The sequence below is a fragment of the Melanerpes formicivorus genome, unplaced genomic scaffold (assembly GCF_026170545.1).
Source record: "Melanerpes formicivorus ecotype bairdi unplaced genomic scaffold, bMelFor1.0.p_v2 SCAF_37, whole genome shotgun sequence".
Taxonomy (NCBI): Eukaryota; Metazoa; Chordata; class Aves; order Piciformes; family Picidae; genus Melanerpes; species Melanerpes formicivorus.
The window spans coordinates 5961391-6033479 of NW_027142389.1; positions in this window are offsets into that span (position 1 = coordinate 5961391).

The following is a 72089-nucleotide window of genomic DNA, read 5'->3' on the forward strand; positions in this document are numbered from 1 at the left end:
ATTCTGCTGCTCATATGTTTAAGGTTAAGGACAGCACAGCCTTCTGTGGCAGTTTAGGCTGTGCCTTTAAGAAAGGTAGCTGCAAAATTCTCTAGTTGAACATTTGGGTGTAAAAAGGAAAACAAAGATTAATTCTAATGCTATGGCAAACCCTGTCCTTAGGCAATGCTCCATTCAATATAGTTCCCAACCTGGCCCAGTTTGTCTTTATGCTCTTCACATGGACAGAGCTGTTCTTGAAATCAGGTCATTTGCAGTCCTCATACCACCAGAGCATAGCAGCCTCTGTAAGGGGCACAACCACAGCATAAAAGGAATGGTAAAGACGGATTATAGGAGACTACAGGAAACAATGCTTAAAACCACTCAGACAATAGGAAAATGGGTAAGAGAGCTTCACACAGGCCTTTGTTTCACACATAATCACCTAATGTTCCCATTTGCTTGCAGAGATCTATTGTGCATAGATGGCTAGGATGTTTTCTTTGATGAAAGGTTTTCACTAAGTCATGCAAAAGTTCAGTATTCTGTGACTTTTATTAGGCTTTAATTTAACTGACTGCCTCTATGTAGCCTCCTAATGAGTAAAGGGAAATGAAAGGATTTGTCACAGCATATAACGTGCTTAATTCTTCTCTTTCAACTTCATCATCCTTAATTTTGCAATAAAAGTAATCATAGATGTGTGGGTTTTTTAAAGGCTGCATTGTTCTCTGATGCCTGTAAACAGAGATAACCTTGGGGGGAATCTGTGAAGGTACTCTCTGAACCTTTTGCAAGAGTAGCTGTGTTAAGTGGTTTCTTTGTCAGTCCTAGCACAAACTGCTGTGGCCTGATATTCTTAGCCTGGCCTGCAGACCTCCTTCTTTGAGAATGCAGGTGATTGTATCATGCAATTTAATTTTAGTTATATGACTATCTAAACAAAATGGCAATGCAGAAAGACACCAACATTCGATCTACAGCCGAGGATTTATCAAACAAGCACTATTCCAACTCCATGTGAATGAACGAAATTCTGAGCTGCTCTCTGATTCATGCCATTTTACTTGTGAAATCCATTTCACATTGCCTGGGTCACACATGTGAGTGCCTACGAGAGAGACATTTCACAGTCAAAGCTAAGGGAGAGTCTGACTTCTCAGACCTTCCTGTGTGCAGTTCTATAAATGCCAAACACCCTCTGCTTTGCAAGTCAGGTCACAAAGTGCTGCCGCAGAATCACAGGATACATCCAGCTGGAAGAGACCTCCCAACTCATCCAGTCCAAGCCTCAGCCCAGCACTGAAGGGTCAACATTAAACCACGTCCCTAAGAGCCAGGTCCACAGCTGCTTAAACACCTCCTGGGACAGCAACTCCACCACCGGCCTGGGCAGCCTGTTCCAAGGTCTGATAACTCTGTGAGGAAATGTTTTCCAATATCCCTCCTGAAGCTCCCCTGGTGCAGCTTTCTGTGCAATTTGAACAGATCACCTCACAAAACAAATAATAATCACAGAACACAGTTGAGCAAAAGGCACTCACTTGGGAATGCATCTGCCTGGAACCCCTTTGGATTCAATTGTTGTCATATCCATGTGAAAATCTATCATCATTGTGAGGCAAGCCTGCAGCTGATTGAACACACTCCTAGTTTGGACTGAAAGCTGTTTCCAGGTGTTACATGGGACAAAAACCCAACTCTTTTCTGTACTAATGGCAAAACTGGAGAATACCTTTGGGTGCTTGGTGTCTTTCTTCACAAAGCTGTCTCCTAAGTACCAAAAGGCAACAGCAGAACTCTTGTGCAAATTTTTTCTCAGGGTTTCAAGAACTAATTAGTTTTTTTTTTTGCTTTGGGACATGCCCCAAAACCAACTGAAGTCAGCTCAAAATTTGAGAGCATCACAAATCATAGCAAGGTCTGTGGGAAATGCAGAAGTGTGGCTATGGCTTAGCTGGAAAAATCAAACCCTAAGCACAAGTGAGGATATTCCTGAGCTGAAATGGACATCGGTTTTGGTTGTGATTACAAACATGCCGCTTCTTCTATAAGCATTTCTATCAGCTTCAGAGAGGCAACACCATATATTCATAACCAGGCTATGAAGCAAGGGAGCTGTCTTACTTCCAACAAATGTTGTTATGGATTCTCAAGTCTTAAAACATAAAGGTGACTATTTCATTGGGATTGCTCTCAAGACACAGCATCTTCTTGGCATTTCTTCTTGAGAATTTGATTTGTTTATTGCTAAGAATTAGGTGTCTAATTAAATAACTTCTGTCTTATTCTGTAATTTTCTTCATTTTCAAAAAGACAAAAACCAAAACAACCCAACCCCACCTTGTCTTCTCCTAGGCTTGACTAGCAGCATATTCAAATAGGAGTATTTCACCTGACACATGTAATCCATCCATCTGTTCTAAACACTCCTGTCAAAACTCTGAACCACACCTGGTATTTTCCTAATAACTAAGCACACAGCAAAAGCTGTGATGTGGAAATGAGCAGAATATGACATTCTCCTGCTAGTCTAATGTGTATTAGGTTTTGACACTTGTCTGTCTTACTTGTCAGCTTGGAAGTGATCTGGATTTGTTCAAAGACACTGCCACATTCCCAAACAGACAACATGTTCCTCTCTTTATCTTACCTGACACACAGTGCGAGGCAGGGAGATGAAGAAAAATACCGCTGCTATTTTAAAATCTACTTAAATATCACTTCCTGCATTTCTGCCCAAAAGGGATGTCAAGGGGAATTAATTTACTGAGGTTTAAAACCACCAAGTGTCCTCTGATACTTGACTCAAGTATCATATATCATCTTTTACACAGAATTTTATATTAGGCTAAGTTTGCCATGTGTGTCAGAAGCGAAAGACCAAAGGGATGTCACAGCAGTCCAGCACCGTGCCTGACAACAGGTCCTGCTTTCCACACAAGTGCTTACGGTGGGTGCTGTGTGGCTCTGCACTGAGGCTCCTTCTGATTAAGTCATTTACAAATGGAAAGGGATGCCAGCTACCATTCTTGGGATTTCAAAAACCACCCAAGCTGCCTGCTGGAGACAGCAGGACCTGTCAGCCAACCTCAGACACCACTATGCAGTCAACAGTAGATTTGCCACGCCAACAGCAGAAAAAGCAAGCTCTGACTTCAAAGAATCTATGAACACCACATCTGTGGCCTCACAGCACTACTCCTGTCACCTTGCACTCCCAATGTGCTTCATTATTCACGTACTTATTTCCTACTGAAGTGTACCAACCATAGCACTGCTCAGTTCCTCACCTTCAACTGAGCTCCAGGTGTGAAACTGAAGGCTCCTCTCTAAAGCAATCTCACTGCAGAGCAACCGTGGGTTTTGACCCCAGGTCTCCAGATGCAATTTAAAGAAGGGATGGGAAGAAAGGTGCACATGCATGTGGGAAAGTTTGCATAGCAAATGTGTTTACAGAGATATTTTGAGGAAAACAGATTTGTGAAGTGTAAACTGTTAGGGACTGTGATACCTGGGATCAGAAGGAAGTCTGTGTTTTTCTCATTGCCATAGAACAGTAGAAACAAACCTGCAGGATGCATTCCTTTCCCTTTGCCCTCTCTGATGACTTATTCAGAATGATGAGGTGATCTATCTTCTCCTTTCCCAAGTAATATTCATATCATAATCATATTCTGTTCTGCAAGATGATCTGTGAGCATTGCTTGTCAAATGGACATACATTATTTAATAGCAGCGGCAGTAGAATGGCTACCCTGCCTTTCTCCTACTCACAATTAAGACTTTAACTGCAAAGCTTTCACAGAAACCTTTTCCTGTGGAAAAAAAAGCATTTTACTTGAATTCTTCTGTGGTTTCATAGTGTTTGACTAATTCCCCCAAAGAGTTTGTGTTCAAAACAGACACTTACATCCATTTCTCCTGCAGGATTTTCAGCTTGGTCACTGACCTAGAAGTCTGCCAGCCGCTGTGCCTTGCTCTCTGTCTGCCTGTTAAGGTCATCTGGCATGGCCTGCTAGAGAATAGAAGTTTAACAAAATGTCACTCACGTGCCTCTAGGTCAACAAAAAGTACTTTTTTTTTTACTAAAACATATTGCATAAGTATTGGTACCAACTATTGCGATAGGTATGGCTGAGACTAGGAGCAAAGCCAAGATAACTCCCCTGCAAAAGTCTTCCTAGAGATGTCTGTCATGGACAAGTAGAAGGAGGGTCTATAATTCAGGGAGTATAAATAGTCTTTCTGCTCTCATATCAATATTTTATGTTATTCATGGGGGAGTCAGTAAGGTATTATTAATTGCTTCTAGCAATACAGGTAAAGTAAAGGCTGATCTATTAGCAACATTAAAACTTAAATATTAATTCCTAGAAGCCACAAAATGGACTAATGTCAGGGCTGGAAATGGAAACACTGCAGAAAAGAGAGAAAGAAAAGGCATTCAGTTGTTTAGAAGCAAAAGCTGCATTGTGGCTTCAGACACAGGCTTGAGCAGAAGACACTATGTAAACTGAACCAGCCCAGAAATAGCTTTAGGAGGCTTTGTGCCCAAGGCAAGTTCTACACTAAAAAGTGCTTCTGGCAGAGCTGTGTAATGAGGTGTGATTTGTGACCAAGGTAACCATGCTCTTCATGTAGACAGTCATAATGGCAAACGTGGTGTTCTTGCTGGCACAACTGGCTGGGCCTTGTGGGAAGGGGACCTAAGCAGATGTATGTCTAAGCATGGTTTCACCTTGTGTTAGCTGCTGTCATCTCAGCAATACCTTACCAGCACAGCATACACAGGTAGCAACACTGAAGACTATGATGCAGACCAGGCTTCACAGCTGGCTCCATGACCATCAGTAAAGAAATGGACTGGTTTATGGTTCTCTCATATCAGCAGCAAAGCAAGGAAACACCTTCCAGGAGAGAATCTTGGTACTACTTTTTCTCTCAGCCTTGTCAGTAGCTCTGGGTGAACTCAAGGGTACAACCCCTCATTTGGATAATTCTAAGACCACCTTTCAATGTCTGATGCTGAGTGTCTATTGATTTTTTAGCTGTCTTTAGCAAAATGTAAACACAAGCTCTGAATCAGTTCACTTTGCAGAGAAGAGACTGCTTGGAGATGGAGTTATAAACCTGCTAGAAATGAAGCACAGGAAAACTAATCCACTTTGCTTTTTCTGTGACTCATGGCATGGCAGATGTTGCTTGACAATTCAGTAGCACAACAGCTTAACATAATAATACAAAAAACTGAAACAACTGGCAGGTAAGAATTACTAAATACAGTCACAAAGCTCTGTGCCTCTCCTATGGTGTCTGCCACAGATGTACCTGAATGCTAAATGCATATTTTTAGGAGCATTCTTAGGTAGAATTAATTATACTGTACTTGAAACTGTTGAACAGCTGATGACATATCAATATGCTAATGGTAGCACAAGAAGCTCTGCATTTTAACAATGTGGATGTTTTAATAGAAGAAATAATTGCACATCAAATTAATAGTGTATTTTCCCCTGTAAGACTATTTGCATCTCTCCACATCTAGGCCAGATTTGGCCACCTGTCCTTACGACAAGCAGGTTTCCTCTGAAAATTAGTCTGCTTATTTTTAAAGAAATCCTGAACCAGAATTAATTAAACATAATTAAAGGTCCAGCCTTTGCTGTCTGCAAAATGTACCTTCATGCACAAAGGTTCTAACGACCATTAAAGGATAAGTGCCGACCAAGTGCTGCTGCCCGACTGCCACTTAACCGTAAGAAGAGTGTCAGAAAGCAAACACAACCAACAATTAAAAATTAACTGCTGCTATTTTCAGTTTGTATTTACACAGCCTCTGGGCACAGAGGCTGACAGTGAGAGAGACACCTGCAATTTCAAAAAAGTCTAACAAGACCCAAAATAGCCACGAAGAGTCAGTGCCAGGAGCAGGTGAAACACAACTAATTACAGCCTGCTGCTTCCAGTAGGATGCTACACCCAAAAACAACATTTGTCCAGTTTACAAAACAAACAGAAACAAAGAGAGGCTGCTGTTGGATGGCAGGGTTGAAGCATTACAGGAGTCCAACATTTTCACCAGCAGCCCCCTCCCACCCAAGCCAGGCAGCTGGAGACCAGACCCTTGGACGTGCTACCGACAACACCGATGGCTAGGCTGGAATTAGCAAAGTGTCAAGGTGCAAAAGCAGCATGCAATTGAAAAGCAGCATGGCATGGATAACAGATACTGCACAGGATACAGAGGGCTCAGGTTGGAGGGCACCCTGATCTGCAGCCATGGGCAAGGACACCTCTCAAATACACTGAGCTGCTAAAGCAACCTGGCCTTGAACCCCATCTAGGGAGGAGACATCCACAGCCTCCCTGGGCAGCCTATTCCAGAGTCTCAGAACCCTCATACTGAGGAGCTCCTTCCTAAGCTTCAGCACACAAGCACAGTGGTTCATTTGAAAATTAGCTGGGAATAACAAAAGGAATTCAAAACTGTGGAAAGCTCACCTTGTGTGTAAACATCTAGCTGGAAAACAAGATTTAATTTGATATTAGAGATTAAAAAGTGCTACTAGCAGGTGGAATTCTTATTTGTGTTAATAAACAATTATCTTTTGAATCATAAATGGCAAATAACTTTGTTAGATGAAGTTTCATCTTGTATATGTATTATTAATTATGACTCATGGATACATGCACACTGTGGGGCTGACCACCAAAAAGAAGCACTGAGCCAGACACCAGGCAGAAGGGTTTTATCACTTAAATTTCAGCAGTGCTCCATCACCATGATTCAAAATAAGGATACAGGTTTTATGGTGGCCTTATAAGCATTCCAGGAGGAAAAAAAAACACAAACATGCAATTCATGGAGAGATTTGTGGGAGCCTCTTCTGGGTTTTCTGCATATATATATCTCTGAGAGCTGCTGATCAAAGCTAGTGAGAGATTAATCATGTGCCCTCCAAGATACATTTCAAGTGACAAATGACTGGCTTTGCATTCCCAGCTAGTTAAAATGAGCTATCGACTTGATATTCCAGCAAAGCAGCCTCCAGACCAGCAACTAATATGAGACATAGCAGAGCAAAAATTTGATCCATGTCCAAAGCAAATAAGAGCAAAAGGCCTATTGTGACAGGGGGGACAATAAATCAGATGGACACCTTATAGTGCGGCGCAATTTTCTCATAGCTGAAGCTCTGACAAAAGTGAAATGTTTATATGAAATCATGCAACTGTCAGCAAGCTGTTCATTTGGATGAAAAGCACTCACAGTGCCTTGCATTCTGACATTTTCTACACAGACTATCTCCATTTTTCAACTTAAACCTCTGCTCTGCTGCCAAATTTCCCAGCAGACTGTCACAAATTATTTATTATTGTTATTATTTAACACTTACAACACTGCCAGTTTTAATTGCAGCCCTCCTTTGCCCTCTTATTTTTGTCCTCCCTTGAGTTTTGTTTTAATGAAGCAATTAGTTCCTCCTGAGGTCAGTTCCATTTGCTTATAAACAGTTTTCCAGTGTGTTCTCTGGCAGGTGCAGAGGGAGGGTCGCTGTCAGAGAAAGGGATGTTGAAATCAAGAAACACCTTCACCCACTGGTGCCAGAGGAACCACTATACAAATAAGCAAAAGAGGCAACATAATCAGAAGCTTTTGCAAGGATGCTTTTCAAGCTTCTTAATCAGAGAGACAATTAGAAAGCCTCTTCAGTCACTTGTCCAGTGCCACAGCTAAGTGTTCCTCAGGACACCTGCCTGTACTATCTAAATTAACTACATTACATTTTGATCCCTCAGTTTGCTTGCAGGTTATTTTATTCAGTCACACTAAAAAAAGCCAAGGTGCTGGTAGAAAAATAACTCAGAGACCGATGCAAAACCATCATAAACCTGCTGGGTCAGGGAAATCTGTGTTAGGAAGCGTTAACAGATGAATTGGTTGGGGTAAATTCATGCTGTTTGTAAAACTCCAGAAATCAATTGTGATGCACAACCTTCAGTGAGGTCTATGGATTTTACAGGGGAGCAAGCAGGAGAGCAAAGAAAATGAATGGAGGATTTTGTGTAAGAAACACTGATGAACCAGTTCATTGTGCCACACTGCAATGCTGAAGGAACATGAAATATTTTAGTGTTGACTGCAGAGACAGAGAAGTGCTTGAATGTCTTAGTCTGAAAATTAGGTTTTTTTCTGCTTAGGCAATTCCTTGCTTGGACACCCACTAAATAACCACAAACTACCCACCAAAAGTTCTTCCAGGCCAACAGAAATATCCATGCAGGATCATATTTGTACAGCCAGACAAGGCAAATGGAGACAAAACTGTTAGGTTTCAAACTATTGACTCTGTTAATGATTGGCCACCTTTGGTGTGAAACACAAAGCTTAAGCACATCCAAATGTTGTCCTCCGAACCACCCACTGATTTTTGCGGAGCTGGACCATTTCACTAATTTCCATGATTTCTTCTGTCAGCGATGCTGTACTTTGGAACACCAAATTGAGGCCACACTCATATCACAGTGATGAGGTCAACATAAAATCCCAATGGCTTGGACATAGGTACACAGACATCCCTATAAATTACTTCTAATTATAGCTGCAGACAAGTTAATTTAGGAGCTTTTCTTAGATGAGCAGTATCCCAGCAAGTTCTGGCACTGCCATAACTTAGGGAAATGGTCCTTGTTAGGAGCAGACAGCTAAAACAGATTGTATTAAAAAGGAGAAATGCATCCAGGGTTGTTGGGTTTTTTTCCTCCTTCTTGCTGATATTTTTGCATGTGTGTGTGCTTTCCAACATCTCTCTTGTAATGTAAACATCACCTGACAATGTTGTTGCTTGTACTTCTCTATCATTCTAAGCAACAGGCTGACAACGGCAAACACCTGCAATAAACCATTCTTTTTTTAGCTCAGCACTTTCAAGCAATGAGAGAGAATATGGAAAATAACTTCTTGCTGATGCAAAGGTTCACACAGACTTGGGCAATGCCTTCAAGTAATTGCCTTAACACTGGAACATCTGTTGGCAGTAAACCCTCCCAACTAATGTTAGCTCTGAGGAAGAGATCAGGGCTTAGTTTGCTCTTCTTCCTATCTACCGAGACCTCAGGGTTGGTTTGGGTTTGGTCTTGTCTGTTTTTCCTTTTACTTTTTTAGATGACTTTCTGTCCATTTTTAGTCAACTAAAGTGGATGGTTGTCAGGTGAGCTAAGGTAAAAAGTTATTCTAGCTCTTGCTGAGAATCAGTCAGATACCATCACCCCTGACAGTCCTGGGAGACAGACCTTGGCTTCAGGTCTGACAAACTGCTCCTCGGTTTCCAGCTTGCCACCTCCAGGCTAGATTTCTCTCTTTCTAACATTTTCTGCATTAAAAAAACCCCAGGTAACTTGCTTCCTGTCTAATGGCTACTTGAGAGGATTCATAGTTACAGAAAATCAATGTTTAAATGGTATTGAACAATGCTCTCAGAATCTCAAGGTGACTGGTTCAATCTTCACTGATTAAACATGACACAATATCATCAAAGTAAGCTGCAGAGTTGTTCTTTGCCTGTTTTCTTATCCCTTTTCAGACACAGCACCACATCATTTCAACCAGGAAGCTATCCTCAGCTACAAGGCAGCAGTGGAGCCTTCGCAAGATATTTTAACTGAGTGGAAACAACCAAATATGCTGAGTTTGAGGATTCAATACGAAAGGTGAAATGCTTCCAAAGCAGTGAAGGGGCACTCAGTTTGGAAGCAATACATTTTTAGGTATTATAGACATAATAAGAGATGGATAATATCCATCCACTACACTACAAAGCTACATGGTATTTTTTTCTGCCATCTGCTTCCTATGGCTAAACCAGAAAGTCTTAAAGCAGACCCCCTGCTCTTAGGGAGTACCATTGCCATTAGCCTCCAGAGTCCTGCTGCTTTCTGTTCTGTCTTGCTGTCCATCTGGCCTAATAATCTTTTTTCCTCTCCAGTACAGTGAACGCTTTCCTGCAGTCTCTACAGGATGGTAGGATGGATTTTAGAAGCCATGAGTATAAAACATGAACCCCTTCAGACAGAGTAAGGATTACCAAGGGTTTTCCAGATCCTGGTTGTTAAAGAATAGCATGTGAAGGCATCTTCTGCACTGTCCTCTCTGGTCATTACTCAGAAGACAGCAGTAACAGCAATTAATCATTTCACAGAACCTACATTAGTGCATCTTCTCAAGGAGTGTGGGTGGCCAGATACCAAGTGGACTCAAAGCTTTCTTGTATTTCCCTGCACTACATTTTTGGACTATCATTCTGGAGCACTATTTTGCACTGGCCAGTTGATGGAGGATTCCCCACAGCTGTACAAACCAAGGACTCAAGGACCTACCTATTTTATTTCATCTATTTTTCTGAGTCTAAAACATCAAAATCTTCGTTTCTAGGCAATGTGCCTGAGGAAATATAGCTGCTTTTAAGTTATTATGGTTTCAGTGATTGCAATGATTATTTAAATGTAAAAATACCTCTTTGAATAAAAATGACAGGCTGTCAAGCTCACTGCTGATAAATGATAGTTTGAAAATCCAGCAGAAAAGCAATTACAATTATGGGACATACTTTTTGTACTCATGCTTCTGAGTTTTGCACTTAAAACAACAAGCCCCAAGTGCCTCAGGTAAAGAAGGACTCAGCTTGCCAACACAGAGAACCTGTGGGATGCAATGAAGAAAGCTTGAAATATGTTCTACAGCTATATTGAAAGCAATGTCTATAACCTTCAAAAGCTCTGAGCATGTCTCATACATCTCTAGCTTTGGAAAGGTCAAACTTCTCTTTCATTTTTCTCTCTTATTTGCCATTGCTTTCTTTGCAGTAGGTAAACATAATGCTCATAAAGAATGTAACAGAAGAAGCTCCAGCAAGACGTAGAACTGATCTTCGGAACCTTGTGCTCTTATGAGCAAAAGCAGGGATTGGGGCAAGTTTACCAGAGCTATTCCACCTAATGAATGTACTGAAATCCTGAAAGCTGCCTATTTCTCACAGAAGTGGTGTCAGGGATAGGATGTTGAGAAGCCAAGTGCTCTTTCACTCACATTCACATGTATAAACCCAGTCAGATGCTTTCAATGCACTTCAAAGCTGATCTAAGTGTAAACCATTTCTTAAAAGCCAGTCTGAAAAACCATCTTCAAGGATACCTCCTGTGTGAGGATAATTGTCTCTGTCCTCTACCTCTGCCAGATAAAGCACCTGTCAGTCGGTTTTGCTCTTCATAACCACTCTGTCCCATTTCTGGGGGTGGCAGTTGTATGCTTAATCCACTAGTTGCTGAAAGTAATCACCTGAGAGACCCTGTCAGATAGTTCAGATGCACAGTGTGACAGCGATGTTTGAAAGGAAAGGTGACATTAGATCAAATGCATCCCTTCCATTGCCATGCATTCTTCCAGCACAAAGATCTGTGCCCTAACACAACAGACAAATGTGCTCCATTAACCCAGAGCAAAGTTCCTGGATATCTCTACAAGGAAACAAACAAACAAACCCCCATAAAGTATTTTCTCTGCAAATAAATAGCTGTAGATGGCAATGTTTAACAACATGACATAACTCCCATCTTTCTCAAAACAATTAGGTGCCCACTTTCACCTCAATGGAAGATGACTTTGAGGTCTTCAGATTACAAGCCCTGAGGTCAGGCCAGTGCCCAAGACTGTTGTGAATAGCTTTTGTCAATGTTTGAAAATTCATTATTTTCATAAGTGCAGCCAGAGAGCAAGGGCAAGATGGAAACAGGAAATAAATGTTTAGAGACTTATCAGTGCTTTAATCAAATGGGCAAAGGCTGAAAGTGCCTCATTAGCCATGGATGGAAGAACTTGTTTGAATAGAAGTGGAACCAGGGGATTCTGCTGTGGAAGAGAAAAACTTCATGAGAAATTTTGAATAGCTAAAATGAAAGTTTTTCCCCTGTAAATTCAACACTTCCTTCTGGGGGACATGAGAACAAATGCAGGGAATGAGAGTGGTAATCTTAGATCAGTCATGGCCACCAAAATAAGAGCTGTGGCTCACTCTAATTTGCAAGAGGCTGCATTGCTTCTCCTGGGGATGTTCTGATACTCAGGCAATGTGGTGGAGCAGCAAAGGCTGCTCACAGTCTTTCTGCTGACCATTCCTGTTTGCTGCTCCACTAACAGGCTAGGCATTTGTGCCAGCCTTAAAGAACGCTCTCAAAGAAGAAAATGCTGACTAGGGCACTTAGAGTCTCCAAATGGTTTGTGGTAAGGCAGAAGAGGAGTGGAAAGAGAAAAGTCAGAGGATGTTTAGCAGTTATAACCCAATTCCAAAATCAAAAGCTCTGTTTCATCCAGCATTGCAGCCCCCCATAACTCACAAACATCTTACACCTTCTTCTCCTCTTGATTTGAACCCAAGAGTCAAATATAGAACTTAAGAAACTAATCATGCCAAATTTATCCCTGATGCAATCCTATTACCTGAAGATGAATTTAGGCTCTTTTGTTAATCTCATTCTTAGCTCTGACTTTTTCTAAACCAATTGGTTTACTGCTCCTTATTGCATCATGCAACAGAAACTTTTTAGATCTTATTTTGATGAGAGGACTGCAAAGGATTCTGAAATAGGAAGAATTCTCTAAGTCTTCCTTCCATGTATGCACAGAGTAGAATGGATAATAGTTAAAATTTGGAAGTCTCACCATGTAACAGGCCTCTGTGGGAAGATTTTTAAAGGTTTGCTGCAAAACACCAATATATTTCCTACTTGAATTTCAGACTTGAATTTAGCTTCTCATTCTTTCTCATTAAGAATACCAATAGCATAATCAATTTAAAAAGTTTCCTCTAAGCCATCAGATAACTTCTTTCATTTTTCCAGGTGCTCATTTGCCACTAGATGACAATAATGCAACTTTGAAGTTGTGTATAATGACCATTCAAGCTCAGAAAGAGTAGATGCTTTCTATATTTGTACCTCTACTATCAGTCTTCTTTACTAAATCTGACAGAAGCATACAGAAATGGAATAAAATGGTATGATTCCATCAGCCACCTATTTCAGATCCACACAGGTGATAGTCTTCCCCAATGACAATGTTGCACAGGCACATGTATATAGACACCCATATACCCCTACACACCTCTAGGCTCAGTATTTTCCTCTGCGCAGAAACATCATTTAGAAGGCACCAAGCATTGTCCACATAAAGCATGAGAAGCTTCCAGCGCTACAGTAATGACAAATAAATAGTAGCCCATAACAAGCTCACGAAAGTCAACAGGAATTCTTACAGTGAAAGGGAACAAACCAACCAACCAACCACTCCGATGACCTTTTCCGCTTAAGAATCTCTTTTAGCTGCCATTTGTTACAGCAATGTGCTGGCTGGCACAAAGCAGGTGACGTTCCTTATTTTGGTATAGAAAGTGTAACGTGAGCTCTGTGTAGGATTGGGCAGAATGCAGACGTTTTCCACACCCTCTATGTATCCCTTTTTTACCTCATGATTTATAACCACGGTACTCCAGACCCCAAGGAAGCTTACGTGATTCACATGTTCTGATTACTTTTGCCACCTTCCTCCAACCCCCCCTTTTCATTAGGAATTGTCCTAACTAAAAAATAAAAATCCCCTGATTTAGACTTAAATTATGAAGTGTGCCCTGAACAGCTTTTATTCACCTGTATGGAGGAATAGCCTCACAACACAGCAACATTGACAACTCTGAGAGCAATCTTTCTCCTTTGCGAAGCTGAGCCCTCTTAGGTAAATCTCTCAAAACTCTTCATTTAGTAGAGATTATGACTTTACTAAATCCAGAACAGATAATCCTGTAAAAAATAAACCCAAACAAAACAAACAACAATCAAAAACTTATTAGAACATCCTCTAAACAAATATGACTGAGATTGGAGGCTGAAATATTTTATCTCTTCTTCCCACGCTGCAAAGTTACTGACTCCTTTATTGCAAGCTAAACATTGGGTGAAGATAAAAAGCTTTCCCCTCTTCTATTTTTATCCATTCTAGGATACTGACAATCAATTCATTCTGAGAAACAGAACAAAGAATTGGTGGCTGTATGCAGGCAACTAAGTTGATGAAAGGCCAGACCTATTGCTTCAAAGGAAAGAAATATTGAAACCAAAGGTGAACTGCACTTTTTCATCCTTGCCTGCTGACAGAAAGCAGAAAAGGTCATAAGTATGTGAAGGTATTTGCTTACAGTACACTGGAAATTGAGCACTGCCCTCAAAGAAGGCTGAAGTGACATGGTCAAAAATCAGGCCTTGGTGTCACGCTGGAAGAAGATAAAAGAGTATTTGTGAGGAGTTTGAATTTGATTTGTCATTCTAACAGTGTAGGTCACCACTGCAACTGTCTCATCTGGGTATCAAATAGGCAGTACGGATGCAGCCTCTGGAAAACTGACCTTTAGCATAGGATTACTTTAAGTGAAGAGCAGAAAGAGAATGCTGAGAAAGAGTTTATTACTCTGTAACAGGTAAAATGTTGTAATACAACAAGCAGCAGGTATTTGTTGAGACACACAACACAAAATTTGGGAGGATTGGTTTGGTTTTGCCGTAGATAGATTGTGTCATTTCCACTGGTATCCCTTTTTTAACTGAAGAAATTATACCTCTGCTCAATTTTTACATTGAATGGTTTGGGTTGGAAGGGACCTTAGAGATCATCCAGTTCCAAACACTCTGCCGTGGGCACACACACCTTCCACTAGACCAGGTTGCTGCCCATAGCCCCATCCAACCTGGCCTTGAACATCTCCAGGGAGGAGGCATTTGCAGCCTCCTTGGGCAACCTGTGCCAGTGTCCCCCCACCCTCACTGTCACGAATTTCTTCCTCATCTCCAGTCTTAGTCTCCCCTCTCCCAGCTCAAAGCCTTTGCTCCTCATCCTGTCAATCCCAGTCCTTGTCAAAAATACCTCCCCAGCTATCCTGTAGCCCCCTTCAGGTACTGGAAGGCTGCTCTAAGGTCTCCCTGGAGCCTTCGTTTCTCCAGGCTGGGCAGCCCCAACTCTCCCAGGCTGTCTCCATAGGCTTCATACTGCATACAATATGCAAAAAGTATTAGAATGATAGAATAGAATAATAGAATAAACCAGGTTGGAAGAGACCTTCAAGATCCTCACGTCCAACCCATCAACCAGTCCAACCCACCTAAACAACTAAACCATGGCACCAAGCACCCCATCAAGTCTCCTCCTGAACACCTCCTAGACACTAGGTCTATCCCATTAACAGTGAGATGTGAATGATGATCAGCTCTGAATTCACATCTCCAGGGAAAAGTTCACTTTGGACCAAACACAAATACAGCATTTCAACATTTCAAGCAACCTTCCCCACCAACCTGAGCAAACAGGATGAAGGGAATGGGCAACACTTGGTTCAAAACAGAAAATGGAGAGAGAATACCCATGTCTAACAACTTCCAGTTGGAATTTCTCTCTAAGTGGTTGGATTTGGTTATAATCTTGCAGGCCTCAAAACTGTGTCTTTTAGTGTGGAAGTTTCCTCTGCTTTTACCAGTTGCATCATGCAAATTCCTAAAAAGCAAAACCTTTCATTTTATTCATTATTTTGCAGGGTTTAATGAACAGTCACACTCCTCTGCACTAAAACTTTGTGAAGACCTGCCTCATAAGTTTTTGCCTGAGAGTGGAGTTTATTCATGATTAAATAGATGTTGTTTGAAGCAAAGAAGCCATTTTCCTTTAGAGAAATGTTTATCTTCATTCCCTTTTTTCTTTCTTATTTTTTTTTCCTATCACACTTAAACTTTCCTAAGGAATTCTGCTATTGGACAGCTCTGCCTAAGCTAAGGAAAATCTTTGCTATTAAAAACCACCAAACATCTATGTTTATATATAGAGAGACATATACATGTTTATATAGTACTGCAGGCTAGCTAATGTAAGTCAGGAAGGCTGATGGCAACGTCTGTTCCCACAGAAGAGCAGAACCCACTTCAATTCTAAAATAGGAACTTAGCAGCATATTAACCTTGAGTGAGTCCTCCTCACTAATGCAAATTTAACCCAGCACTGGAGGATGCATAGAGAAACCAATGAAGTGTTTCAGTTGCTTATGCAGCTCTCCCTTGCAGGAAGACACAAGTGGATTGATGATCATCTAATACATCCCAATCAAAAACTGGAGGAAGATGACAAGGGTCAGACATTTGAATCCTGTGTAGCAGAACAATGCAAAATCCAATATTTGGTATTTTATTTTCCACCCCCAACAGCAAACCCAAAGTGCTTTTATCCTGGCTCTAGCAACACTGCAATCAGCAGTCATCTGGAGCTGATTCTAAGAGCACTTAGAATGGGGACCTCCTGAAGTAGAAGGGTTGTAATTATTTTTCCTGCATGTTAAATATCTTCACTGTTCAGAGCACCCCTGGAGATGAGCAATCTCTGGACAAAACAGCCTCTGACTCTGCTATGACCTGGCTGATACAGCTGGGTAAGGCCTCCCAGGGCTAGCTGCCATTGCCCTTCCAAGGGGTTAGTAGAGCAGAGCACTGCTGCTGTGCTTTCATCACCACAGAAGTTCAGACTCCTTATAAACATTCTTGCAGTTGTTTGCAAGAGCTGTCACCCCTTTACTCAGCACATTCTCCTGGGGGACAACCCAAAGGACTTGAGTGAAATTCCATATAACAGAAAGCAGACTGTGTGCCTAGGAATGAAGAATCATCCTGACATATTATTGATTAGCACCTAGCAGACACACTATAAATGAGGTATAATTTATCAGGACACAATGACAGAGTCTTTGCTTGCTTAAAGCTCATCTTCTATTCACTCTTCTAACTTCCTTTTGGCTAAAGCAATTTCTTGAGTCCGTCTTCAGCCAAGTGTCATCTGTTCTCTTCCATAATCGTTACCCTCCTTACTAATTAGTAAGGTTTAGCTTCCTCCTGTTACACACTTAATTAACTTCTCCACCTTTGGAAAAGCAATTTCCCCTGCATGAATTACTATCATGACTGCTTCATACAATGAACTAGTTCTAAGTATAGCGTTCAGGTGAAGCAATGCTGTTCAGCGACAGAGGAAGAGGCAGAGGACTTTCTCAAAGTGAACTGACCCTATAGGGATGGCAAAGACAAGCCCACAGAGGAAAACCTCAACAGGAAAAAAATCATTCACTGTACCACCATCAGGTAGCACAGGAGGTGCAGACAGGCTAATGCAAGAAAGGGGTGAGCTGTGGAGTATGGCACATGCTCTGCCCCAGCATTCACAGACTCACTTCATGGGCTCTTCATAATTTTCCCTGCATAATACAGTGAGTACAACTGAACTCACAGCTCTGTCACTCTGCTCCCCCTGCACAGATACATAGCAATGGAAACAATTCTGCTGAAAGGCTCTACTTGATAGGCAGGACAGAAAGAATGAGATGGTGACACAGCAACAAATAGGTGTACGTCAAGCAGTCAGAACTTAAATGTATGGCAAATCACTGGTACAGGACAGGATATAAATCTCTGCATTTCCACTCCCATCGCTTCCCTGTCAAAAAATGCTGTCCATTGGGACATCACTCCATTCCTGACAGCACTAGTGGTGTGAGAAGGACAGATACCAAGTTAGTTCTTCCTGGTAAGTGCTAAACCAAAGGGAAATCAGGTGTGTTTGATGATACACATTCCTGCAACAACTTCTGGACTTGCAGCACCTAGCCTAGATTCACTCTTGTGCATGGAAACTCCTATTGCAGTGAGGGAAAAAAAGGATATATTTATGTGAAATGCCTGTGCCCAGTTTATCTCATCATTAGCACCAAAGGCAGGAAGTCACTAAAATCATAAATGTCATGACTTGAATATTATCTTGCCAGAAAGACATCAAATACTCCTAACTTGTTAGCTATGCTGCAAGGAAAACACTCACTTGATGAAAGAAACAGCATCTTGCAGACGGTGGGTAAGTCCAGGAATCAATGGATGCATACAAACCAACCTTTGTCTTTGGTTTCAGAGAGGACCATGGGTTTGGTTTGTATCTCCCTCACCAGCCTCTTGCCTGTGGTCTGTTTAATATAGACAGTTTAGACTAAGTGAAGAAATATGAATGGCATAATACCCTAATAGCATTTATCTTCTCAGAAGGGATTAGGAGCAAATAATGCACACATTAGAGCATTATTGTGTTTATTTTTCATTGTTAGCACTTGTCATTCAGATAAGTCACAAAATGATTGCTTCATAGAATTTAACTGCTCATTGTGAGCAGAGTACCAAAATGTTAAGTGTCTGAACAAGATTTTTTGTTAGTACTGATCTGCTCTCTGCTTCCTTTTGTTCCAACATAGCATTTCTGGCCTGCTCTGTTGCTCCAACGTTCATTATTCCCTGGCCACTTCTGAAAAGCAAGTTGTGCAGTGCATGATGCACATAGGCATAAGGTATTACAGCTGCCTTCTGCAGCCAGAGGAAATTCATGGGGAGGGAAACTGATTATTTCACTCTTCACTCAGCCCTGACACCTCTTTCTCAGCATTCTCCTGAAGACTAACTTTTGCACGTTCTCCTTCCATTCTGCCAGGAGAATGGTTGATTTTGTGATTTTGCCCACTCTCCTCATAAGTCTCAAGAATAAAATAACATTTTCTTAGCTTCATATAACAAATGAGAAGAGCCACAGAGCATTTTCAGATGATACTGTATTAGGATGTTTAATAATTGAGGTCTGAAAAGGTTCAAACATCAAAAGCAGTGTCTGTTACACATCATGATCGATTTGTGCAGGAACTAAGGCATCTATTTAAGCACCAAGGAGACTAATCATGCCTGGGGAGATCAGACAAAACCCCTGAGGTGCAGATGAACCACAAATTCCCGTTGGGTTCAGGAAATTCACAAGCTTCCAATCTATAAAAACTGGGATGTGTGTACTGGGGATGTGGAATGTGATGCTCTTGTCTTTATAACCTTCCTGGCTATTATCAGAGGCAGGATACTGGGGGCAGCACTCTGGAGCATCAGCCATTCCTTTGCTCTTACTGGATTCTGGGAATTCCATTAAATAAGAATTGGAAGCCTGTCCTGTGGAAGTGTTCTGGCTCAATGGTGAATCTGACAGGTGCTAAATAGAATAAGTTTAACAATTGAGACTAAACAAGCATAGCAGCTGTGTTTACACGGTGGAAAGAGGCAAACTCTGTGCCATTTACACTGTGAACTCCAAAAACAGGGTGAATCTAACTGGTGTCCTTGGTGTCAACCCCCTCCCCACCTCCTACCTGCAGAATAAGTTCTTCATTGGGTGAAAAATCACAGCTAACTGTGCACATCCAGGCCTGGAGCTGGGCATTTAGATTGCCCACAGTCTCCATTGCATTCGTCCCTTTTCCCTTCAAAGCTATTGCCTGATGAATGCTCTGTGACGTCCCATAGGACACAAAAATCCCAGGGCAGAAACTGCAGTCAGATTGTCACTCTCAGTGTAACTATGAATGCCACAATTTGAGATACTCATCAGAAAATGAGTTTGGAGGTTTCAGCAAAGGAATTGCTCTAGTCAACATCGCAATAATAATTCCTCTCTTCCTTCTCCTAAGCCACAATACTCTGGTAGCCTGTGGGAATCTAGCAAGGTTGACCTGGAGAGAGAGATTAGGAAGATCACAGGAAGGTTTTGCAAGGCAATTGAATGAGAAGTACTGGTTAGGTTAGCTGCAAATAATTAAACCTATTAAAATATAATTAAGATAATTAAAACGTGCAGATTTCAACAAATAGTAATTTTAAACAAGAGAATTTTTTCCTCTAGAGCTATTTCCTCCTGTTCAAGCTTTGTTCATGTTTGCTTCAGTAATGCTTAACATTACTAAATTGCTAAATCATCAGCAGGCAGAAATTACCTTGGTTAACCCTACCTCTGGCATAGTTTTCCTACTGGCAACGGCAGCCAGCAGATTTGGTTACTAACAGTCCACTTATGTAATGAAAATAGGAGATAGAGGTTCTTCTGTTAAACCAACTAATAATAAACATGTTTATGACACCCTGGCTGTTCTGTTCTAGCTATCTGGTATCCAGCTCCCAGGGACAAGAAAGAAGAAATACCACTTGTGAAGACTGCATATTTCTTATAAAAAAATCCCAATAAATCAGAATTCAAAGAACTTTTTTCCCCCCTTTTAATTATCAAGGTACCTTAGGACACAAAGCTAGGAATCTGAAGGTTTAATCACACTGAGTTTAGCTAATGATCTTTCGCAACTCACCTCAGTTCCCAGAGTGCCCCACAGCAAGCAGAAGGGCTACAAGTAAGATCCACACGGATCTTCAGATCACCACTGATGCTGTTCCAGAATATTTTCAGAAGCACAGATGGGATTTCTAGAAGATGCTACAAAAAAGCTTTTATTCTGCAAAGAAGCTGTAGGGAATTTCCTAGCTGCAAAGTTTAGCCACTAGAACATCAGCCAGAGCTTGGCATTGATTTGTGAGCATCTCTTTCCCGCTCCCTTCCCTCAAATAAAATCATGAATTGATGTGCTCTACCTCACTAGGTCATGTTACTCGCTGCTGGCAAATATCCATACAACTCCTGGCCATCAGAGAAGACTTCCTTACATTCCAAAGGTCTGATGATTTTTTATCAGGAACTCCAGATGAGAGCTGGCTGTGTGCTGTTTCTCTTGTTTGTTATTCCAGCACTTGGTAATTTATATTTCCTGATCAGTGAAATTAAGCAGTGCAGAGCAGCGGATAGGGTAGTGGCTGTAGAGCACAAAAATAGATCTAACAGGAAGAAAAACTCACAGAGCTACCCACTGCCAGAGAACTATTCATTTGGTAAATGCTTGGTAATACTCTGTGTATATCATAGCAAGCCAAGGAGTTCATTTGTCAAGATGCTGCAAGTCCTCTGTTTAACATAAAAGAAAACAAAGAGCTGCTGAGGGACTGCTTGCGAAGAGCTGCGTTGAAAATCCAGACCTTCTTCTCTGATACTAACTGCACAGCTGTAAGGTTTTTATACATCACCTTGTGTCATTGAGTAGGATGACACAAGTGTACCCAGTCAGGCACAGGATATAGGAACCAGGAAGAAGGAAAACCCCACCATAAATATATCCCAGAGAGATAGCCATATGATTTGACTGAAAACCAGAGCTGCCTTTCCACATTTATCTCGTTCTGTTATTTGTAGGTCTCCTCTTCTTTGCTGCATGACTGAACATTCAAGAGTGAGACCTTTAGACTCAAACATGACTTAACCTGATAAATTCGTAACTCAATTTACAGCAACGTGATGCATATGCTAAACCCCATCTAACATAAATATTTAATGAAGAAATAAAGCTGCCAGAGGAATAAATTTGCAGCACATTCAGCGTACAGCATTTCAGAGGTGTCTGCCGAGTAGGTTTCGCTGTCGAGACAAGGTTTTAAACTGCCAATAGTTTAAAAGTAGTAATTTTTCATTGCATTTCACTCGTATGCTTTGCTCCTTTTAAGAGACTGCAGGCTGTCAAGGTTAATTGAACCCTCAGGGCCCTCAGAATGACTGTACTCATCGGGGCTCTGCAGGCTCTGGGGCCAGCTCCCTGATTCTTTTGCTCTGAATCTTGTCTCGAATGATCTTTTCCATAAAACAATTTCAACTTTAATCTCCACAATGCAGATCTGCTGATCTAATTCTCTGCTTTAGACCTGTAGCTATCTGCCCAGGCTGAAACTTCTGTCTTCCTGGCATTTCCTCATTGACTTAAAACACCAGATTCAAATGAGGAGGAGCAGATGAACAGACAACCAGAATTGTCTTTTTGTCCAGACAGCATGGTCTGCCGCGGTGGGTGACGCACTCACCACCGCTCCACAGCCAGACTCTTTGAACAACCTGCTTGCTGCCATCAAACATTGCTTAAGAGCTGGTTTTGCAGGTCTCAGAGGAGTTTCACAGAGCTCTTGGTACACCTGCTTCACTTCCACCTAACCCTGGCTACACTTGTGACTGCTGTCTGGCTGCTTCTTTCCTCCAAGTACTTGTTTTAGGGTGGATCAGCCAAATGCCCGTGTTTTTAGTTCAGGATTTAAGTATGCTGCTTGTCCATGGGCCAGTCACAGGGCAATTCTTCCCTGTCTTTAAGCCTGTGATGGTGCAACTCACCAGTTTCACTGAAGCCAAGTGCTTTCATTCAGAGGGTGGAATAAGTGTCAAGGGGAAAAAAAAAGATCATAAGAAATGAACAAGTTGTGTTTGTATTTAGTCTCATTTCATCTTGTGTTTCACTACAAACACAATTAGCTGCATTTCCCTGCTAAATTACTCTTTCTAAACTAGCTTTATTCTAGCAAGTGCAGGTGCTTTGCTGTGTGGAGGACTCAAGAAAGTTGACTTTGAGAGCACTTTGCCTTCATTCTGAAACAGAGTTTGTCAAAATTCAGCTTGTCAAGGTTTCTGACAGAAATGTAATTTTAGTGAAATGAACAAATGTCTGTTTTGGCTTTCTGCTGTCATTCAGGAGGAAACAAATATCCTAGCACTGGATTATTTTGCAGAATAAATTCTACTAGCTGATGAATTAGTCCAATATCTTCTTTTTTTCTTCCTTCCCCCCCCTTCCTCCAGTTTAAGGTACTCAGTTTCCCAAGGCAGGATGAGTGCTGATGTCCTTAAAGAGGACACATTTTCTCCCAAAATAAAATCTTGTACAAATAAAACCAAACAAATCCAACTTTAGAAACAGTCACAGCCAGAAAAACCACAGCTGGAAAGTTAAACTGGAAGAGTGAGAAACAGAAAGAACGATACAGCCATTAGGACTCTTTCTATTGCCACGAGTGGGCTCAAGTGGGAGTCTAAGGTAGCAATCATCCTAAAACTTAAATTAGCCAGTATTCCCATGAATTAAAATATTAAGAGGAGTTTCTCAATTCAAATATAGTCAAGTGCTTTATTAAATTGTGTTAAAAACCATTGAAACCACCCCAGAGGAGGAACTTCCAAGTGCACTTTCCTTGCTTTTACATATTGATGTTTTTCAACAGTCTGCAGAGGATTTTAATTTGTGTGCTGTTTGAAACTCAGATAATGGTGTAAGGAATGGATTGAGGAAGTGATAAAGCCATAGACTTGCCAGTTTGGTAACACAGTTAAAGGAAGCCCTGTACTAAAAATCTATGCAAGTCATGGCACATAACAAGCGATGCCAGGCTGTACCGATCACATCTGTGTGTTCTCGGTGGCGGAAGGAGATGGAGCTGATGGAACCTGACACAGTACAACATATTCGATCCAGAACAGACATGTAAATTAAACCTTTCCAGACAAGTTAACACAAGACTGAGGAGAATCTTTCTACCAGTTGTTATAACAAACAGATGTACTACCAGCAGTTGGCTTTGCTGCTTATAATCATGATCTTCTTGTTAAAGCTGTGCCACCCTTCCCAAGTGATTGAGCACCTCAGTTGCATAAGTTCCTGGTTTCTCAGAATATCTTTTGCCTTGGGTCCACTTTTGCCTCAGGTAGTCCTTGCATCCTTAAAGTTAAATGTGTTTTCAGAGACACCAGTTTCATTATTCCCTCGGTTTGTTGAAATGCACACATTATTTTCAGCTATTTCTTACACTGAGAGCCACTCCAGCTGCTGCTGACAGAAATGTATTGGGTTCTGCATCAGCTTTTCCTGATGAAAGTAGTCCTTTCCTTTTCCCTGAGGGGTAGTCACTGGGTGTAAGCAGGATATTTATTTTAATGCAGGGTGCAGGCAGGTATCAGCATTTGTGTTTATAAAGCAGTATCTTCCACTCTGCTTTGTGTCAGGATGGAAATGTTAAACTGCATCTCCATTACTACACCACAGCATGCAAGATTCATGCAGTCTCCTGCAGCCAGAAAGACTATAATCATGAACTTCTCAATAAAGCTGTAATTAATTACCCACAATTGGATGTCCCTACTTTTAACCTTAAATAACAGGCAGAAATTGCTCCCTATCATCTCGTCTTTAGCCCTGCCAGGTGTAGAACATGTGCTTCCAATCAGGTCATCCCAACTACAGCAGCCACTTCCAGGAGCCAGTCACACTGTGGCTGCATTTTTCCCTGCCGAACAGCCAGGGATTCTTCATCTGAATAATTAATGTCTGAGTTTTACAATAGACACTCATCATTTAGTAAAATGAGCTACTGAGCAGAACTTAAGTGGATGTCTCTAGCATTTTTCACACACACACACAAAATGTTCCCCTGCTACATAGAAAAGGCAGAGCGGTGCTGATGTTAAACAGTAGCGGCTAAATTGGATGCTCATCTAGGCCCTCTTTCAAGCTTTTCCTCTACAGCCACTTTGTGTTTTGAGAATGTCTATTAATTTGTAAGGTGTCTGCTGTAGTAGATAGCTGTTAAACAGTTAACAGGGATCTACTGCACTTTGTCCAGCAGCATAACTGCATTCTGCCTAATAAAATCCTCCTGCAGTAAGTAATGATCCTCTCTTCTTTCGCACCTCTCACGCTGAATTCACAGTTGTGTGGTTATAGATTTGTCAGTGTACAGAGGAAAAAGGCTGTGTGACTTCTCCATGTAAATTACTTTTGTAACACAAGGCTTTAGAAACTCTCCAGACTGAGCAATAGCTCTACCTGAGTAAATATTTGTGAATATGTAAGTTTGCTTTATTGGGATAACAAAAAAAAGGAGAATTATCCCATCCCAGGTACTGTGTTGGTAACGGTAAAAAACTCTCGCCCAAAAGCAGTAGCTCTTACTGTGGGCACACAGCCTAATGCTCAAGGAAAGCCTTAAATTGGTCCAGCTTTAATTGGTAGCTGGAAATGTCCTCAAAGACAAATATTGTCATTGTGAAAAGTTGTTACAGGAGTTCCTAGTCATAGGGCAGCGAAGAGAACTCACTGGGAATGGATTTCTCTTATTGCTACGGAGACCTTAGGCATCGCTGGGAATAAACTTACACAAGAGCATAATGCTGCTGGATGCCAGAGAGGAACCCAGGAGATCCAAAAGCCACAGAAGTCCAAAGTCAACCCAGAGCAACCTCACCTCACTTCTCAGTTGTGTGATATCCATTTCTGCCACCACAAAGCTTATCAGTCTGTATCGGTCTAACACCAAGAGCTTTTCTTGCCCCTTAAATTAGGGAAAGCTGCCAAGCAACCAAAAATCCTATTTGAGTAAAAAGCCTTTGCAGGGCTTATCATTCATTACAGAGACATTAGCAGAAATCACAAGCTAAATATGTATTAATAACCAAATGATTGCATCTGGGAAGCGTTCACTCAATGGGTATCAAGAGTCTGCATCTAGGAGCCCAGTGCTGAAGTTCCAGCTCCTCTATGTATCACCAGATGGCAATTGGCCAACTTGTTGGTGAACTTCTGCTTAGAATTTTATGCAGAAAGATGCATGCAAAGACTATTCTGCAGCTAAGGACTACCAGGAAAGATAAGGCACAGCTTTGAAATCCTCTAATTATTACCCTATTCAATTTCACATTTATGATAAATGATTTCAAAACAGACATGAAAAAAAATTATGTCCCAAAGAAGGAAGAGCTCTTGTTATTGAACGGCAGAGGAGGGGCTGGGGGGAAATTATAGGATGTCTGGAAGTGCTGCAATTTGTTTATAATTTCCAAGCCAGCTTTCTTGTCCTGCCTGTGTTCTGTGTGTTTGAAGCACATTAAGTGGTTGAAATACAGAATGATTCAGGGCTTCACAAACTAACATTCTGTTTTATCTTTATTTTGGGGAATACATTTGATCTGCTGCAAGACTTGGTTAGATAGCAAGGGGTATGCTGATGCTCGCTGCTGCTTTTTTTTTCCCCCTTTTTAAATATGTTTTGGTTTTTCAAATGGAAGGAATAGGCAAGGGAAGACTTTCATTTAGTCAGATCTAGATCTGGAACAGATAAAAGTATTTGGGGCCGAGTACAACCCTGTTATTAAAGATCTTCCATGCTCAGAATCCCTTCAGTAGCCTGAATGCTTTTGCTTATCAAAGCAGCCTTTTAAATCTAAGATATTTATGATGAATCTCTGCTAATCGACACAAGCCCTTTGGAAAGGAGTGTTCAGCTGCTTATTTCTAGCTATGGTTTTTGTAACTGTACAGCTGATTTAAATGATTGCCTGTCTCAGCTGGTACAGAGAGGCAGGCCAGCTCTTCTGTTAGGAAAGGCCATAGGTGGCACACAGCTCCTCTGCCCCAGTGCAGTCCTTTAGCATTAGTCTGTCCACATCAGCCTTAGCAAACGACAGTGAGCCTGAAGCTTTTCCACCAGACTTAGACTGCTATTCAGTATGGAGCTTGTACATTAACCTTCACACAATGTGCATCAGTGCATGAAAGCTTCCCATGTGGCGAGCTGACAGCCTCACATGCCAAACCCCTCTCTTTCCATGCAATCTAACACTGGCAGGACTGCGGGACACAATTTTTATTCTTCTCCTGCACAGCTTGAACCAGCTGCAGCACAAGTACAATGGCCATGAGATGGTCACACCAAAAACAGCTCTGCTTTGAGAGCTCTTTCCCAGTCCAGAGCACATTTCAGTCACAGGGAGATCACAGGTGCAAGGATTTCTCCACCTGGAATGCTTGCATGTTGTGTGACCGTGGTTCAGTACCTTGTGTGTCATCCCTCTGCTGAATCCCTGCAGTAGCAGAAAGCTTCTGAGGAGCTGTTACAGACTCCTCAGAGGGCATGTCGCTGAGCTTTCCTTATTGGAGTCACAACTCTCCTTTTGCTTGCACATATTCCCTAACACTTCCTGAAGTTTGTCACCTTCAGGCTTTCAGTGACCTCTTATTAAAATGAATTTGGCATCTTGTGCCTTTGATTTGATTCTATTATTTTTTTCTCATGGGCATCTGGAATTAAACAGTGTGACATGTAAAATAAAATCAATAATGCTTAAATAAACAAACCAGCCCAACTACACACACCCACACAAAAACTCCACACAGGAAAAACCCCAGCCAAAACCCCCAGCAGAAGTTTCCTTCCAGGGGCTCTCCTCCAGAGCTATTGAAGCCTTCCACCCTGTCTATCCAAGACCATGTTTGTCACACCTTGTTTGAGACCATGCAGTCGCTAAGGGCTATCAGCCCTGCCCTGCCACTCGGATTGTTTTGACACAGAGCCATTATGGGCTATCACTGTAGCAAACAGACAATTCTTTTAGGGCTACAAACCTTCCATCTCTGAAATATAGCTTAATGAGAGCATTTTAGAGCTGTTAGTAAAAATTTCCTAAAGGAACTTAGAAAAAAGAAATCAATAAAATCAGAGGAGCCTGAAGTTCTCACCTCTGATTCCATCTGCACTTGCAAGGAACAAAAAGCTTTATTAATACACAGGAGAAATTCATAGATGCTGAACTGCTCAGGTGAGCTTACACAGTACCTGGGATGAGAATTCCTCAGTGAGACATTCAGATTCAAGCAGCTCACCCACTGATTCTTTCCACATTCAGTTCAGCATAAAACCATTGTGAGCATCCTGCCTAGCCAGGCCCATGAACACATCCACACATCCAACTCCCTTCAGCAACATCCCTCTGAAACTCAACCACATTCCTTACTAGACCTGTGCCAGGGTCACAGCCCCTGCCATCTCCCTGCATCCTTCCCAAAGATTCACATGCACAGTACCCCTTCCTCTAGCAGGAAGACTCTCTCGTTCCCAGGCCACTCTTTTCAGAAGGGAAACGCAGCAGTCTCCTCCATCTCTTGCCGGTTTCTTCTTTTTCAGCAAGTCTTGCTCATTTTAAAATCACAGAATCATTCAGGTTGGAAGAGACTCTCAGGGTCACCAAGTCCAACCCAGAGCCCTACTCTGCAAGGTTCACCCCTAAACCATATCCCCAAGCACCACATCCAAACCACCCTTAAACACACCCAGGGCTGGTGACTCCACCACCTCGCTGGGCAGCACATTCCAATGCCTGACCACTCTTGCCATGAAAATAGAATAGAATAATAAACCAGCTTGGAAGAGACCTTCAAGATCATCACGTCCAACCCCTCAACCAATCCAACCCACCTAAACAGCTAACCCATGGCACCAAGCACCCCATCAAGTCTCCTCCTGAACACCTCCAGGGATGGTGACTCCACCACCTCCCTGGGCAGCACATCCCAATGGGCAATCACTCTCTCTGTGCAGATGAAACATCTTGCATTTTCAGGGGACTCCCAGACCAGGATCTTCCACTCTTTTGTACTTTCTTACCTGACATGCATCACTTTCCACATTAGTCCCTCACACTGCTCAAGGCTCTGGATTACTTTCTGTTAGAAATTGTGTTTTCCCTTTGATCAGAAACTGTAAAACACCCAGGACAGTGCACTCCTGAGAAGCACATTAGTGCATCTATCACATGGGCCGCACCTCCTCATGCAAGCACACCACACCAAGGGCCAGCTTCACCCCTGATATTTCAGTTGCAGATCTCACATGCATTTTAATATATACATGAATGCATAAAGTGTAATATTTGCCTTTGGATACCATTCTTCAGAACAGAACAGGGTTTATGCAATATTAATCATAACATTTTAAAGATATGTAAAAGTATTAAATGAACAAAGATGATTTCTGCTGCAGTGGGAAGTTACACAGTGTTGGATAGTGCTGGGCAAGCCTTGTGCAGAACTGAGGCAGACTGAGGACCGCTGCACTATTATGGTGTGGGCAGAGTGTTTGACAAACCACATGAAATGAATTTCAGTGCCATTCAAAACTGTCCCTTCCCCCCCACCCCCCACCCCCTTGTTTCCTTTCACAAGATTTTTTTTTTTTACCCTCTCCTCCAAAATTATTTTGGACATTGGTAGCTTCTTTTGGGGGCAGTAGGCACTTTCCTGCCCACTTGCTCTACCCTACTTGCTCCTGCCCTACTTGCTCTGCAGTTCCATAATGAGGATGACAAATTGGGAATGAATGGTCCAGCAGCCATAGCTATGGAGAGCCTGGCTCAGTTTTTGCTCCACCAAGGAGGGTGTCTGATCAGAGCCCAGCTGTCCTCACAGGTAGCCTCCAAAGCTGGAAATGGAAGATGTGGAGTCATTCTACATTCAAACCTCACCATACATATTCAAATCAGCTGCCACAGATAACTCCAAATAGGGCCAGATCTAAGGAAACCAGGCTACAGCACCTGTGAACATAAAGCTGAGAACAGAGCAGTTTTTGCATGATTCTCATAGCAGGAGAGAGATTACACAGAGTGCAGAAGTACTGCCCTAGACTTTGTGCATTGCATAAGCCAGACTATATCCAGGCTGTACTCTTCAGGGCCACACAGGAGGCATGGTCTTCTGTTCTGACCACTTTGGGGTTTTAATCTATGAAATTAGATGATTTGCTTACATTTTGGGATGCAACAGAGGGGTCATCAAGTATTTAATGCCTAAAGTATCTGTGAAAGCCTCTGCTAATACACAGCAATGGTCAATCTATAGGAGATTTAATCTCTCGTTTAATCTCCTGCACTCAGATATTTAGTTTTAGCAGAAAAAGCAGTTGCAGTCAAGTGCAGCAGCATGCCTGCACACACTCCACAGCAGCAATATCATGAATTCAAGCAGAAATTTTATTATCAAGCAATGAGCTCATGGGCAGTTTAGTGTGATTAATGCATGATGGAAATCAGGCAACCATGGAGATTCAGTAGCAGGAAAAGATTACACACATAGGGCTGGTGGGGTGGTAGACAGAGCTGCCTGCACACCTCTGTGAGCCTTAGGAAGAGGTTTTGCATTTCTCTTCCTAAATGAAGGGGGGAAGACAGAGATCAGGTGCTGAATGGTGGCCAGACATGCATTTGATCACACCTGATGGCTTCAGGACTTCATAAGCTACCACAGAAATGCTACAGAGAGCTATTTGTGGTACCAAACATTAGACAACACTCACTAATCCTCGGTTACAGGAGTTTGCTGGCACTTCCCACAGTCCCTTCGGAGCCCCTTGAAACCCAGCCCAGTCACTTAGCCTTGTGCTGCTGGAAAGGATTTTGGTTGGGAGCCACATGTGGCTGGGTATCCCTTTCTGATTTGACAAAAAAAATATACATAAAAAACAAGTCAATTTCTCAAGGGGGAGCCTGGAAGCAAAACTCATAATCAAGCTTTTGTGAGGACTGATCTAGTCACACAAAATAGTTTGTGTGTGGTAGACAGAAAGAGAAAATGCAGAACCTAAGCAGCTAATTAGGCTTACCCAGCACCACTTTTCTCCTGAGAAAGTTCACCCTGAGGCAAATCAGTCACTGCAGCCTCTTTTGTTGCAAGAATCAGCAGCCAAGAGTGGACAGCTCGGTGTAGTGGTGAGTGCTCAGCAACAGGAAAAGCAAAACAGAAGGAAAAGCAGCATTTTGGCTAAGAGATGACTGGGGATACAAAGACTGACAAACTTCTGGCTGGGACACTGCAGCTTGATCAACACAACCAGAACAGTAGGGCTGGACTCATCAGGAGATTCAGGACAGCAGAGTCTCTTAATCTCTGTTTTGGCATCTACTGGCAGCTAAATGTTTACAGTTTTGGAGGACTCCAGGGACTAGCCATGTAATCTTGTTATTCTCTCTCCAAACTATTTGTACATCCACAAAACATCCCTTAATTACCACACAACTGCCAGCCTGCTAATGCCCCCAGCAGAGATCAGTGATTTAATAGCAGTAACAAATTAAACATCAAAAGTAGAAATATATTGATATTCAATACAAATAAATTAAGACAGTTTTGAGCTCATTCTTTAAGCAGGCTAGTCACACAGAGGAAATTAAAGAAAAGTTAAAGGCCAAACCACAAAAGCTGCAGAAGAGACTTGCTATTTTCATTAGTAATTAAAACAACTCTCAGAATGCCTTTCTGAAGGTTTTTTTTCTCTCAGTACTTCAAAACAGGCTTCTCACTAAACTGACACACAAAAGCTCCAATGGCACTAAATGCTCAAAAGAGAGAGATGGATTTGTGTGCAAACTGAGCATGTCATCCAGAGGGACCTGGAGAAGCAGCCCCAAGTGAACCTCATGAGGTTCAGCAAGAACAAGCACAGGGTCCTGCACCTAGGTCGGGACAGTCCCCCTTGTCAATACAAGCTGATGAAGAGCAGCTGGGCAAGAGCCAACAATGTGCACTTGAAGCCCAGAAAGCAAATGGCAGCCTGGGCTGCATCCAAAGCATGTGGCAGGGCAGACTTAGACTGGACATTAGGAAGAATTTCTTTACAATGAAGATAGTAGAACACTGGAACAGGGTGCCCAACGAGGTGGTGGAGGCCCTACCCCTGGAGACACTCCAGGTCAGGCTCAATGAGGCTCTGAGCTGATCTAGTTGAACTAGATGACCTCTAGTGTAGTGTAGATAAATCAGAGCCTATATCAATTCCTCTTTAAAAGGCATTATTCTGTGTAAAGCATCTGCATGTACAGCCTCTGTCTCCCTGAACTGACCAGGTCTGCAGGAGCAGCATTTCACACAGGGGACTGTTTGTCAAAACTAGGCTCATTCACAGATGTCAAAAGGCTGTTCAGTGTTCCCTCCCCCCCCATCATACATGTCCTGTGGGTCCAAATTCCACTTGGACTACACACACAATACAAAACCTGCTGGTATTGTTTTCCCAAATTCTGTGAGGAAACCATGAGGAGGGAACCATGAAAAAAAAAAAGCTATAGAGAACTAGGTGTCAGGAGATGTATTCATGACCATAATGAATAGAGGAGCACATCAATTTGTTCCTGTGACTGAGCTATGAATGAAATCCAATTTGCCCAGGTTTCATTGTGTAAACCAGGTGAAAAGAAAATAAATTTGTTCTACAATAAATCAATTTTTCCATACTGGAGGAAAATCAGATTCAGAGTCAAAAAAATCAAGATTCAAAAAGCCTATACAGAACTAATGAAATCTAGGCAGACATAATCAAAACAAAGCATTGACTTATGTGGTTGCCACAGCTGCAAGGGCATCTTTTAAAGCCTCTGCAGATGACAAAAAAGAAAGGCACTCTCCTTTTCATGCTGCCACCAGCTTGTTTTCCTTAAGTGTTTGTTGTACCTTGCAAACCTAATGAATTAGATTTATAAAGGTTAATTAACTTTGTCCTATAATTCTCCTCAAATGCAAGACTATTGGTTCTCAAACACACAGGGAGATAGCTCTCCAGCTATTATTGCAAGTGCTAGTGAGTGGAACGCTCCGAGCATCTCTGCTCTCTTTCCTTGGAATGCAGACAGGCTAGAACGTTACAACCGCCTACTGCAGCACTGCTCTAGTGCCAGGGTCATGTCCAGACACAAGCCACACAACACAGCAAGCCTGATTCACAGAAGCTTTGGGTGCTACATTTTGTACAAGGCTAAAGAAATGTAAATCCCTTAGACCAATACATTCAAAATCCACCATAAAAAAAAGCAAACTAAGAACTCCAGAGTTATTCTTTACTTAAACCAAGTGATTACAAGTAGAAACAGTTTCTGTAACCCAGCATAGACTGGTCACAGAGCAGCACAGGAAGAATCAGAACAATGGCAGAGCAATCTTTTTGGAAGGAATGCCACAGCTCAATTATATTATCAAGATTAGAGCTCGAGTTAATAGCCACCAAGAACTGCTGGGTTATTGCAGTGAGCTCTGCTTTGGAGGATGATGTTTTCTGTCTTGATAGCACAGTATGGGAAGCCCAACCTTTTGTTGTGGATGCTGCTGTCAGAGTAATTCTCTTTTTTAACCCTGCTAGTTGTATTTTTCTATGAATGGTGTATTTTCTAGAGATGCCAGTGGCACACAGAAGTGTAGAAAGAATAGAGCAACACTCGCTTGAGGTAGTGGACAAATTGCATGGCTGATTTCTTTCTAACCTCTAAATATAAACAGAGCTAAGCCAAGAGCTTTAAAATGCTAGTTTTGTTCACCAGCAGAGACAGTTTACTTGAAAGAGATGCTGCCTCCTCAATAGGTAACTCTATCTCTCATCCCATAGCAGGTTTCTACTCCATTGTGCAGCTAGCATTTCTAGAGCAGTTTTACTTGCTGCATAAAGCTTCCCTTTAGATGCCAGACTAAGCTGTACTCTCCCCAGGACATCCATGTATCACTCCAGCTGATGTGAATGGGACATGGCTTTTATCGTTACAGAAATGAAGGTTGAGAGATTAGAAATATGAATAGCAAGTGAAGGTAAAATGAAAAATACATTTGGCAGATGGGAGACACTGCTTGGAAATCATCTGCAGGATGAAGAGCAGACAGACAGCTTTCCATTAATATATTTTCTTGCAAGTTGAAAAAAGAAAACAACAGCCCAGTTCCTTTGCTGACTTAGCAGCATGCACCCAGTACCCTGTGTCTGTTACAAGAAATGGAGAAGGTTCACCTCAAGCTGCAGGTGCTGTTAGCTGCCCTTCCTAGGGAAATGCTAAGGTGGAAGGGCAGCTGCCTGTCCCATTTCTCAGTGCTGCTCAATGTTCTATTTCAACTCCTCACATCCTAATACCAAAAGGTAGAATTGGGTTAAATCCTGCAGAGTTCTTTATGACAGAGCATAAGAGCTGCAAGTAAGCCCAAGCAGTTACTTGGCATAACATGCAAATAGTCTGTTCCATTATGGGGAAGCATCTGAAACAAGGTTGTAAGAGTAATGCAATAATGCAGGAAACACATTCCTGTTCAAGCACACACAACAATATTCAACATCTGTTTTCTCTCTGTGATTTCCTAATTTATCAGAACCTGTTCCTTTCCACATGGCTCATGCCCCACAAATGTCCACGCTGGGTTTGGTCTCCAGGAGGAAGTCACCCTCTTGATTTGCAGTGCTGCAGCTTTTCTGTTCCATTCTTAGATCGCCTTAAGAGCTAAAATGATGCTCACAGTTTGCAGCCACCTTATAGGTCAGTGACAAATGCAGCCTGGGTTCCACTTGTTCCAGTATTGTATACCATCACAATTTAAAGGAAGCTTGGTACCAGATTTATTGTGATATGCCTAATTTATTGGATAATTTATTTGGATACTGCATGAAGTTCCTGCGGATTCTCTCCTTTCATCTCCTGCTATGTTTGAACAGATGGAATCAAAACATACACACTACTAATTTTCAGTTAAGACTATAAATCCATCAATCAAGAGGTAATTGAGGGCTTACCTAAGAGCTTTGCTCTATGGTCCTTGTCTTTCAGTGCCATAATCCACAGCTCCCCCCCAAAAGAATGGCCAATCAAGTAAAGAAAGGCTAATTTTAGTCCATTCTGTTGTATGTCCTCATGACTTACAGAAATACAACAAGCAGCTGTGTCCCCCCCTGCTGTCAGAGTCTCAGTGCATAAAAGCTGTGGTCACATCATTACTTTTAAGTTTTACAGTTTACATTTATGAAACAAAAATCCATCCACTGCCATCACTGGCTTGCTTCACACTGCTGCTGACTAGGAATAAGGAAAGGCTGGGGGTCTAAGGTTTACTTCTGAAAAGTACAGAGGGAAAATAAAGGGGAGGATAAAAGCTCTCTGGACACTGAAGTATGAACGGTAAGGGGAGAAAATGCTAAAACCAAAGACAGCAACTTCAGCAAGAGCTGCAGTGTTTATCAGGAAGGGCATTTGAAATCATTTACTTCAGGTCTCATTTCCCAGCCTGAAAAGCTCAAGTTCACTAAATCTGTACAGGGACCTTGATGGCAATGTGGTTCATGTTTTGTCAAGAGAGAAGATGACTCACTGCCCAGCTAACAGCCCTGCTGCCTTCTGCAGGCCTGGCCATACATACTTGTGCAAGTACCTCCCAGCCACCGGGGCAGGGCGCAGCCCAGCACCAAAATGTACCTGCTGCAGTCTGAGGCTCAGCTTTGCCTCATGCATGAATGGGTTCTTTGCTACCAGGCCATGGGCCTGTAGCTGTGTCAGTGCTGGAGTTATGCCAAACAATATAAGCACCCTTCTGCAATACCCTGAGTTGAAGGCTCCTATAGTCCTTTAATATTAATCCTAACCTTTAGGGAACTTCTCAGACATATCCATTTCTCTTTCATATTTTTATTTGCAGTGATGTTTAATTGAAGACTGTGCTGTACAAGTTTATACTTGGTTGTCAGCACAGAAACACACATATAAAACCACAGGCTGTTCATGTGCAGATTTCACAGAATCACAGAATGTGCCTGGTTGGAAGAGACCTCCAAGCTCAACCAGTCCAACCCTCGACCCATTACAGCAGGGTCAACATTAAACCATGTCCTAAACACCAGGACCACACACCACTTAGAGAATCATAGAATCAATAAGGTTGGAAAAGACCTCAAAGATCATCAAGTCCAACCTGTCACCACAGACCTCATGACTACTAAACCACGGCATCAAGTGCCACATCCAATCCCTGCTTGAACACCTCCAGGGATGGTGACTCCACTGCCTCCCTGGGCAGCACATTCCAACTGCTGACAACTCACTCTGTGAAGAACTTTCGCCTCACCTCCAGCCTAAACTTTCCCTGGCAAGGTTGAGACTGTGTCCTCTTGTTCTGCTGCTGGTTGCCTGGGAGAAGAGACCAATCCCCACCTGGCTACAACCTCCCTTCAGGTAGTTGTGGAGAGCAAGAAGATCTCCCCTGAGCCTCCTCTTCTCTAGGCTAAACTTGAACACCCCCAGGGATGGTGACTCCACCACTGCCCTGGGCAGACCATTCCAATATTTGAGCACCCTTTAAGTGAAGGAATATTTCCTATCATCCAGCCTGAACCTCTCCTGGTGCAGCTTGGAACCATTTCCTCTGGTCCTGTCGCTGGATGGGCCATTTAACAGCATGGAGGGATGCTGACTGGGATCTGCTTATTATTTCAGCAAGATGGTAGGTTTGTTTTTCTAGTCCTCTATTGACAATACATTGACAAGTCTCTCTGCTCCAGTACCCATCATCATAGAGCATGCTACAATATAATGTGTAATTGGATTGACTTTACTAAGAACCTATAGTAATTTAGTCATGGATTTGAGTTTTAATTGCTTTCCTTGAGTAATTTTCATGATATTGACAATCTGAGCTGTCTTAGTCTGTTCATGTTGGTCTGTAATATAATTTTATTGTTTATTGACATAAATAGCCTATAACCCATTTAGCTAGCCATTAGGTATATTTGAGCCTTCTTCAAATTTAATGATCTAAAAAATGTGCAAACTCTTGAATCAGTAGCTAAACAGACACAGCAGACAAAGCATCTTAGCACAGTCACAGTTCATGCCACTTTGGTGGGGGCTGAAGCCATAAGCTACACTCTTGCGTTATGGAATGGGCTGCCCGGGGAGGTGGCGGAGTCACCATCATTGAAGGTGTTCAGGATGAGACTTGATGGGGTGCTTGGTGCCATGGGTTAGCTGTTTGGGTGGGTTGGATTGGTTGATGGGTTGGACACGATGATCTTGAAGGTCTCTTCCAATCTGGTTTGGTTTATTCTAATAAGTTTATTCTATTCACTGTCCTGTCAGCTATGTTAGCACGCAGTTCCATGGTGGACAGACAGGGAAATTGCTCCCTGCTTGATTAAAACTCACTCCAAACCTTTCAGCACAGGGCACAGACAAGAGTTCCCTGACTGACAGCTCTAGAAGGTATGAGATAGGCATTGCAAGTCCTCCCTCCTGGTGCCCTGTTACTACCATGGGTGCAGGCAGGGTACTGGGGAGCAAGCAGATCTTTGCCAAGTGCAGTTGTCACAATACTGTGCTTAGGGGAAGTGTCTGTTAATGACTAGCAAATACCTTCACTGCTGACAGAATATGAGAAGAAATAAAAAAAGGACTCTGGAGATGTCCTGGAATTCCCCCAGAGATGTGGCCTTCAGGAAGCCTTAGGAGCTAGCTTTTGTCTCCAGGAAACCCTCAGTCCCTGCCAATTGCAGGAAGAGGCAGGATTCCTAATCCAAGTGCACTCTGTGAATACACTTTGTGGAGGATGCTGGTTAAGGTTTCTCTTGCTGATGCTTCAGGTAGCTAAGGGTGGCTCTGAGCAACACATTACACCTGGTGGTAATCCACACCTTATTGGGAGCTTGGCTTTTTTAGTCTGCATAGAAATACAAGCAGAGCAAACTCAGTAGGAAGTGAAAGGACAAAACACATGAGGAGACACACAGAAGAACACACACTACACAGAAAGGTTATGATGTCCTTTCCTGTGGATTAGAAGGGAGGAAACCTGAAAACATGACCTGTAGCAAAGTACCTCCACTGCTTTCTATTTCCAATGAAGTCTGCTAAGTTACTGCATTTTGATATCCTCTTCAAACAGCTTCCTGGAGGGCACAAAGGGATACATCTGGTAGGAATCTCAGCACTTTAGTCCATGGATATGGTAAGCATCTGATTTGCACATAGTTGCTATCAGAGAAAGAATAAGTCCCTTTACATCTTATTTCTACGAGCCGAGTGCCTGGGAAAGCACACAGGTAACCAAACCTGCTTCTGAACTCTCGCTGCTTCATTTTCTGGGATATTGATCAAGACAAGCTGTTCTTTGCTTCCTGCAGCTGGTGACAGTACACAGGGTGAAACGCCTGGAATTCCTAGCACCTGTCACTCAGCATCTGAATATAATGAGACTGGAAAACAAGGCTGAAGAGGCAAAGCAAATGTCATGGTACCTGAATTAATAAAGAAAAGCCCTTTTTCTTTATGTGTGTGCGAAGGCAGCCAAGGGAGCAAGCAGGCAGGCAGAAGTAGGCAACACTGCCACAAATAATACAGGCTCAGGAGCCACTACATGTCCTAAAAGACATTTTCTCATCAGAAATGCAGAGTAGGCTGATAGCAGTCTTTCTTTTAGCTTCAAATATCCTTGAAACAGCCTAGCTGCTACATTAATGAGTGCAGTGTAAAGATATAAACACTTACAGGAAGTACAGAATTTTGTACATGTTTATTGACAAAATCTTCCCAAATCCAAGTCCTCTACGCTTCATAAACACAGGAAAAACATCTCCAGAGAGAACTCATTTGCAAGACTGTTTAACTCCCTTTACTGAGCACATGGGATAGTTTAAAATACTTAGATTTATTTCCTTTTAAGACTTCCCTGTCTAGTTGCTGGGGTTATTAAATGAACAACTGTGATCATTACAATGTAGAACAAAATATAGCTCCCCATGGCTTTGTCTATGTTGTTCAATAAACAAAGTGATGAGAGGTTTAGAATCATAGACTGGTTTGGGTTGGAAAGGACCTTAAAGATCATCCAGTTCCACCCCCCCTGCCATGGGCAGTGACACCTTCCACTAGCCCAGGTTGCTCAAGGCCTCATCCAGCCTGGCCCTAAAGACTTCCAGGGAGGGGGCATCCACAGCTTCCAAAAGTTAACATTTTTCCTTGAAATAGAACTGTGTTGTGATTTCCGAGCCAACCTGGTAGTGTTCAAGGAAATAAGGAGCACCTCATACATAGCCAGGTTCTACCTGGCAAAAGACAGATGCCTAACCCACGGTACAGAAACACTAGCCACACGAGAGCAGCTGGTGCAGGCTCCTTTTGGCCCCCAACTCCAGTTGCAATGCCATTGTGACCATGCAAGAAAGCTGATCTGAAGGCAGACTTCCTTCACCCAGCAGGAGAGGTCTTTCAGCATTTCTTCCCCCCCACCACACTGACCAGCAGGACATGAAAACAAAATCTTGAAAGAAGGAGCTAAAAGTCTGTAATTTTACTTTCCCACACTTTCTCACCTTTCCATCCTTCTGACTCTATTAGCAAGCCCTTTTCCCACTGTTAACATAGCACTGCTCTGCATGCATTAATCCCCTGCACAAGCATATTTGCTAGGTGCTCACAGAAACCTAAGCATGCAACAGTATGACTCTGATGCATGCAATGAACAAAGAAGGGCCATAAAAAAAGAACAAAAATCAACTCCCAAACCCAAGTGTTCCAAATGTTTGCTCTCTTTGTCCTGAAAATGCATCAAAAGACAACTTTCCTTCTCTTTCCACTAGCTCTGACACATCCCCTGTCAGCAGTGAAGCCACCCCTTCACTTTTCCAGCCATGTGACAAGGTCTTTGCAGCATTATCTCACCCAGATAAACAAACACCTGCCACAAGTTAACACCCATCTGATAACAAGCTTGCAATGATAAGGCTACAATCAATTCTCATCAAATCTTGCTCTGAGGTGATTTCCCCATACTGTGACATATCAACACAGAGTTCAGTCAGGCTGCCTTCAAAAACTGCTGGGCACCAACCATTGCATTCTGGTGTCATTAAATACATTTGGATTTTAGAATCAGAATTGTCAGGGTTGGAAGGGACCTCAAGGATCATCCAGTCCCAACCCCCCTGCCATGGCCAGGGACACCTCACACTAGAGCAGGTTGCTCACAGCCACATCCAGCCTGGCCTTAACAACCTCCAGGAATGAGGCTTCCACCACCTCCCTGGACAACCTGTGCCAGTGTCTTACCACCCTCATGGGGAACATCTTCTTCCTACAGTCCAATCTAAATCTCCCCTCCTCTAACTTGAATCCTTTCCCCCTAGTCTTGTCACTACTTGACACCCTAAAAAGTCCCTCCCCAGCTTTCTTGTAGCCTCCTTCAGGTTCTGGAAAGCCACAAGAAGGTCTCCTCAGAACCTTCTCTTCTCCAGACTGCACAACCCCAACTCTGTCAGTCTGTCTCCATAGGAGATTCTTTTTTCTTGGTCTCTATTCAAAACTATTCAGAACTGCTTTCTCAGGTACAGTTGTCAATACACCACAGGCATATTCTCTACAATCATTTTCTGAGTGATGTTTTACGAGGAAAAACTTTCATAGAGAAAAGAACAAACCCCTGATTGATTTATTTATTTTCCAGCCAGGCACCAATACCACCACAGGATGAGGTTCTGCAGTCCTCTGAGCTTTCACAGAGAGTCTCTAATGGGTTGCTCTGTGATCATGCAAAGCCAAGCAGACTGGCAGTTCTGAGTTCCATTCTAAGGACTGCATGATGATCAGCTCACCAAGTAGCCCTTGTGCACAGGTAGCCCCCTGTCCCAGCTAGCATTTCCCCAAAGCAGCACCCTAACTTGGCACTGTGGTTTTTCCCTGGTGTTTCACATGGTTCTCTCACATGTGGGAGAATCTCTCTGACTTACTGGATGCTGCAGAGCCTCTTTTATGAAAAGCTGCCACAATACCCTTCCCAAAAGAAGGAATGAACCTGTGACAATGCCACTTAGACATTCCCCTTGAGATGCTTCTCTCACAGACCATTTACTGTCTAGGATATTAAACATTAGACAGCACCTTCAAGGAGAACTGCAAGCTCAAAACACCATTTAAGTGCAGTGAGAGGATTTGGAATTATTTAGTGCAGACTTAGAAGAGAAAAGACAGCTGTTCAGAAACCAGAGCTTCATTCCAACACTTCCACAATAGTTATGAAAAACACCCCTGCCATCATAATAGTCCCCACCAGAAGCTTGCAGATGATATATACCTAAATCAAAAAGCACAATATGGATTGAAACTGCCATGTGTATAGAACTGTCTTCTTCATTAAAGGATAAAAAAGCTTTTACTATGCAATCTAGAAATAATCTGTGCTGCAGTGACAGAGGTTTGATTAAGAGATACTGCTGAACCTGAAGAACTTTGCTCTCAGATGTACTCTGACTGCAATGTACTGGCAAAATTCTGTCTCTATGATGGAGGGAGCTTCCTTAGAACAAGACATTGCAACTTTTAGTTGTGGTACAAGCCAATACTTCTTTTAGGTAGGGCAGGAGCTCTGGCCATAAAGAGGAACCTGAGTTTTCTGACCAAGAGGACTATTCAGGGTCCACTACAGGGGGATGAGCTCTGAAGAACAAGCAGCTTCATCTAGCAACACAGCATTTGTTCTGACAAGTGAGATACTGACCTCAGCTGCACCAGAATGCAAGCTTAGGAGACCCTTTAAAAACAAAACCCACCTTCTATTAATGAAGCACCTCTGGAACTTACTCAGGTCTGTAGCAGCCAACAGAACTCATTTTTTTTTGAGCTGAAAACACTCACAGCTATTAAGAAAGAATCATATATGACATCCTACCTGTGTATCATGAGAACTTCAGGATGTGACACAGGCTCCTCTCATTAATAAATACAGCTATTGATGATGTAAAGCAGATATGGCTATCAAGCACAGATATTTCCCTCCTCTACTGCCTCAAGCCACCAAGCCAGAAGCTATTTGAAGAGTTCACACCCACACTACCTAAACGTGAATGGTGAATCAGCTTTTATTCTTAAAAGGCAACACATGTCTTGCCACCTGACCTGAGGGGAAATACAACCCAGAAGGAGAAGGTACATGGCTGGCAATTTAGAATTAGGCTATGAAGGATGGGTAAAAGACATTGGGGAAGATGAGATGTGCATGTTATTCAGGACTTCAAACACTTAAAAGTAAGACAAAAAGGAGGACAACTAGAAGAGAGAGGAAAGGCAGCAAGGGCTAACTTAACCCACTAAGAGCTTGCTCTTGGGGAGGGCAGTGCCATCTTTGTTTCAGTTTCCACAGCAATCCATTGGCTACCTTTACAGCTCTGCAGCTCAGGACTTTACTGCAAAAATTCCCTTTAGCATGAGAATTAAATGATGGTTCTGAATCACTTCTTGGTTATTCTTTATACAAGACACTGATGACTAAATAGGAATTTGATCGTTTACTTAGCTTGTTAAGAAGATAATTAAATCTAAGTGATCTAAGTGGCTTTCACATTCTGACTATAGCCTTGGTATATTGACAGAACCTTAGGACAACGAAAGCACAAGTGGTTTTACAATCCCACCATTGAATACATCCATTTCTAAATAAAAGCAGGATAACTTAAACCAGACTATCTTAAAAAATACCACACACTCCCCCAAAAAATCCCCAAACCCACAAAAAACCACCAACACAAAAACCAAGCAACAAACCCAAACCAACCAGCAACAGTAGTAAAAATTGTAAGTTTCCATTCATGATTGCTTACAAAATTCTCTGGTTTGTGAGCAAATTCCCCTGTGTTCTCAACTATGTGGACCACATTTGTCAATATATCTGAAATCAAGGCAGAATTATACTTTCATGACTTCTCTTCAATCACTGAAAACAACTCATTCTGAGGAAGACCCAGCAAGATGTTGGGTAGGGATTGACTAAACAGCAAAGAGGAGACCTGGGCCAGAATACTCACCTTGTTTCTTGGAAGCAGGGATCAATAATGAGCCAAAAGCCATCACCTCTATTCTCTCTGCAACACATCTGAATTAATGGAGATGATATGGAAACATTGTAGTCCCAAGCAGATAATCATCAGAAAGACAAAATCATTTCAACTGTAGCATCAAGAGTCATCAGCATGCAAAAAGACAACAAGAAATAAGTAATTCCTTAGCCCATAGTATCCTCTAAAAAATGAAAATCTCTCTACATGTGATTATCAGTTAAAAGAGGAATGACTTTACTGATAAGAATCTGGCTTCCTGACTTTGCTGCTTCAGAGGCCTCATAATCTGAATGTTTCAGCAGTCTTTAGGAGAGGACCGAGTCAGCAGGTCTCCAGCCTCATCCAATATACATCCTGGCAGGCTAAAATCAATGCACTAAGATTTGTCTGCCAGCTTCTTTACCCTTGTTCCCATTTGCTCCCGACTCTGGCCTCTCCCTGAAGTCTACTGCACCTGCTGAAAAATTTGTACTCCTCCAGTTTACAAATTAGTTAAAACCCTCTAGTAAAACAAAGGGAAGAAATCCTCCTCTCTGGCCATCCTAGAACCAAGGTCTTGTGTGCAGGTAGCACCTTGGCAAAAGTGCTTGGGGTGGTTTTCCAGCTACAGTTGCTCCATCTGTTCTTACTACACTGCTGGCACCCTCAGCCACAGAGACTGCAGCTCAGCATCCAACTGCCAGAGAAACTGTCTGATGAGTCTGACCAGGCTCACCATCTGTAAACACTGCACATTTCACATTGCAGCTCTGCTATCATCATTGCTTCCCCCCCTTCCTCAAGAACAGATAGATTTATTTACATCTATTTATACACAGACACACAGGTGCAGCTAGCTAGAAGTCTGTCTTCACACGTTTTTAACTCCCACAGGTTTCTAAGAATCCTAGAAGTGCTCTGACACTAAGTTTACCAACACTACACTGCAGGACATCTCTGGAGATCCTAACATCATGTTTCACCAAACAAACAACTAAACAATTCCAGCAGCACAAACTTGCTCAGGACTTCTTACTGATTGGAATTTTTAGGTACCAACAGGAACTGAGTTGTGCTTTGCAGGACCAGCCAATACAAAGGGAGCCCTTCATTGTCTCTTGGAAGCTAAAGAATTGTTTTACAACTCTTTTCCATGCAAACAGGGAACTCTGTGTTGCCTTTAAGGGATTTACCTATTTGCTCTCCACTTCTCCCACAGGCCAAAGGAAAGAACCAAATGAACAGTCCTTGTTCTCCTAGGATTTTGGGGTCTGTAACTGTATCTAACCATGAGATGTAGTTAGCCACTAATTGAAACTTCTTACTATATACCAAAACAAAGGGCAGGCAGAAACCTGAGCTTAAATCCCCCCCTTTTTACCCCATTATTTTTCAAGACACTCCCTATGTGTCCACTTTTTATGACCTTTTCTCCTGAGAAAGTTCCACTCATTCCCACTGGCGACATGGATCTCATCTGAAATAATCCTGAGTAGCTCACTGCATGTGACCCCCAGCTCCAGAGGAGCCAGGCATACGGAAACAAGGGTTCTGTAAGGCACTCAAAGTTGCTGCTGCTTTTACCTCCCAAGAAGCCTCAAAGCAGAACTCTGCAAGCTGATGGCTGTTCAGCCTGGTCATGGCTGGGCTCAGTCACAACAAAGTTTAGCAAATGCCATTGCAGTTAGGAAACTCAGCTAGAAAAGCTCTCCAACGGTCTTTCAGGCAGCTGAGGAGTTCCACAGTTCCTGTATGCAACTCGGGAAACAAACCGAAGTGTTGCAGCAGCATGAAACTGTTCATCATACAGCCGCTGACACACACAGACCCCAGCCCTGCATTAACCACCTTTGCTTCTTGGTGCATTTCCTAGGCATGAGCTGACAAGAAATGATATTTGGTATCATTATTGTGGGATGCTGTTGCAATTTGTCTTTTCCAAAACCTAAGCAAGCCTCTGCAGCTTGTATCACTCCACACTGCTTTATCTAGCCTGGAGTAAGTCTGATTTGTTCCATAAGTAGGGTGAATGTTTTTCTCCTAATACTTCTCCTGGGAATCTTTAAGCAAGACAGACATCAGTTCTGTGACAATTGCCTCACTCCACCACTGTCAGCAAATATTGTTGGCTCTTGTTAGACACTCTGAAAAATAAATCAATAATAACAATAACCACCCCCCCAGCACTAGAAAATACACTTCCTGGTTTTTTCCAACCCATGTAGCAGCTCTGACACACTTGTTACTTACAAATGAGTTCCAATAATTTCTGTCAACACTGAGGCAAATGAAATCAAGCTCTGGAAAACAAAGCAGAGTGCCCTTTGTTTCTTTAAAAAACCCAAACCTCCCCTCTCTTCCCCTTGGTGGCAAGCAACAAGACCAGAGAAAATGGTTTCAAGCTGCTCCAGGGGAGGTTCAGGCTGCATGCTAGGAAATGTTTCTTCACAAAGAAGGTTTGCCCAGGGCAGTGCTGGAGTCACCATCCCCAGAGGTGTTTAAGCAGCCTGTGGAGCTGACACTTAGACACAGGCTTGGATTGACTGACCCTAAACTGGGATGAAGGTTGGACTGGATGAGGTTGGAGGTCTCTTCCAACCAGATGTTTCCTGTGATTCTGTGATCAGGTATTTGGGTCAGGTAGTCCTTTATGAACTACAGCTCCTTCATGGTCTGTCTGGAACGTTCTAGAGAGCACATCTGACAACCCACAGTAGTTTGCTGTGGATTAGCCATTCATTGGCCTCGGCTTGTTTCTCTCCTGGCTTTTTGGAAGAGGAATGCTCCATCAGGGTGCTGCTTGCTCAGGTAAGAGAATGTGTTTGCACACCTCACAGCCTATTTTACGCATTTGATAAGGTTGCAGCTGTACTGCTTAGTGTTTGCACAGCACAGAAGGTAGGAAGCAACAGTCCAAAGAGGCTGTCTGCTGGGAGAGAAGAGGGAAGCTGAGAGCAAAAATCCAAAAGGTTACTTCAGAGTTTTTCAGAACCACTTTTAGGAAACATTTACTTCTTTATCACAAAGAAGCTTCTCTAGGAGGCATCCTGGAGAATGGAGTCACGATAACTATCCTCTCCATATGAAACTCCATAAACTCCAGACCCTGGAATGAATGAAAATACAAATGATCTCAGACACTCGAACAGACAGATCACCTGGGGTTGTTTCCCTCTGCAGTGTTATTTGGCAGGCAGCTGGGCAGTTCTCTTCCCTGCAGCTTGCTACATCTGCAGGTCCCCATGCCCTTTTTCTCTTCTGGCTGCCAGGTCAGCTCTCGTTCCCTCTCGGCTGACAGCTGATTCTTCTCTCAGCTCCTGGTGCCAAGCTCACTCTGCCTGTCGCAGAGCTGGCAGCTCATTTCTGTCTTTCAGTTACAAGCCCTGTGCCCCACTTACAGGGTCTCCTTTCCTCTCATCTGCTCTCCTTTTTGTCTGCATTTTTTCAGTCCCCAGTGTTTTAGGAAGGGAACTGGCAGAGTGTAAAACGATTATGCTAATGCAGGGGTACAGACACTTCCTCTTGCCTTCTGGGGCCTCCCCATGCCCTCTTTGCACCATACACCCAAGGTTACTGACTAAGGGGCTAGTAACAAATGAAACAGAGCTTTCTCTGGTCCTGGATGGAAAATCAGACTACTTGGAGTATCTTAGGTATCTTTGTAGACCTCTAAGAACTCATTTGGTACTGTCCTTTTTGCCATCTGTATTAACTCTGCCACCCAGTGCTGAATCAGATCATATCCTAAAAGTTTCACATCTGTAGCAGCAGAGGCTGCATTTCTGAGAGCACTCCATAGCCTGGGAATCCATGAGCTGGATGAGGGGAGTGTAGGTCTGTGCGGAATGGGAGTGGGGAGTTTTGATGAGAAGCAGTGGGAAATGCAGATGCAGCGACTAAAACAGTTTGCTAAACCATCCCTGCAAGGATAAGAGGCAGAACGATTCTGAAAAGGTTAAAATGTTTCCTCTTGATTTAGGAAGAAGAAGTGGTGCTTTGGTTTAGTAAATTCAAAACATGCTAGAATTTCTTGTTATTTCCAGACACACAAATCAGCTGCTGATTTTTACCACATTGCAGAGAATTAATTTCAGAGGCTGGTCCAGCCATCCAGGCTTTAACAGAGCCAAATACTTTCTAATGCTCTTTAAACTCCAGTCACATAGCTCTGCTGAACTTCAGTTCAAGTAAAAGAAAAGGGCTAACAGATTTCATGGTTACCCAGCAGGTATTCACTTTGTTTTTCTTGGATCTGACCCAGCCAGTGCCTCCAAAGGTGTGACTGCAGCATTTTAATAACATTATATTTAGATATATTTATATTATATATATATATTTATATTATATATATTTATATTATATATATATATTTATATATATTTATAGATCTATAGATATAGGTATCTATAGATATACCTATATCTATAGATATATACCTATATCTATAGATCTATAGATATATCTTTATATCTATAGATATCTCTATAGATATCTATAGATATAAAATAAGAGCAGCCTGGTTCACTGAAAGAAAATTTCAGTGTGCAAGGATCAGGGGCTGTAGACTGGGACTGATATTTGGTAACCCTGGCTGTGGCCAGCTATCATTAATTCTTCTGATGTTCGTTGTAATGATGCAATAATGAAGAACTAATGTGTTATTAATGAGGTGGTAATGCTGTGTGTACTTCACAGGAATTCCATTATAATTGGCCAATCAATGTAGCATTGTCTTAAATTGTTAATTTGTTTTTAAGAGAAAAAGCAACTTAAGTTAACAAAGGTAGTGTTAGGGAAGGCTGGGGCCAGCTCTTTTCCAATGACCTTCCAGGCTCTTTTGAAATGCTTTGCCAACTTATTCAATTACAGAGCAGGAAGGCAGAGTGGTTTCAAAACAATTATAAAAGCTGCCAATAAATTTCATTCAACTCTTCTTACTTAAGAACAAGGTCAGCAATAAGAGAAAACGAGTGCCTTTGAAGCCCAGTATGCCAGTTTTTAATTTAAGGAGTGTAGCTCTAAATCACAAAAACAAGCTTTGGATTACTGTGGGCACCTTGAGACCTCCCCAAAAGGCTTGATGTTTGAAACAATTGTGCCTCGTAGTGAAATGCAGGACTTCTAAAGGAGCCTAGAAATTGGGCACGCAAATTCAATGACATTTCATCATACTTTGCTTTCAAATTACGGTTATGATTACTGTGGGATTGTCCTCTTCGTTTTGACTGGCCATTAAGCTCTTCACATTAGGAAGTTAGAAAACTAGAGTATGAGGAATCACAGGCTGAATATTAAGAAAAGTCATGGCAATTCCTCTCCTTAAAGCATCTAAGCTGAAATGAGTATGTGGAAAAAAGCCTCTGGCATAGCAAATTAATTTAATATGGGGCAGGGGGAGCTTTCCCAATAAAGGCTGCAATTTCCCACCCACTAGCCTTGACATTTCTGCAGTCATTCCTACTGCAAACACCCAGTGTGGCTACCCACTGCAGAAGTGTCCAGGTCTGAACAGGAAAGTTCATGCGTGCTCATATTAGGCTGAGCTTTCTTTGAAAGTCTGCATTTCATGCCCAGAGCCACATGTAGATTGCTGTCAGTAATTACTAAGTCTGAATCTCACTGCTCACAGTGTAAGTACACCAGTGCCCACTGCAGTCACTCAAGATGTGTGAGTTTGTGCCTAGTGCAACAGCTCTTGTCTCTTATGCTGTCAACTTCTAGCCACACAGCCTCACTTGTGCCCTCAATGCCCTTGCTCTTATCTGTGGCTAGGAGATGTAGTTACAGCTTCCCTGCTGAAGCCACTTCCTTTCCTCATGCCTTTAGCCAGGGGACAGATTGATTCAGAGCTCTAAGGCTGACCTCAGATATGTTGTACAGCTCTTCCATCATTTCAGTGGACTTATATCAGTTTGGGCAAGTTTGATTTAAGCCAGCGAGTCCAGACACACCAACACAGCCAGGCATACTCTGAGACAGCTCTGTTCCTGTGAAAACTGAAGAGTCTCTGTCCATTCCAAGCAGATGAAAATGTTCCTCAGAAGGGTGTGTATGGAGTTTTTGTGGTCTATTTCATCCTACTTCTGAATTACCTGGATGCCTTCAAAATGTTAACCTCATCTGATGATAAATACCCCTGGACTCCTCTACAGGAAATGTCAGTGTGTCAAACTAGACCACTGTGAGTGCCCACTGGCTTCACTGGGCAGTGCAGCATCACTCTGAACACAGACTTCAGCTCAAGGTTTGCCAGGTGAACACAACCTTGTGCAATATCCATACAGATATTTTGAGCTTTAAAGTACTAAGAGACAAATTAAACCCTTTGGAAGTTGGGCTTTGGTATTCTTTCAACAGAAGCAAGAGGAAGGATTCAGTGTTTAATTTCTCAAGTGGTTAATAGCTGAGCTTTGTTCCATCTCTACTGCAAAAAGGTTTAAACTGCTTCAACATTTTAGAGGGAGTGACTAGAGTTACCAGATTTATTTTCTTTATAATGCAACGATCTGAAGTGTCTCTCAAAAGCAAATGACAGTCTTTTGAGTTTGTTTTTCTCACAAATCTGATGATCAATCTCCATGATACTATGTTGCTTAAGAAACTTACATTTAGTCTTTCTCATAAAGCAGTTATGTGCAATGTAAGATTTTACCACTATACTAAAGTCCTTCCTTATTACCCCGTACTAAGGCTGCCCAAGTAGCACACTGAAATCTGCTGTTCAACAAAACCCAAACCACTGACAGATCATCACTGGAAGTTATGGGTGGCATAAATTTAAGTTCTGAAACTTATAAAAACTCCCATTTACACATTCCTGTTAATCACTGCACTGTGAAAAGTCAGCACAAGAGAAAACCACCCAACCAAACCAGAAATACAATGGGAAAATAAAAGAATCCTACAACCCCACAGACTTTTTACACTAACATCTTCAGAGCACAGTGAGCCAATTTGTGTCCTGGGCTCCTGGGAAAGGTTTGCATATGATACAGGTAGAAAAAATGTTTCTAATGAAATCACTAAGCATGGGAAAAGTTTCTCTAGCGATGATTTATTATTCTGATATTCAACTGCAGGAATAAAAACAATCAGAGAATCTCAGAACAGCAGAGGGTGGAAGGGACCTCTGGCAAAACCCGAAATATGTAGGCCCTTTGAAATGGCTTCACTTGAAAATGGTGCAAGTGAAAAACAATTCTGCCTGAGAGCATGCTGACTTCACTGATTTTGGTCTGTGGGCAATACACTTCCCTGTGTATTTGTCACAATTCAATTTACATCCACCCCTAACACAGTATTGGCACAACACCTTGAGTCAGCTGCGACTGCATACTCAATAACTAAGAGGAGAAACCCTGCTCCAACTTGTGTCACTGCTTCCTGGCAGGGAGGTTTGGTTCCCAGAGAGTGGAGGCAAGTATGTGGACTGAACCATGGCTTAGGTTGGAAGGGAACCCAGAGATCCTCTCCTCCAACCTCCCAGCCATGGGCAGGGACACCTCCCAGCTGGAATCAGCTGCTCAAGGCCTCATCCAACCTGGCCTTCAACATCCCCAGGGTGGAGGCATCCACAGCCTCCCCGAGCAGCCTGTTCCAGAGTCTGAAAATCTAACCTGTGCACGACACCAGCCACTACATTTCCTCTCTTGCCTGACTGAACCTTATTATTATTACTGAGATTCCCAGGGAGGACACAGCCACAATCTCCCTGGGCAGCCTATTCCAGTATCTCACCACCCTCCTACTGAAGAACTTCTTCCTCAGCTCCAGTCTAGCCCTGCTCTCCCTCCACTTCAAACCATTCCCCTTTGTCCTGTCTCCAGACACCCTCATGTAAAGTCCCTCTGCAGCCTTCCTGTAGGGTTCCTTCAGGTACTGGAAGGCAGCTCTAAGGTCCCCCTGCAGTCTTCTCTTCTTCAGGCTGAACAATCCTAGCTCCATCAGCCTGTCCTCATAGCAGAGGTGTTCCAGGCTGAGACTGATGCCGATAGCAATGGGGCACTAAAGTTATCCCTCACTCTACCCCAAACAGAGCTGTAGAGAGGGATTTGTTCCAGCTTCCCTTATGGAATTAGCATTCTAATGTTCTTGGGATAAAAGCATCTTTTTTTTTTTCTTTCCTTGTCCTACCTACAGCACAAAAATGCCCAAGAAATAGAGCTGAGAAGCAGGTGAGAAGGATCTCAATCTGATCTCAAAGATCCCATTGTGCAGGGCATTGCATTTCATATCATGCACACTCCTAATCTACAAAACCCTTTGTGCTCCAGACTGAGCACTTGCTGTCAGAAAGTTACTGTTTCCATATCACAGAATGCCTTTGCTTCTGCAAATCAAATCTCAATGATATTTTAAAGGCTCTCCAGTCTTTAATTTCCTTTGTGTTTTAATGGTCACATAACTTCATAAGGGCCTGAATACTGCTCTTATCTCATATGATGCAGAAGCAGCCACAGTGCTGTTACAATGCTGGGTAATTTTGTTTTTCCCCACTAAGCAAGAATCCATTGAAACCAAGGGTGCAGGCATCCTATAGATTCTAAATGGACTTTGCATCATGAAAATAATGCATAATGAACTCTTTCCCAGGCAGTTCACAGAGCAGTGCTCTAATCACACAAAGCACACAAGTACCCATTTCCTCCCAGCGCTACAAAGGGTTTGGACAAGCTCTCCAGCATTAAGCAATTCTGTCTCACCACATTCTGACTGAGTTTAACCATTTGGTCTCAGCCGTTTTTGGTCTGTTGCAGGATTTGCTGGAAGGCTGGAACAGGGAAGATTTTCTGTTCCACTCCCTTGTATAAACGCTGGGAGCAGAAAGAGACAGCGGAGCAAGAGGTAATGAGGAAGCCAGCCACCCTGCCTGAGTCCAACCATGCTGGCAGTGCAATACCTGGGCTTCAAGTAGGCTCCCCATGATTTCAGGACGTCAGTACAAGTGAAAGCAAATGCAACAGGACCTTGAAAACTGAAAACAAAATATGCAGTTCCTTGGCAAGAAGTGGTGGAGTGAGCATGCAGAGTTATGGCTCTCCACCTGTTGCTACAAGAACAACCCAGCACCGCTGGACTAGGGCTGCAATGCCCTTTCTTCCAAATATAAAGCTGGCCAGATGCCCTAAAAATCCCTTCTCCCTCTACAGCTGCTACAGGAATAACACGAAGTGATCAGCATTCTCAGCATCAGAAAACTCTAAAAAGCATTCAGTTCAATAGCTCTGAACTTCTGGAAGAAACCTCTCAGGGGCTTGCGCTATTTCCTGCTCCTGGGTAAAGCTGCACTGAATCCCCGGAGCTGCTTGTCTGCTCCAAACTTTTTACATTAGCTATGTAACTATTTCAAGAATAAATGGATTATTTCTTTTCCTTTCCTCCCTGTTTCACTTCTGCCTCCAGACAGCTGCAGTCTTGGTTTCTCCACTCCCAGAGTTGATTTTTATTTAATTTCCAGTGTTTCAGTGAGACGACACATTGTCAGATCTGCCTTGGAAATTGTATTCCTCAGTTTATCAGCTTGCAGAAGCTTTAAAAGTCTCCCCACATCATTGTGTCAGAATGCCCCAATCAAATGGAGAGGAAATATTCCTGAGGGGGGAACGGGATGGGAGCAAGGGATAGGGGAAAATAAAGAAAGAGGAAAGGTGAGTGACAGGACTACATGGTGCTTGCTAGCTAGACACCTGCCACATAAGGTTTCTAACTGATTTTATAGCAGCCATGAGATAAATACAACTCTCAGCCTGTGCCCACCTAGCAAATGATTCCAGCAGCGTACAGAGAATAGGGCCTAAACCTGGGCGCTCTGGTCAATTTTTTACACTTATTTTGCATTCAAAGAGACAGCTAGAGAAAAAAAGGACTACAGAATAGAAATCAAGCCCATTACAGACATTTTAAACACTGGCTCTGACTTTGAGGCAATCAAGGTTATGGTTTTCTCCGTATGGAAAACGCTACTGCATTAAAAAGTTTCCAGCGTTGCCGCAACAACAAAATTGCCACCAATTTATGACAACTGTGTCAGTGCCTGCAAACCTTGGGGCTGAATTATGCATCTGAGCATGGAAATGCTAATGGAAAGAGGATTTCATTTCCAGATGATTAGTACAAATTCAGCAGACACTAGAGTTATGCCAGTCTAATTTATTTCCTTGTAAAGCATGCTGTTTGCCAGGCTCTGGCCATTTATTTCTACACTGTTGAATGGCAACTTCTCAGCCTTTAATGGCACCTTATCTTCTTATCCAAAGGAATGTTAGTTTGCTTTTCAGAAGGTTTTGGTTAAATGAAGTCCTTGGGCTTCAACTTAACTCTTGATTTGAGGGACACAAAAAGTGATCAGGGGGTTGGAGCAGCTCTGCTATGAGGGCAGGCTGAAAGAGCTGGGGATGTTCAGCCTGGAGAAGAGAGGGCTCTGGGGAGACCTAATAGCAGCCTGCCAGTACCTGAAGGGGGCTACAAGAAGGATGGAGAGAGACTGTTTGCAGTTGAGACCCCTTCCCTGGAGATGTTCAAAGTGAGGCTCAACAAGGCCCTGGGCAACCTGATCTAGTGGAGTCTGTCCCTGATGACTACAAGGAGATTGGACTGGATGACCTTTCAAAGTCCCTTCTGGGCCAGACCATTCTATGACTCTCTGATTCTATGATTACTACTTTGGTAGTAGGGCTACAATGAAAATGAAGCCCTTCTATACAGAAGGAGTTGCTGCAATGAATACGGTTTCCAGGAGCTGCAAATGTGTTGAAGAACATCCATGTAGCCACCTTCACCTGGGCTGAGCACAAGGCTTTTTTCACTCAGCATAATGGTTTATTTCCTCACTACACAAGGCTGCTGCTTCTGCACAAAAGATTTAGTAAGCCAGCATTCCAAAAGCATTCTACAGGCCTCTAAAAGAGCTGAGAAGAAGCCAATAGTACAAGACTTCATCATGATTATTGTTTTTTTCCCAAAGATCCATGCTAGCTGGAAAAATCAATGATGCCTTATATGAAATAGATCCAAATAGAAATGAAAAGATGGGGTTCCAGGGAGTTATAAAAACATATTGTAGAAATTGCTGTGAGTGCTCTTATGAAGTGGAGGATGTGGATCTTCCATGGGTAGGTTCTGGTGGTGATGTTTTGTGGCTTTGGAAGAAGAAATAACATTTTCTTCTCTGCATGAATTTGCTGCCTCCTGATAAACCATTCAGGATATTCCAGGCTGGGAATTGTCAGCACTGACATTCAGATTTCACTGCAAAAGGAGACTGTTGTCCTGTTGTCTGTGTTGTCTCAGAAGTTCAGCAGCAGGCTCACAACTGAAGTTTGGCCTGGTTGACAAAAATGTTTGCAAGTCTGAAGAATTAGCTCATTGGTTCTATACTTCTGGCCTGAAAACCAGACCACACAACACTCCAGATGCCTACAAAATCAGACTGTGAATAGGCTATTAAAAAACAGTAAAGCTCTGAGTTGTGGAAACCAGACTTCCTTAAAGTCTTTAAGACAATGATTTCTAATTGCAGAACCTCCCCAAAGCAAATAGATACATAATGTGCCATGCACATTTGCCTTTGACAGCTTTATCTCTTCATTAAACATTGATGTTAGAGGGCCTTTTAGCATCCCAGTCCGTTATATTCATCTAATCTTGGCTAGAAAATTAACAGCTGAAGTAGCCCCATATTTTATCACATTTAACCTCCCTTTGGAGTTTTACTGAGTAGATGTGATAAAAGCTAACCTGAATTTTGCCTTCCAAGACTGAATTTTGAGAGTACTTTTGCTAGCATTAATTGTTTGGGGGGTTTTCATATTATGATGTGCTATGGCTCCTTTCTCTCATAACTTGGTAGCAGCAAATTGATTATAATCACTCAGCCTAAAATGGGATTTCTTCTCCAAGCAAATCAAGTACATGACTGTTGGGAAGGGTTTAGCTATCAAATGAATGCTGTAACTTGCTTGGAAACTATTTCCTACCAAAGAGTATATGGAAAGATTTCCAGGAAACTCATGCTATATATAGCACTTTAAATAGCATTTAAAAACAATTATTCATACACTTGCAATTTCTTTCTCTATTAGCTAAATGCATCTGCTGCAAATCTAGCTAAGTGTGGGAGCAGAGATGAAGGGAGTGAAATACTTCCTACCATTTGATGATCAGAATCATCAGGAGTTACCCTAAAATAGGCCATTAGCTTAAAAAAGGATAACAATTAAACCCCCCTAGGTTTTAAAATAATTTGCTGCATGAAATAGAGCCAAGGGCTTGTACAAAGAGACCTTCTGATGGTGCACGTGCAGAATGCAAGCCTGCAAACAAGAAACGTCCAAAGTGGAAGCCTAAGCTCTGCAAAAGGGATAAGGGAGTGCAGAGTCTGTGTGATCTTCCAGCAGCCTTATTCCAAGGGAACCTCTTGGTTAAGAAACTCCTGCTTTTCAGTGGGATTGTAAAGGCTTACCAAAGTCTGCCCAAATGGAAGGCTTTGGATGGTCACTTTAAACACCTTTAAGCTTACTTCAGTCATATGGTTCCATGCAAACAAAGCATATCTAAAGAAGAAATTGGTATCAGACACAGCTATTTTAAAGGCACATTGTGCCCAAGAGGTCTTTACTGAAGCAGCAAAATTCATTTTAGAAGAGTTCTTTTCTATTTTGTTCTTTTTAGTAGTGCTTATAAACTCAGCTGCTTGTGAATTTGCTGTTTGTATGGGCACCAATCACAATACTGCCCTGCAGTAAATGCTTGGCTTTAAGGGAAATTATCCTTTGCCCAAGCAACTAACAAGGGGAGATAGGAGCAGCTGGATGCAGTGAGAAGCCTGCCATACCAAGAGATAAACACCACCCAGATACAGAGCTGGGTAAGAGAGGAGCAGCACTAGAGGAATTCACGTGACACAACAGGTACTGGGTGTGCTGATGGTGAGCCAGATCATCATCATCATCATCCCACTCGTGAGTTCTTATTTCAAATATATCTTATGGAAAGCAGAAAAGAAGCTGGGAGGAAGTATCAGCAATGGAGATGATGAATGTACAACCCAAACATTCCCTTGTTCATGTACCTTGAGGCTGTTTTCAGCTGCTTTGCAACCTGTGAGGGCTTCAGCTCTAAAGAAGCTGTTTAAATCCAAGCTAGCAGACTGAAAGGTTTTATCCCTGATTATATACCATGCATCACCAGATTTTGGATAAACCTGGTGTCTCCAGCTTGGCCACAAGAGCATCTAACACAGCACATAATCACCTTGTACCACTGAAGTATTTATCAGATGTTTATCTGAAGGGAAGAATCCAGAAGAGAATGAGACATTAAAAGCCTTCAGGAAATGCCTCCTAGCGGACTGGTGTCTGCTTTCTCTGGGTTTCCAGCTCAGATTAGTGAGCATGACCTGACTGCACCGTGCAAGACTGAACAAGCTATCACACTTGCAGCTACAAGACTGACAGTAAAGACGTTTGCCTCTTCTTTTTTTCTCCCCCAGCAATCACACACCTCTGCTGGAAAGTGACCTGTGTGACAGAATGCAGATGGATGATTAGCTGTGCAGAGTGCAAGTGCTAGGCTGGCATTTCAAGAAATGGAGGGGACTCTGAGAAAGCTTGTAAATCCTCACAAAGACACTGCTAATTTTGACCTTCACCTTATTCATAGGGAAGAAGTCACTCAGAATGACAGAACAGGCTGATGAGTGAAATGCAAGCCTGCTAGACAGGGAGTTTGGCCCAGCACTTGCTGAATTTCCCATACTTCAGGTCTCAAATGCTTAATATTGCACTTCTCCAGCGGACTCAACAGTTCCAGCAGCAGGGTGAAAGCATGCTGTCTACAACAGTGTCCAATTTATTACCACAGAATTCATCATTTGATACATGCAGCTAATTCATTTGAATTTCTGGTGCTGGTGTGTGGATGCCTCAAGAAGGATCCTTCTATCATAGGAAACTTCTTTGGAAGCACACAGCAAATGAAGTATCTGGGGCAACAGTGCAGCTGCTCCTCCTCAGTTCTTCATCTCTGTATGTATTTCATCAGCATTAGCAGCTGCAAATTGCAGACAGTTTAGGCAAAAAAAAGAACCTTTCAGAAAAAGTCAATTTCATTTTTCTCATTTTGCTACGTAGGGGTGAGATAAGATCTCCATGGCCTATTGCAAGACTCAGAAGCCTGCTTTGCTCACATAATGCAGCACAGCTTCATTACACTGGGCTTACAAAAAAAAAAGGACTTGGATGAGAGCTGGAATGCAAAAATCTCACTCTCTGTGCTCAGCTTTCAATACATGCACAGGGGAAAACTATTCAGCACAAAGCCCTCTGTATTTTGTTTCCATCTGTCTTTTCTAGAGCCAGATTTTCTGCTAAAAAGGTCTTTAAAATTAATACCTCTTGGCAGAAAACCAAAGCAAGACAGGTACTGTCAGCCTGCTCGGCTGCCTGGCTGGGCTGGGGGGGACGATGGCTGGCACTGAGGCTAGGGGGTGGTGTCGGAATGAAGGGACACTTTAGAACTGCAAACTGCATTTGATGAGAACTTCACAAAGGGATCCAGCAAGATACATTACCAACTCCCTTCCAACTGTCAGCCAGCACATTAGGAGAGAGGAAAAGTAAAAATTAAGATTCCTTTAAGATGTTTCTTGTAAGGGAAATTTTTCTTCATCTCAACACCTGAGTTTATCAGAACAGAGATAAGAAAGTGACTGCTCAAAGAGGTTTTACAGCCCCTCTGCTCTATAAGAAAGCCTAATGAACTTGAATCTTAAGAATACTTTTTTGTAGAAAAAAAAGGTAATTTAAGATTTAATTTTTGCCTTTTTTTTAAATAGTAAATGGCTGAAAGAGCCAAGAAAAAAAAAAAATCCAACCTAAATTGGGAGCAATCACCATGTTTTATTAACTGTGAGGATTATCTTCTGGAGAGCAATCACAAAACTATTGAATATTTTCCTTTTCTCATCTGTGATCTTTTCTTCTCTCTCATTAGAAAACAACCCAGTGAATAAATCATTCGGTGCCCAGTTCTGTACATTCAGCTCCCATTAAACACATTGTGAGGGAGCTCAGCATCTCAAAGGGACAGGCTGCTCATCAGCCCCATGCTTACTGCAAGTCTTCAGCATCAAGTCTCAGTGCCTCTAGCTGGATGTGGATACCTGTGCTTTCACTGTATTTAGCATCCAACGATATGCAAATCACTCATATAATTGACCTAAGCAGCTGATTATCTGATGTACAGGTCCGTAGGTATTTCCTAGAACTTCAGGTTAAGCACCAGGAGTAAGCAACCAGGAAAGAAAAGCTCTTCAGGAAGAGAAGGGCACTGGACTGTGTTATTCCCTCCAAGGGGATACTGCAGTTGCTGCTAGCAGAAGAGAAAATCAGAATGAAAGCTACTCTACCTTCTGTCTAATTTATTAGGGGAAGCATTAGCTGCTATGCTACTAATGTTTATCACTAAGACAGCAGCACAAACCTTTCTGTTATTTGCTTTTCCTCTCTCCCCAGCTTTCACAGTAGTTTGATAGCTGATTAGCCCATGGGCTCTTCTCTAATTCTTAGCAGTGCAGGTAAGTACAGCTCCAGGAGATGTGTAAACTCATTGTCTGTAGCACAGGAGTTAGGATTACATGTGATCCCACTTTTTTCTGATCACAGCAGGTGCCAGTAGAGCTACACAACGTTTCAAACAGAAAAAAACAACCCAAAATGTGGCTATAGATGATGCACTTTGGTAATACCTGAGGAAGATCTAAGTGCAATGGGAAGGACTCTGCTTGATGTCAGGGTACTGCTCCTGACAGTGCCCTCCGGTTTGAGCAGCACACTTCTGAGACTCAAAGGTTGCTTCCAAAAGCCACAAGTGGTTTTGATCAAGCTACAAATAGCTTTACAGAAGTTTCCTCATACCTTAAATCATTTACCGTGGCTCTGTCTGCTGCCAGTGGCTCTTTCTGTCCTGTACCATGCCCTTTACAAACAGGGCATGGTACAGAATCATGTATAAGGAATTTCCAACCAACAGCATGCAGAGGCACCAGGCACAGTTACCTGGCCTAGAAACACATTGCTGGCAGTCACATCTCCATGTGCCGTGAAGGAAACAGAAGTTGAGCTTAGAAACTCTCCTCAGAGCTACCAGTGTGCCTCAGATTAGGTAAAAATAGAGCTTTACAAATATAGTTTTACTGGTCAAGCTGGGAGCATTAGCTAGGAAAACATGAGCACTCTGGACAGATTTGCTGCATGGCAGGTCTGCTCATTTCACTTCTGAAACAGCTTGCAAAACAATCCCAAGGGTATAGTACAGCAAAGCATGAATATTCCTTATTATTACTAACCTATAAAAGTGAAAAATGTATTTCAAGCTGAAAAAAAACATGTAAATTAAAAGAAGAAGAAAAAGCAGAAGAAACATTAAGCTCTGAAGATTCTATGACTTAACATTAGTTCAGGAGCTTGTTTAATTTTGTATTTAGTTTTGGGAAATCACTGCTCTGACACCCAGTGATGATTGACTCTCTTTTTGGTAGGAACGGGCTGCCTGTAGTTTGTAAGAAAGGCAAATAATGCAGAAGATATCCCAGACATAATGAACATTTGAGTCACACTGCTGGAACTTTACTGTTTCTTGGCTTTTAACAGAGCTTTTAAAAAAGAAGGCAGGTATAATCTATTTTGGTTAAATTTAGAGTAGATTTAGAGGTGTAATTTGCAGATTGCCAAAGCCCATTAACCTGATGTCTAGTTAACATATGGAACCCCACCTTAGAGCCATGAAAGAGGCTGGAAGCATTAAACCAAAAGATTTGATTAACTGCTCATTGTGTACAAACAAACCATTCAGAACCCCCTGCTCTGCCCTATTAAGAATGCTACAGGTTCCAGTAATAACAAAAAGCTCTGGAAGAGGTGAGACATCACAGTTTGTCTGGAAAATAAAGCTTGGGTGAGTATGTTCACCGCAGTGCTGGAGGCCTGGTTCCTCTGTCTCATCCTCTTAGCTTTCTGCAGGAGAAGCAGCTGTGCAGAACCACAATGAGTAAAGTACCTTCTAGTAAAGCATGCACCAGCCTTGCAATCCCCCTGCAGACACTTTGCTGTGTTACTAGTGCCTCTGCCACTCATTTCTAATGGTTTGTGGCTTCTTCCTTTACAGGTGTCCTCAGTTTTGCCTTTCTATTCTATCTTAAAAAACTAAATAAACTGTAACTCTACCGGAGTGCTGAGCTGCTCTTTAGCTCTCTTGAGAGATTCGATCTGGACACAAAAATACTGTCCAGCTACATAATTAGGGTTTCTTGGCACCTGTTGACTAAAAGATTATCCTGTATTTTGCCTTATCCTGTGTTTTAGAATGAACAGATAGCATAACTCAGCTCACATCTGCCCCATGGCTCAAACCATCCTTTTCCTGTCTCCCTCCCCTCTGCAGGTTCCTATTTTTAGATTGAGATAACATGGCCTCCTTTATCTCTTGTCACTTTGTCTGGCTCATTTGCAGATCATTCTCCTTAGTCTAATTAGGCCTTTTGTCTTTCTAGCCATAAAGGCTCAGTGGGAGTAACAGCAGTGTAACTCAAGAGGACAATAACCCATCAGACTTTGCAGCTACAGGCAGCTGATAACAGACAGATGCTTACAGGCAGACTCAGATGCATCAGAACGATGCTCCAGTGTGTGCACAGACAAAACCTTCCTGGTGAGGCCTGTGGCTGCACCAGAAATTCTCACTGGAAGAATTTTTGCAGAAACAGTTTTCATTAACAGTTTTCATTAAGAAAGCCTCCTTGACCCTTGAAGAAAAGCTGCTAAGACACATGTCAGGGCAGCTGAAATCGGGAGAGAGAAAAAAGGTGTTCTGTCCCCACCCAAAGAATTACAAAGTCCTGGTCTATGGCAATGGAATGGGATCCATTATCCTTTGGAGAGGAGATAATTTGGAGCTCAGTGCTGATGCCAAAGAACCTGTCCAGTAATTGCAGATTGATAGCCCACATTTGTTTCTCAATATCTCTTCCACAGAAAATCACAGCACGAAAACGTGACGAACCACCTGTAAGATGATAGCTTAGAAGATGATAGGATCTTTCTAAATATAGCTTCCTGCAGTAGTGGAGATTTGACAAATCTTACATTGATCTACAGCATTTGATTATTGCTTTCAAAGCAAAATCGATCCAGTAGCAACAGTGTCGCCGAGAAAAATAACGACAAGCATTAATAGGCATAAAAAAGTACAAACTCCAGTGGAGAGAGCACAGACTAATGCACAAAGCCTGCTCACTGCCTGCCTTTTTTGCTGCTCTTTGGGTTTGATGAGCTGACATCTGCTGGAATGCACATAACATCCCTCGATGTCCCATGTTTGACAACAGGCATTTCCAGCAGCACGCTGAAATCTGGCACACATGATCACACTGCAGCTCGGTGACACATGGCATAGGACTGTAAACCTGAAAGATTCCTTTTAGATTTAGACAGGAATTCCAGCAGCATTTTCAATTCTGGAATGGAATTTGCCATACTGGTACTAAGCAGAGCTAATCAAGGCACCTTTGTAGAGATCACAGCACGTGCACCTGCATTCCTGCGCAGACTGCCCTGGGTGATGCTGCCTTTGGCAGGGGGGCTGGACTCGGTGATCCCTGGAGGTCCCTTCCAACCTCCAATGTTCTGTGGTACCAGAGAAAAATTAACAAAACAGCACAGCCTAACTTTTCTTTAGCAGGAACATGACTTAGAAAGTACAGCTCATCTTTCTCTTCTCCAAATTCCCAGATGTCTTCTTTGGTGTTTCCTTATGAGGTTTGGAGTTTGGGTTTGACAGGGATGAATTACAGCAAGAATTCAGTTCCCACCTCACCACAATTTACAGCAGTTGAGTCATGACTGGTCAGAACGTGCAGAACAGCACATCCATGTGAAGACAAACTGAAAAAAAGGGATTTAGCTGTGCATAATAATAAATGGTTATGGCAAGTGAAAAAACAAACCACACAAAAGCAGCAAGAAAGAGTGCAGAGAGTAGGTCAGGCAGCTGTGGCAATGCAGCCAATGGCCTACCAGTAACACAGAGAACCAGGCTCTAATTACCACTACAGACATGTGCATGGTGTTGGAAGGGTGCTGGAGGGGAGGGATGGGGAACAGACCAATTTGGTAACTGTTACTTGGTCCTTCCTATCTTGATGAAGATATGTTCAATGAAGGCATCCAATCTGCTGCCAGGACCATGCCCTCTGTTTAGGAAAGCCCACTATGAGAACAACTTGGACAGAATTTACTATTTGTTATGCTTTAATAAGTAGCAGGAATTATTGCAGGTTTAAGAGAGTCCATGGTTATGAGCTGAAATAGACAGCAAAGCAGAAGAAGCACAACTTAGCATCTGTCAGAAAGGGCAGTTTATAGATTGCCCTAATGTAAACAGTCACCCTAGAGTCACTTTTGTTCTAATTTGTCATGCTTCCTGCAGAGGTAGCATGCAGCTGCAAACAGGAAGCAGCAAATCTGTAGGACCCTGGATTACAGAGCTACAGGTATCACTAGGTAAAGAAGGGAAGGAAGTCTCTCCATCGAGCACTCTGGCCATTAGGATGCAGTTCACACTACAGATGCGTCTGAGAAGTTTGCCATCTGTGAAAGCGAAGGTGAAGGTCAAGGAGTAAGCCACAGAAACTTAGGCTACCTGCAGAGCCTGCAATCAAGATGTGTGGACTTGATACCTTCTCGCATTATTCCCAGAAACGGTGTCTTTTCTTCCCATAAGTGTGGTGACTGCATTGCTGATCACCAGGGCTTTGTAGTGCAGTGTTGTGAGGTGATTTATAAAACTCATGTTTTCCAGGAAGTTCATCAGGGAATTGAAGCAGCTAAGATGCTGATAATCACTAGACTTGAAGCAGATCTGACAGGCAAAATACCAACCTTGCTCAAAAAAACTTTTTGCTCAGAGGTGTCTGCTATAAACAGCTTTGGCTCATCTGTAGTCAAGAGCAGTACTGCTGTATCTTGTCTAGATTTCACATTCCCTTGCTAAGCCACCTTCCCATCATGTCATTTCATCTTTCAGACAGTCTTCAGCTAGAAAAGACTCTGCCTTGCCCAATAAATTATCAGCAATATTTTCCATTTAAAGTTTAGTCAGTCTCAACATGATTTGTGTGAACATTCAGCAGCCAGCCCTTCCTGTGCTAGAAGAGCCTTGTTACAGAGCACCTTGCTTTGGAACACATGGCACCTTCACCCCCCATCAAATAATCATCTGAACACGACTTTCATTTATTTGGGTAGAGCTTTGATCTTCAAGGGTTGAGTGACTCAGATGATTCATAAGAGGCTTTTGCATTCTAGGCAGCCAGCTAATTTCAGCCAAACAACAACAGAGTCTTTGACAACGAGGCAGATTACAAACACTTGTGACAGGTCCCCCCGCTGGTGGTCCCCTATGCACAACTCGGATCATTAGCAGAAGTGGTGCAAACAAATCTATCTCCTATGAAGGCCAAGTAACAGAAGAAAAATAAATAAATGCATGACTGAATAAATAAATAAAAGAAAAACTGTTTTCATGCACGGAGTGAGAACTGAGGCTGGTAGGCGCCGATCAGAGAAGTGCAGCTGCTGCTGTCCACATGACAAGAAGAATTCAGCACAAGCTCGCAGCCACAACCAACCTCATTCAAACCTCGAGGCATTTGCTTTCTCTCCTAGCTGCCATCGTTTTAAGAAGAGCTCAGCCTTACATGTCCTGGAAGTGGTAGGTAGCATTCCAATCCAAAATCCAGGACCAGGTCCCCCAGCTTCTACTCAGAACCTCTCTTGCTAAGTAGCACGAGCCCCATAGGGTGTGCAAGGAAAGCACATGGCAGCAGTTTTAAACTCAAGAGCACATATTTAAATCAAACTTTTCCCACACAATTTGATGATAAAATTTCAAAACACATTCCAAAAGGGCAGGCTGGAAGTGACTATGTACAGAGATTAAAAACCTCTTGGATCAGAAGTCCCTGAAGAGCCATTAAGTGAAATGGTCCAAGTACAATATTTGGGTTCAAAAGTTGTTCCAGTGCGGCTGAAACCAGAATGAGCCATCCCCTCAGCAGTATCAACAGGCTTGCTCCGCTTTTGCACTTCCTTTTTTTTTTGCAGGCATTTGCTATTGCCTGTTTTCTTTGTTGATTTCTCCAGGGGCAGCTGGACTCTTGATCTGATCCATTGCAGGCATCCTTTTGCTCTTGGAGCTCTCTGCCCTTTGCATGCAGTTAAGAGAGTTTCACCTAGGAATACACAGACATTGAACACTGCAGTTTTCCATTTTCCCTTGTAACCACTCTACTCAAAATGTGAGCCTAAAGCTACTCATCTTCTGTTGTGCATGGAATGAAAATAAGACAAGAGAGAAGGAAAGAAGAACTTAATGATAGTCAAGGGATACTGTGTAAGTCAGGCTTTCCAAAAGGCAGAGAATAAGCAACAAGCATCAAGTAAGTATAAAAACAAAGAAAGAAAGACCTAAAACCCTCTACAAAAAAACCCCAAAACACCTCCTCCCAAACCACTTATCCCACCCCTAAAATATGCATCTCTTTTGTGTAATGAAACTGTCACTAGATGAAGAATTCCAAAAGAAGCTTCAATATGACTGAAATTTTCAGGTTTATATTCCCACCATTACTTGATCAAGAGTAGCACTCAGAGCTAACAAGTAGGCTTGTGTTGTTCATGGCCTTGTAAATAAGGTATGAGGGAGATAAACTTTTACAACTTTTCCAGGAAAGCTGGAAGCCACCTCAGCCCTAAGATAGTTTCTCCCAAACAGCAGAATAAATTAATCTATGTAAAAGATGCCCATTGCTATTGTTAGCCTCCTTCCAGGACTCATGCTTCCTCATTTAAAGGTAGCTTGCACATCCAAACCACAGCACAGTTTCTATATAGGGCATCTTTCCTCACTATACAAGACCATTAAGCCCCTCCAGGATGTGTTTTACCAACCTGCTAATCCAAAGCCCACACAGCACACAACCAGCAGCCTCATACATCACACCACACCTTCAGGCGTGTGTTAATTGACCAGGAAAGCATACCTGTAGGGTATTAATGTCCTAATAAAACACTCCACAGATTCAGTAAATTTGGTATTATCAGTTCTCCATCAATTATTTATTAAGGACTACCATAATAAATAATCTGCTGAGCAAGATGCAATCACAGGAGGAGAAAACAGTACAAAATAGCACCTGCCCTACAGCTCCAGCCTTGGTAGCAGGCTGCATATTTATAAGCGCTTGAAGTGAGGTAAGATTGAACTCTTCAGCTCTAAATCTTCACACCCTATTCACCAAGAGATTGCTTTGTGGAAATTAACAAAAGAACAGGCTTTCTTAGATGCATTTGCTTGCATCAGGTTTTCCTAATCCCAATATTAGCAATTCCTCTCTGTGTAGAATCAGTAGTTTCATCCTTTGTCAGTACTCGTTAGCTGGCTCGGTATTAGCATCAGCCAGCAGAAATGTTTCCACTGTAAGCCTCTTCAGGACTAAAATGGATTACTAAATTTCAGCAGAGAATATTTACAGGATCCCCAAATCAAATTGGCACAGAACTAAAAGGAGAGAGTTACATCACCATAAACTGCTGGGGGGAAAAATTAAGAGCCAATGAGCTTATAATGGTGGATCTACCAAAGGCTCACTCCCTCGCCCATGTGCTTAGGTAGGAACAGTCTTGGAACTTCTAAAGCCTGCACTGAATGAATGACTGCCACAAATCTCAGCACTGACATGCTGAAATGCTTAAACATGAAGTACAAGCCTATAATTTAAGTGAGGACTTTGGACACAATGTTCTCAAGTGCTTTAAGCTGCTAGGTCACCCCTAAAATCAACAATTACAATGATTCACACTTCAACTTCCAAAAAGCCAAGAGTAAAGAATTCATAGAAATTCAGGGTGAATATTTACAGCATTCAATATCCACTCACTGTGCAAGATCAGAAAGATGCCAGATTCTCCTCAGAGTTTGTCAGAGTGAAGATGTTGGATGGGAAGATTGGTAAAGTGAGGCCATAAGGTAAAGTCAGGAAGTGGAATAGCCTCTCCTTGACTAAGGAAAGCTAAGGGAGAACTGAACAGCTGAACAGTGTAGTTTCCTGCAATAAATGGTGAAACAGGAACCATTCCTGGATGCTCCACATAAACTACCAGTCACTTATCACACAAGAAACAACACAATAATCCCAGTTAAAGAAGCATCACTACAGTAAAGCATCTCAACAGAATGTTCAGAGCAGAGGAAGATGTAGGAAGGTCCATTTTAAAATCACACTTTGCTGTTTAATAAACACCAAAGCAATCATGGGATATCCAACCTTAGTTACACTGTGATACTGTGATATTTTTGCTATGATCTGTCAATGCCTGCATAACTCTGCTTATTTTCACTCTCATTGGCAATGTCAGTCAAGACATTCCTGAAGAGCAGCTGTATTTGAAAAATAAGCTCAAATCCATTTTAGGTCTGGGACAAATTAATGTATAGGAACAGGATTTAAAATCTTTCATAACAGAGGTAAATTAGAGCTAGGATCTGGAAAGCAAAACAAACCAACAATGAAACCAAAGGGAAGTAAGTCCTGGGACCGAAAATGAAGTTATACAAAGCTGTTTTCACTAATCATGCCTTTGTAGTATCTCAGAGCTTGACCACAAAAATGGCTACCTCAGCAAAGGTCCAGTCTTGTATGCAACTCCTCTGCCTGAAAATTCAGAGCATGTTAAAATGAACAGGCAGCACACTCACAAAGTGCAGGGTGGCTTTAGTTGTGATGGCAGGGAAGTAGATGATTAGCTAAAGAAATCCCAACAAAGCTACAAAACACAGAACCACCTCCTGTCCAATAAGACTTCTCTCACATTTCCTTCATGAGGATATATAACTAAAACATAACCACCCCGGTTTTGCTTGCATTTCTTCCCATGTGGAGCACAATAAGGAGTTGTATTACTATTGAAACTTTTCCAGTGTTTTTCCATTTCTATACCTTTATTACAGCATCTCAATAACACCTCTCAGTAGCAGCCTCAATTCTGCCTTCATCATGTAAATTGTGCAATTGTACTGTTGCATGCCAGCATGGGGGAGATGACTTTTATTTACATGCATTGACAGATCTACATTTTCTGATCAAACTCCACCAATTTACCCTTCCAATCATCCCTGAATTTGGTTCAACTTACTAAAATACCTTTCAAAAATTACCACTTTGCACAGATGATTCTGGGCCCAGGACCCCTGCTAGGTGTGAAAAATGGTTTTGGCAAAAAAACCCTTCTGTGCAAGCCCAAGATATGAAATAGCATTTTAGTTGTTTCTCTCAGATTTGTTAGTAAATTCAGTCACAAGTTTCCATGTAGATGAGGAAGAATGCCAAGAAAGCAGCACTCTTGATAGGTTTTGAGCCAGTTGCTGCTAGTTTTCAAGTGGTGGCCTATTTAGGTTGAAAAATCTTCAGCCTGCTTAGGTTGAAAATATTCTGTTTACACTGAAATTCTTTAGCCTATTTAGGTTACAAATATTCAACCTGCTTAGGTTAAAAACCTTCACCCTGTTTAGGCTGAAAATCTTTAGCCTATTTGTATTTCTAATAAATATTACACTTAAATCCAGATAGTGCAACAGCCACCTAGGAAGCAGATAAATGCTGAAAGTAACCAATAAAAGACAACTCCTAGCCAATTCCTGGTTCTTTCTCCACGGGGAAGTTAAAACTCACATTTGTACAGATTGCAGACTCAGGTGTTCAAAACACCTGTTTCACACAAAGCTATAACATCCCCCACCTTCGCCTCAGTGTTCTTATTCCTCCTGATAAAAGCTTCATGAAGCTGAACAGAATTAAAATAAAAACCTATGGAAGTTCCTAAAATGACAGAGAAGGCAGAGTCAGCAAATCCATGAGTGGAAGGTTGAGGATTATTCAGCTGCAGTCACTGCAGGAGCAGTTCTTATGTCTACAGCAAATGGAGAGACGTGGAAAAGGAAAGAGCTAGAGACAAGCAGAAGTGAAGGGGAGAAGAGCACAACATTCTTATCATCTTTATTGTTATTAAAAGGACTCTTTACCTATAAGACAGGTGAAAATCACACTATAGTCCACAGCTGCATGAAAAAGAGAACATGCAGCTTCCACCCCTCCTAGCCACCACACGTTGTTCATGCCACCAAAGTGTGCCTTCAAACACAATCTGGGAATGGCAGCATTACAAACAGAGAAATGAAAGCTTTCACTTCTTAGAGGCTATTTAAAAATGCAACTTAAGGCCCAAAATTTAAGCTATTATTTACTCATGCTTCAGTTTTGTGTGATAGAAATGACAGCTGTTGACATTTCTCATCTGGAAACATTTGCCTCAGTCACACAGATCACTTAGACTCACAAAACCTAAAGCGAGGAGATAAAGTTACACTCACAGCATCACACAGACAAAAGCCAGACTTGGCCTTCTTCTGTGCAACAGGCTGAGGGTAATTTTATCTGACAGTATGTGGTGGGTGAAAGGGTAAGGCCAAGAAGCCTCCTCCCTTCCCCCTTGTAAGGTAAAAGGGAAAAAAAATTGAAGGGAAAGGAAAAAAAACTCGCAAGCTGAATTAGCAAAGCAGTGGAGCTATATTTCCAAAGCGATGTAGGGAATGCAGGGGAATATTTACAAATTTACAATATCTACAATATATACAAAGATATACAACAAAGCAACACAGAAATGAGAGTAATCCCCCCTCGGCAGAGGGGTCCCCCACCTCCGCTCTCCCCTCTCTCCCCCCCCCTTTCCCCAGAGTGGGAGAGAAAGAGAGGAAAAAAAAGTTAGAAGCAGTTTGTGTTAATTGGAAGGGAGTTAGTATACAGGCCTGTTATCTGGTTTTCAAGGCCGGGGCCTTGGCAGAAAGCCCAGCACAGAAAGCTGCTGCACGGAGAAGAGGCGGAAGCAAGACTGACTGAGAAGTGCTGGAAATGTCCACTTCACTCCCACTTCATAAGGTGCTTCCTCCCACTCGTCCAATGAAATTAGTTTAGACTATTCCTTCCGTTTACCAACTTCCGTCCACCATGTTCCCTTTCTTAAGGGGGCAACGTCAACCGGCCACAGTCCACCCCTTCTAAACAATTTCATTGGCTGTTCATACTGTCCATCCAATCCAAAATGATATTTACAGTTCGTGAGTAAAGTTCATAGTCCATTCCGGCTATACTCAGATGTAGATGATTTAAAAGTCCAAGAAAATCAGAAAATGAGAAAAATGGAAAACAGTTCATTTCTTCACCGATGAAGCGAAGAAAAGGGAAACAGGGAAATCTCAGGGTCTCTTAGTTGACTCAGGGCTCTCAGGGATCTCAGGGTTCGTGCACCGTAGATTCCTCGTTGATTCTTCCTCTGGATGCGATGTAGCTGTACAGCATTTTGAAATTAACTTCTTTCAGCTAAAGTTAAATTTCTTTGTGGAATACACTGAATTTCACCATTCTCTTGCATTACCCAATAAGTGTGACCCGGACCTTCAGCTGAAACCACCCCTCGGACAGGTTTAGCCTCTCCTGAGGGTGAAAATACCCAAACAGTTTTACCTAACAGATTCTTTTCTCTAACAACAGGAACTCTATCACCTTCTACTTTCCGTAGCAAATCTGAATGTGCAGGTCCAGCTCGGTTCACTGAACCTCTACTATTTACCAGCCAGGTTGCTTGTGCTAAATGTTTTTCCCAGTTTTTCAAAGATCCACCTCCCATGGCTTTGAGAGTGGTCTTCAACAAACCATTGTAGCGTTCAATCTTCCCTGAAGCTGGTGCATAGTAGGGAATATGGAATATCCACTCAATACCGTGCTCTTTTGCCCAGTTCTTTACAAGGTTGTTCTTGAAATGAGTTCCGTTGTCTGACTCAATCCTCTCTGGAGTTCCGTGTCTCCACAGGATCTGTCTCTCCAGACCAAGAATGGTGTTGCGTGCAGTTGCATGTGGAACTGGATAAGTCTCCAACCATCCAGTGTTTGCCTCTACCATAGTAAGCACGTATTGCTTACCAGAACGAGAACGTGGTAGAGTGATGTAGTCAATTTGCCAAGCTTCACCATACTTGTACTTGGACCATCTGTCACCATACCACAAGGGCTTAAGTCGTTTTGCCTGCTTAATAGCAGCACAAATGTCACAGTCATGGATGACTTGTGTGATGGCATCCATGGAAATGTCTATGGATCTGTCACGAGCCCATTGGTATGTTGCATCTCTGCCTTGATGTCCTGACGAATCATGAGCCCACCGAGCTAAGAATATCTCACCTCGGTGTTTCCAGTCGAGATCAAGATTAGAGTCCATGTCTACTTGAGAAACTCTTGCAGCTAGATCTGCCCGATGGTTGTGTTGCTGTTCCTCAGTAGCTTTGCTTTTAGGAATGTGAGCATCGATGTGTCTCACTTTCACTGGAATTCTCTCGATTCGATCAGCAATGTCCTGCCACAGGTTGGCTGCCCAAATGGGTTTTCCTTTCCTCTGCCAACCACTCTTTTTCCAGTTCTTTAGCCAACCCCATAGAGCATTGGCTACCATCCACGAGTCGGTGTAGAGATAAAGCTTTGGCCATCTCTCACGTTCAGCTACGTCGAGAGCTAGCTGGACAGCTTTTACCTCTGCGAATTGACTGGATTCTCCTTCTCCATCTTTCGCCTCTGCAACTCGGCGTGTTGGACTCCACACTGCAGACTTCCACCTTCGCTTGTTTCCAACAAGACGACAGGAACCGTCTGTGAACAAAGCATACTTCTTTTCATCATCAGAAAGGTCATTGTAAGGAGGAGCTTCCTCAGCACGAGTTACTTTCTCCTCTGGAGGTTTAGCACAGTTGATGCCTTCAGGCCAACTTGAGATCACCTCCACTAGACCAGGTCTTTCAAGATTTCCCATTCGAGCTCTCTGTGTTATCAGAGCCATCCACTTGGACCATGTTGAGTCTGTGGCATGATGTGGTGTGGATCCTTTGCCTTTGAACATCCAATTCAAAACTGGTAATCTGGGAGCTAAGAGAAGTGGTGATTCAGTTCCAATCACTTCAGAAGATGCTTTTACTCCTTCATAGGCAGCTAAGATTTCTTTCTCTGTTGGAGTATAATTAGCCTCTGAACCTCTGTAACCTCGACTCCAGAAACCAAGAGGTCGTCCACGTGTCTCACCTGGAGCTTTTTGCCACAAGCACCAGGTTGGACCATTGTCACTTGCAGCCGTGTACAAAATGTTCTTAATGTCTGGACCATCTCGGACAGGTCCCAGACCCATTGCTTGAACTACCTCTTGCTTTATCTGGTCAAAGGCTGCTTGTTGTTCAGGTCCCCAGTGGAAATGGTTTCTCTTTCTAGTCACATCATACAGAGGTTTCACAATCTGACTGTATCCAGGAATGTGCAGTCTCCAAAATCCCACTATCCCCAAGAAACGTAGGGTCTCTTGCTTGTTTGTGGGACTTGCCATGGTAGAGACTCTATTTACCACATCCACTGGAATGTGTCGGCGTCCATCCTGCCACCGCACTCCCAGAAACTGAATTTCTGTGGTAGGTCCTTTCACCTTGTCTCGCTTGATGGCAAAACCTGCATTCAGAAGAATGTCAATGATTTTGTTACCTTTCTTGAAGACTTCCTCAGCAGTTTTACCCCAGACGATGATATCATCGATGAACTGGATGTGTTCTGGAGCACCTCCTTTCTCCAGAGCATCGTGGATCACTGCATGACAGATGCTTGAGCTGTGGATCCAGCCCATTGGCAATCTGTTGAAAGTGTACTGGATTCCTCTCCAGGTGAAAGCAAACTGAGGCCTGCATTCCTCTGCTATGGGAATAGAGAAAAATGCATTAGCAATGTCTATGGTAGCATACCATTTGGCCTCTTTGGATTCCAGCTCATACTGTAGCTCCATCATGTCTGGTACTGCTGCACTCATAGGTGGTGTCACTTCATTTAGGGCTCGGTAGTCTACCGTCAGACGCCAGTCTCCATTCTGCTTCCGCACAGGCCACACTGGACTGTTGAAAGGTGAATGAGTTTTGCTGATGACTTTCTGACTCTCCAACTGACGAATCAGATTCTGAATGGGCAACAAAGAGTCACGGTTGGTTCTGTATTGTCTGTGATGCACAGTCTGAGAAGCAACCGGCAATTTAATGTCCTGTATCTTATGTTGTCCCACAACTGCAGATTCATCAGAAAGTTCAGGTCTGGCAGATAGCTTCAATTTTTGTCCATCAATTTCTATAGAAGCTACTCCAAAAGCCCATTTGTAACCTCTAGGGTCCTTGAAACGCCCTTCTCTCAGAAAATCAGTTCCCAAAATACAAGGTGCATCAGGTCCGGTCACAACTGTATGCTTCCTCCATTGTTTACCAGTTAAACTTATATTAACCTCTACCTTACTTAACTCTTGAGATCCACCAGTGACTCCCAGAATAGTTATAGACTCTGATCCCTGATAATTTGATGGTATTATGGTGCACTGAGCTCCTGTGTCAACCAAGGCCCTGTACTTCCGAAATTGTGAAGTGCCAGGCCACTGGATGTACACATCCCAATAGATTCTGTTATCTCTGTTATCCCTCTCCTCCCCCTGGCGGGAGGCAGGGCACCCCTAGTTATGGGGAACATGCGCACATGTGCATTGCACATATTGTGCAGGGTTATAACTTTGCATGTTATAACTGGAGCCACTGTTGGAGCCATAAGAGTCGTTCTGGGGAACTGTGGAAGTAACAGCTACCCTTCTGGTATTGCTACCTCGGGTTCTGCCACTTTGCAATTCCCT